The following is a 70,860-nucleotide window of genomic DNA, read 5'->3' as shown; positions in this document are numbered from 1 at the left end:
CCTAATTTAATATTAATTTATATCGTACCAATCTATGGACTGTTAAAAAAACTAAAAACATAAGTAAACTAAAAAAGAAAATCACTGGTTGGTTTCTGAATAGTAGTCTCACTGTATAAAACATATAGTCATCCCTCTCATTTTCTTTAACAAAAAAAGAGATAACAGTATGTAGGGCTTTTAAATTGTAGCGTAAATCAATTATCATAATGGCCGCCATGTATAGAATTTGATGTTCCTTTGTTTACATTATTTTTATTTTCGATTCGAATGAGACATACTTCTGCATGTAACTTGCAGTTAAAATAAAACCTTTCGGGATCGAAGTTTGACTGCATAACTAATTTTGCACCCCAAATTACATTGACGTAGTTTAAATAGAGTTCAACTCTGAAGTTCAATTGCAAAGCTAAAATGTGTTAATTTTAAATCAAATAGATGTAGAATAGTTCACCTCTGACTCAACTCAGTGGGGAAGTGAGCTGATGTACTAAGGACACCTTTAATAATTTTAAACTTAAATGTTCATCCTACACATACCAAAGCTCTTCATTGCTGTCCACTCTCAATTAAGTAATGAGGTGATCACTTGAGATATTTAAGGCCGGACAAACGTTTGTGCGCGGCCATGTTTGCTCAGCTCTCGATACCATCGACAATGTGTTGTAAAATACAATTTTAGTTAAGTTACTACGCATTTATAATGGCATTTACCTAATTAGTTAATGTATTGTTAATCTCTCCTATCAGGGAACTGTTGTTTTATAATCGTAAAGTTATCTGAATTAATATTAAATTGCGACACATTTGAAGCGCCAATACTTAGTGATGTAAGACGCAGACTTGTGTTTGATTACCGTTTTTCGATCATTATGAACTATATTTTTTGCCTGCGTTTTGTCCGCGCGGAATTTAAAAAGAAAGTTAATAAGTAGCCTATGTGTTCTGCCAGACTATGTGATAAATTTCATCAAGTTACGTTGACCTGTTCCGGAGATACCTTCTAACAAACAACCATCTAAACTTTCGCATTTCTAATATTAATAAGATAACCTAGCACAAGTCTAGATTTTAGTTTGAATAGTTACTAGAATCATTACATTTTAGAATAACTTCAAATATTAAAAAAAATTATACATTTTACCTTTTAAACGTCGGCAAAGTGAATTCTAAGTAGTTACGACAGCGCGGACTTAAAAAAGCTAGTAATAAACATAGGCTGTTTGTTTGAAGGTATCTCCAGAACGGCTCAACGGATCTTAATGATATTTGACTTAGATGTAGAGCATAATCTGGAAAAACACATAGGCTATTAATAAAGTTTTTTTTATTCAGCGCGGACGTTTATAAAGATTACAAAATGCATTTAATAATGTAACCAGTCTACTTTCGAACCGCAGCTATCTGCTAAGCGGTATATCGTGCCACTATATTGTTTCATAAATCAAAATGAAAATTGCCCGAGACGTCAGCGCCCACGGGATCTTTATCTATTTTATTATATTTTTTTAAATTCTCCATAATATAATTTATCGTCTTTTGAAGTCGAATTGAGGGATATTTTAGTATAATAAAGTTTTAATTAAGCTTATATCTATCTTTGGTAATCCATACTTATGTTATAAAAGGGATAGATGTGATTGTTTGTTTGCATTGAATAGGATCCAAAATTATTGAATCGATTTAAAAAAGTCTTTCACTATTGGTAAGCTATACTATCCAAGGGTGACATAGGCTATATTTGTTACTAGATTTTTTTTGTAATTCCGCACGGACGAAGTAATGAATAATAGCTAGTTTCTAATAACTAGCTACCATTTTAATAAAGAAATAAAGAATGATTGCACCCAAGGTCCTTTCCTGACCAAAAAATATGTTAGAGGAACGAGCGGGCGGCATAGCGCCGCCCTATAAAAAAAAACTAGCTACCTACCTACTACTAATCATCATCATCATCATCAGCTCACTATACGTCCCCACTGAGGGGCTCGGAGCTTACCCCAAATTAGGGGTAACTAGGCCATAGTCAACCACGCTGGGCAAGTGCGCGTTGGTTGACTTCACACATATTTTTGAATTTCTTCTCAGATTTCTTCGTTACACCACGATGTTTTCCTTCACCGTAAGAACGTCGGATAAACGTACATATGTAAATCGAAAATCGAAAAACACATTGGTACATGGCGGGATTCGAACCCAGGACCTGCAGATAGCAAGTCAAGTGCTTAACCCCTGAGCCATCGACGCTCTACTACCTACTACTAAGTATCAATGTTACTGTAAAACTATAGACTGTATACACATATAGACTAATATATTTTAACAGTTTTTACCGTTATGTTTCTTTTTAATATTGTTTTTAATTTATTAGAAGCGCGTTAAATTTTTAGACCACCCGTATAGCATATTTTTTCTTAACCTTTCAATAAATCCTTGAGGTAAAAACGTGCAGCGTTCATCGTGCGGTTAGGGTTGGGATGATGTATCGATATTGTTAATTCTGTGATCGATATCGATAGTGAAAAAAATTGATGGTAATTGAGAATCAGCCAAATATGAAGTAGCCGCCGTCATAATAGTCCCCAGAGAAATTTCTCTCGAGGAATCGTTAGTTTTATTGGTTTACATATACCGGTAATTTCATACAAATGTATTTGGTTAACATTGGTCCGTATAGTTACGTACTTTTACAAATTTGATTTCCAAAAACAACAACCAATTTACAGTTTTTAAAGGTACGGCAATTATTTTCGTTTATAGTTTTGTAACATATAAGCAATCTGTTCTTTATAATTTTGGTTTTCTATATTATTCGTATATAAGTTTAGAAATTTTACGCTCCAACAGCCTAATGATCAAAGTATCATATCAGGTATAGACATCCAATCGTGGTCGTGGATTCAAATATACTCGATTATTGTCGTAAATCTACTCCTATCCTTACTCAAGCTAGCTTAGTTGTAATGATTTAAAAAAATGTTCCTCCAAATCTAATTCCAAATATGAAATATCTATTCAAATAATAAATCGATATGTATTGTACATTACTAAGGGTCACATCACTAGATTCGCTTGATTTGCACACAGCGCTCTGTACAATACGCTCGCTGTAATGGCTATCACTGTTGTTGCAGCCAATCTTTATTTCCACATCTACTAGTGTACTAGCGTTTACGTTCATGTTTCTGAAAATAGAACCTTCTATAGCCATAGGAAAAACTTTGCACAGGTCTTCCGTATAGTTACGTACTTTTTAATATTTTTTTCCCAAAAAACGACAACCAATTTACAGGATTTTTTAAAAATACGACAACAATTTCAAAATAAATTGTAGTAAATTCAAAAAGCTCGAGAAAATTACCGAAACATTTCAAGAATTAAATAAACAACTCGGCACAAACTTTTAGTTGCGGCCTTATACAAAGAAACTAAAAGTTTAACATTGGTGGGAATTTACGTGGCCGCCATCTTGCACGTTCCGTTTCTCGTTAAAGTGTTGCCATGCGTGAAAATAATATCCGACGCGTTTTGAATTCGCGCCTTTGAGTTGGTCACACTTAACGTTTAAAATTCAAACCGCGAAATTAGAATATGCTTGTTGACATATTAAACAGTTTCATAATACTGTTGAGTTACAATTTAATACAGATTTGACTATTAGATATTAATATTACTAGCGTAACCTTTGACTATAATTGCATCTTATTAAACATGTGTACGTGAAAATTATCTGCTATTAACTAAAGTAACTATAGTAATTATTCATAAACAAAAAAGTAAAGACATTGAATGCTATAAAGGTAGAGGAAGACCAAAGAAAGTATGAATGGATTGTGTGAAAGAGGCTATGCGTAAGAAGGGGGTAAATTCAGATATGACGGCTAATAGAGATGTATGGAGGAGTAGTACATACTGTGCCTACCCTCCATAGGGATAAGGGCAGGTTGATGATGATGATGATATAGTATTTAAACACTATATTATATATTCAAGAAATATGTACTGTTTTTACATTTATATTCATTTAAAAACCTGTTAAACCGACTCCACATATAATGAAAAGGTGATCAAGACAATATGTTTATCTACTATTGTTTCCAGAATAGAAACCCAAGTAAATCTAGCCAACGTTTAAATAAGTTTTCATATATATGCTAAGTTTTAACAAGTTTTCATATATATGTTAAGTTTTATACACAAGGCGATGTAAAACATACCCCTATTTTAAAGACAATGAGAGCTCGCTCCCAAATTAAATGTTAATTAAAAACATTTAACTCGCTGTTAAAATTTTATTCGTGATTCAATTAAAGTCTCTAATTTACATTTATAGAAGCGTAAGATTTACACACATCGTAAAAATTTTTACGAGAACGTAATATGTCAATTGTTAAGAAGAAAAATACGTAGGTACTTTCATAACTTGTTTATTATTATTTTTACTTTATAATGTTTAGTATTTCTGGGTTCGATTTTCGACTTATTGTTGTTAAAAGTTTGAATCAATTAAAAATAATTTTTTATTATTAGTTTTTATTTAAGTCCTTTCTATGCTTTTGTAGTTGGTATTAAAGATTACAATGAAAAAAAGATTTCAATTCAACGACTTCGATTTCTTTCAAAAGGACAATATTTTAGTAAGAAAATGTTTGAATCCTTTCATCACATTGTTTGGTTCATCTTTTGTATAAACAACCCTTTACCTTATAATTTGATTTCTCTTATTATTCTGTAATTGATTGATAGAGTATATAGATAAGTAATTAAGGTAAAAGGGGAAACCATAAGAAACCTTCATGTCAAAGAATAAATCTTTGATTTATATAAATAAATCTAATTTCTTCAACATTAACCTCTCCATTATTGCTTGATGTTTTTGTACCGAATTCATATTGACATTTTAGTCAATCCTAGATTAATTGAAAAATCAAATATTTTGTTTGTCGAAAGTTGAACAAACAAATGTTCGTGACATTTACCGTTTGATATTTTTTTAATATATATCAAATTTTCTATCATCAACATAGATATAAACAAAATGCGGATCACAAAATAATAAAGGGATTATGGATATTCATAAAATTAAAAGTAAGTTAGTTTTTAATAGAAGAATATTGTATGTTGGGATGTTACTGAGATGCGTATTAAGATGGCAAAAACTAAGAATGAGTATACAAGTAAAAAAAAAAATGGGACCCATCTGCAAGCACTTCCTTTCGATTAAAATATTTTTTATCAAAATCGGACCACCAGGGGTGGAGTTTCGCGGTAACACACATAAAAAAAATACAGTCGAATTGATAACCTCCTTCTTTTTGAAGTCGGCTAAAAAGCGGTCATTAAGGAGGGCTTACGAAGCTTTCTTGTCAAAATTTATAAGATATAATTATATTTTAAATGCGTAGATTATTAATATAGGATATTATATGGCAACATCTTTTCGTTTTATAGTTTTCTTACAGATGGCTTTACAAATACAAAAAAAAAAAACAAATTAAAAAAATCATGTAACATTTCGTATTTAAAAGTTTTAAAATTAATACGCCAAAAGTCAAATCTGAAACAGAAATAGTTTCTTAATAAAGAGTACTATAAAACTGTAAACAAAAGAGTTCTTATTGTTCACCCTCGTTAGAGAAAGTCTGAAAGTAGCGCCAGTAGTGATAGAAAAATTGAGGAAACAACGTTGGCGTTGCATGAACATATCACGTGGAGAGAAAATTTCCGGAGGCCTAATTTTAGTCCACGATCCCTTCCTACCCTTAAAGGAAAGGATGGGAAGGACAAGTAAATTTGCTGGAGGATCGGACGCATAGTAAGATGATATATACTTTTTCTGTTTGTCCCCTCCTCTGTCGATTAAAGGTAGGCAATGCATCTGTAATTGCCGATGTCTATGCAGCGATCGATTTTTAGGCGTATTCAGGTGGCCGTTTGCTCGTTTGTGGCCTCATGATATAAAAAAAAAGGTACATAATCAAGAATATAATGAGATTGAATGTAATATAGCTACGGAGAGAAAACATGCTTAAAAAGGGAGTGAATCCAGTTATGATAGCTGATAGAGATATTAGGAAAAGTGTACATAATTTGCCAAACTTCCATAGTGAAAAAGGGCTGAAAGATGATGACGAAAATGATTGTTTTCATGAAATAAAACATCATCTTTGTAAATTCACAATTACACTGTTCAGGTTGTTTTTTATATTGATTTTGTAAAGGACGATTTCTTGAGCAATAGACTTCAACGATCAAGATATAAAGCGCAGAAGATATTTTTAAACAATGTTTTATTATAGTTTTTATATGGTTACTTATATAAAATAAGCATAATAAATTATATAACAAATGTTGTTAATTTTAGCTCCGTTAATTAAAGATTTTAAAAACCGTTTTTCTACACTGCCAGTAATAATAAATAGCGCCACTCTTCAAAATTGGTAAAGCTGTTTAGGTACAAAGAGTCAATATAATGGACGTAACCCGTGAAAAATTATCGTCCTGTCAGTCGAGTAAATAAAACGAATATTATTATAGCTGGCTCAAACAACGTAACCTTGTAACGAAAGGCGTAAAAAAATATTAATTTTTATAGTCAGAACTGCACAATTGCTTAAAATAATACATTTTAATTTTAATTATGACCATGGATTGTCGTTACAATGTTGTGTTAGTCATCTATTATTAAAAAAAAAATTCAAGATGTTACAAAAAAGTCGACTAAAACATCGATTGTTAATAATAACTAAATTTGACACACATTTGTCTGAAGTCCGTAACGATTCATTCATTTTATCGAGTTTTTAAGCATGTCACCTTTACTTTGAAGTTAAAAGTATTGGACATCAAATGTCATTTATTAAATTGGAACACCCTATAACTAAATAAATATTGTAATATAAAACATGTTTTCTATTATAAATAAAAAAGTATATTAAAATCGGTTTTCCAACTTCCAAATTTATCTATCAAACTGCGAAAGATCTTATTTTCTTTAGAAAAACTAGTTTTATTCTGTATTTCTATATCTTTTATTTCATAACAAATTAATTAAATTTTGGAAACTATATTGACGTTTTAATTATTTACTACTTCATAATTATAACTATATATTTATTATTATTAATATGTGACGTAATAAATAATACCAAATTAAACTATTAAAATCGTCATTTGCGAAATTAACAATTATAATGAAATAAAAACAATAACACATTTTAGAACGAAACGAAGTTTAAAAACGATTTTTTAATTAAAATTTGAAAACTTAAATAACATTTAGCTAACACTTACCTGTAAAATAGCGTCACTAGTCAGTTGTGAGATGTGGCTGGTGGTGAACTTTAGGCAGCGCAATCGAAAGCTCGGTCGTGAGTGAGGATGGCAGTAGCTCGCGGGGCTTTTTATCGCTGCTACAGCTTACTACAGACCCGCGGCCCGTAACAGGTGGGCGGTGCGGCACAGGAAACCGTGGAGTCGTCGAGTTATATATTTTTTTAATCCAATAACCCTGTATACGAATCTCATAATTTTTTAATCTCATTGCGAAGACAATTTATTCAACGAAAATACTTTTTAAGTGATGATAATTATAGGATAAGTACATAAATAATAAAATAAAACCTCAACTTTAATTTTTTTTAAAAGCAAAAAATTAGATGTTCTCTTTTTCTGAAATATGTTCTAAACGCAACAAAATATAATTCATGTTTTCATTTGAAATAGAATAATTACTATTGCGGCAATATCTCCTAAACCCTCTTTGGTTTCTAAATAATTAAAATCACTGTCTTCTCCATGCCTTTCTGTATCTTACTGCGTTAGTACGTGTAACGCACGTTGCGGGAGCTTTGGGAGCTTCGTAATTAAGCTCGTTCGTGAGATCAGCTTGAGTAAGGCACCACCCGGCTCTTTAAACTTTAATAAACTTGTCGAATACCCGCCCGGCCCGCGCCTTACGATGCTTAACTCGATAAACCTTTTGTTTTTTAATTACCTTCGTACATACATAAATATATAATTTTTAATGTTATCAACCAAAACTAAGATTGTTGATATTTTTATACCGTTGAAGTTAGAGACAAAGATTCAGCCTAAAGCAGGTTTAAATAGTCAATCTAACTAACTGTACGTGGCAGTTAAGTATTTGGGTACCATTAGACAGCTCTTAAACCTTATTTAATTACAATAAAGGTAAAGAAGTTTTTACAAAATATGTATTCGTCTACAACTGCTACGCGTGGGTGCTACGCTACGCCGTCTACGAGCTACGTGTATTAGGTGCTACATTTATCACTGCTACGCAATACTTTTGAAATGCATGCCATTTATGCGCACCATTTTCAGTCATTAAACTCATATTAAAAATATAAATGAAAACTATTTTTCTTGTTATTTTTTTAAATAACAAAAATGCCTTTTTTATTAAGGTATCATATTCGTTCTATCATTCATTTCTGTGGATCATTTATAAACACAATATCTTGTAGTAAAGTGGATGGGTTTATACCATAGGAGTTAATTTATTTTATTCCATACAATTTTACAAAAAAAAACATGTATGCAACTTAATGATGCAGTAATGCTTAAGTTTGTTTTATAACTTAATGCTAAATTAATCAAACAACGCGTGGAATAAAGACGTCTTAAAAAAACAAAGATATTCGATGCGTTCGTTAAGAGTTGACTAATGCCTGAACCATTTTCAAAGTCTAGATAAGTACTGTGCAAATAACTCTTTCTAATCCGATACTTCAATTGTTAAAATACTTGCACTAATTAAACTGACGGAGACATCTTGATACTTTTTACGCTAAAAATGTTTTTCGAAATTGATCGTTTTATTTATTTTCACAACATATTCTTTTAATAATTTTTTAATGTAATATTGTATCAGATTATTAATTTAATTTTACTAATATTTTACATAAATAGTCTAGGATATAGGTCAATGTTCCGATGTGATCCTCGGAAATCCCGGAACCCTTTTCAATTACACTCGAGATTGACCACCGAGGGGGTTTTTGTGGGTCGAATCCTACATAACCCTGTCTTCCTCCCACGGTATATTTTGAAGATATCCACCAGATACCAAAAAAAAAAATAGTTCACTACAATAGACGGACTGTAGGATTCGAACCCATGATTGCAAAATCGGTAGTCGATAGTCAGAACTACTAAGCTATTGGCGTTTTATTTTATAAAATAACAAACAAAACTGAGACTAAACTTAAATGTTTTGTCTATCATTATCAACAACTTATAATAATAATATACAATCATTTAGTTAATATTAAAGATGAAAGAAAAAAAAATACAAAACCATTAGAATTATAAAGGGAACGTTTTATTGGATTGCCTTTTTCTCTTTTCTTCGTTGGAAATTTTGGATGTTTTAAGCAATATTGCGTCAATAACAAAAAAATAAATATCACAAATTGTAACAGTACTTTTTACATGTCTTAAATATCTTTGTCTTAGTCACCTCTTGCATAAATCTTTCCTCCCGCCTCCGAGTCTTACTATATTGCAAGGCATTTATTTAAAAATATATAGTGGTGTTTGATATTGCCAACACTATGTCATTAGTCATCACGATGAAGCTTTTATGACTTTGTTCAATATTTCTTGACTAAAGAATATATCAATGGCTCCTACGAATAAGACTCAATGTGCAAATTGACAACTTTACAGTAAAGGCTCTTAAAGTTTCAACCATGTAGGAAAAGATACCGCATAAACCCCTTTTACTTTAGCAAAAAAAACTCGTTTACACCTGTAAATGTGTATTTGTATTTAGTGTATATTGTTACCTAGACTAAGAGGTAGCTTTTAACAAAAAAAGTAAAAATCATCAATGTGTTACTTTGGCTCTTATACATAGAACCCATCGATGTATACCATCTCTTTGGTAGACAAGGAGTTTTCTTTCTGCTATAGAGGTGGCATACTGGCCACAAATATCTTTGCCTTTTTAGTTAAGGAAAAATTTTGACGAGAAAGAGAATTATGCGGGAAGTCGTTGAGATAAATACGATATTTAGTCATGAATAGCGTTAGTTGGAATTTTTAATGTTTTGTATAAAGTTTTTCAAAAATTTATTTTAACAACGAATAAAGCGTTTTTGACTGCCATTGTGTTGTTTTCAATTTACACAATATTAGACCGAATTTAAACATTTTTAGTTATGTTCGGAGCCTACTCTAACTCAGGGGTGACTTGGCCATATTTAACCATGCTGCCCAAGTGCAGAATTGACTTCACACATATCTTTGAATTTCCCGTCACGATGTTTTCCCTTAACGTTAAGAATGTCGAATAACAGTTACATCATTCAGTTAACATCTGTTAATCGAAAATCGAAAAACTCATTGTTACATGGCGGGATTCGAACCTTGGACCTACAGATTACAAGTCAAATGCTTAGCCCCTGAGATATCGATGCTCATTATTATTTTTGTCAATTTAAAGTGAAGATAGGGCATTATTATATAACTAGCTTTTACCCGCGACTCTGTCTGCGCGGAATAAAAAAAATGCACACAAGATAAAAAAAAAGTTCCTATGTCCGTCTCCTAGTTCTAAGCAGTTCGACCGATCTTGAGTTATAAATAGTGTAGCTAACACGACTTTCTTTCATATATATAGATAAGAGAAGACAAGATAAGATATAAACGATGGTATTGATATTGAATTTAATATTTTTGAAAATAACATTACTTTTTGCCATTTGAGTTGTTTAATTTGTGATAAAGATTATTCACAACAACAAATAGATGATGGATTCGAACCCACTACGTTATTTGAAGGACGACAACAATTGAAGGAGAATTTCTTGTACATTGTTAAGCACTTATAAAATTGTCCTGCGTTCGATCCTTGCCCTGTACTAATGTGTTTTCACCTTTCGAATTTCACATATACATCCGAAGTTCTTGAAATAAAACATCGTGTTGCAACCAGCATATCTGCGAAAAATTTCAACGATGTGTGGTTGACTACGGCCCTTTATTTGATATTGGGAGATCGAGATCGATCGTAAATCGTCGTAAGATAGCGAGGCTTTTAGGAGAAAGACATGTGAGATTTCTACTCACTAAAACCTCCGCGGTGGCTTTCTTTATGTGCGACTGCGAAGGATCCGGAACCTCCAAAGGAACGCACTGAGACCAGAGCAGGCTGTGGCCTAATTTAGGATATGCTCGGGCTCCTAAGCTGATGACAATTTTTGTGAACAAGTTGGTATGCGAAGGTTCCATTGAGGTGATTCAAGAGCTCATCCTTGGGTCATCCCAACATGACATGCATCGCTGACTCATCATTGTGATCATCTATAAAGATTACAAAGGTGTTCTTGTTTTCTAATAACCTTACATTATACACATACAGTGTGTTCCATAATGTTAACGCGTAGGAATTTAAAAGGAATAAGTTTTATTTCGTAAAAATGCTAAGAAATTTAAGTCGAAAATATATTAGACTTATGTATACTTAAGCTATTGAATATTGTATAAGCTATAATATTATGTAAGTTATAGTAATGTTAAAGTTATTCAGGATGTATGAACTGGAATATAATTAATCTTTAGGTATTTATTTCCTTCAAAATATTTTTGCCATTTACAAATTACACATTTTACGCAAAAAATCGTAAATCATAAAACTAAAAAAAAAAAACAAGTCTCGTTATGGCAGCCTTGTCTAAGACTAGACTTTGCTCTCTTACATTATCTGGAGTTAGTTTATCAAAAGACTACTTGCACCTTTTCCATAAAACGAACAAAATATTTATCAATGTACGATACAATTTATAAAATTTTAATCTTATTAAGATACTTTGAGTTAAGTACATCCTGTATACAATTAAATCAAGAAGATTTCATCTTTTGTTATGAGAATTACCATCCTTTTCATTACCTATAAACTATTGTTCTTCGATTTCAATAAGCGTCTATACATTCCAGAAAACTATATTATCCTGCACCTGTGCCAAAGTCAGTTAGTTGTACGAACCGAACCGAACGCAGTGCATTCAACAATCAAACATGTGTTCCAAATTTAAAATATTAATTATTTTTTCTTTCATAACATTGTGTCGTGCCAGTTACAGGGAACAGTACAGAGGTTGTATGTTGTGTTATTTTATATTATTTTCACTGTGTTAAATTGTGTGATCTCGCAGAAAACTATACATGCTTTTATGAGCTATATGCGTTGACTTAGGCTTTTGAGCTATATTTTTTGACTCTATGCTTACATTTGAGTTTAATAATTTCTATATATCATATCTATCTATATATTATATAAAAGGAAGTCGTGTTAGTTATACTATTTATAACTCAAGAACGGCTGAATCGATTTGACTGAAAATTGGTGGGCAGGTAGCTTAGAACCAGGAAAAGGACATAGGATAATTTTTACCCCGTTTTCTATTTTTTATTCCGCGCGGACGGAGTCGCGGGCGAAAGCTAGTTATTTATAAGGATTTTGCCAAACTCTTTGCACCTTTGATAGAAAAATCATACTATGTTTTTCATTTACATCAAAAAAGGTTTTAAAACTAGTTAATCAGTAATCTTAATATGTTTAATACTAGATAACATATTTTAATACTACATATATTAGTTACTTGATTTGCTACTAGTTTTCTCTACTAGATATTTGGACAAGTGGATTTCCACGGCCCAAAACCCTATCCAAAATATATTGACTTTCCTCTTATTCTTTCTTAAAATACTGACATAAAATGTTTTGTACAGGTGTTTCGGCAATGGAAACCCACAAAAAGTCCAGCACATTTTTACACACGCAAAATTTTAAGTACCCACTTATATTCAATCAATTAACAGACGTAGCAAAAGTTTATTTAATATTATTAAACTTTAGTTAAAATTATATGACAATTAAAAAAGCTATAATTTCGCATTTTGGTTGGCAACTAAAATTTTTTTCTTAATATGTTTGTACTTGGCAGATTTTTTATGGTTACGTATCCCTGTTATTTTTAAAGCATATCTGCGAACAATGCCATGTCATTACTTATGTTTAAAAGGAATTTATCATATTGTCATCCGAATACCACAGGAGCACTCTAGTCTCTTGAACATATGACTCCTTTAGTAACCATAAAAACTCTGTATGCGGCAGTAAGATTTGTAGAAAGTCAGTTGTGGCATGTAACCGTTAGATACCACTGCCAAAATACACCTACAAAACTGCAATGGACAAACACGGTTATAAACCAAATGTTTTGTATACATAGAAATCTTATATCAACTAAATAAATAGCGGCAAACGCCTAGAATCAGGTGAACCGATCATTCACATTTCAATTAAAAAAAATATATAATTGACTAGTTTATTATAATTACAGTTCCGCACGAATTCTCTCAGAATTGGGAGACTTATATCTTCAAAGACAAGGAGTATCTCATTCAGAACTTACCTGTCAATTGGGAGAACGCCAAGATATTGTGCCAGTAAGTACACACAGACGAAACTGTATCTGTTAAATGCAATACTTATGTCAATAGAATAAAGTCATTCTTTATCAGATACATATATCTTAATCTTGGATTCTTTGCCATCAGAGATTACAAAAAAAACTAATAGGTAATTAATTCGACAAAGAACTAAATATTTTTTGGTTTAAAAAGTTGACCACTCAATGTGGAAGAAGTAAAATGGAAATTCTATAATCCTGCCTACCTCTCTGTGTGACGAGCGTGATAGTTTATTTAAAACATTGCAAATAATCATGTTAAACAATAAGGTTACATTAGATATATGCAATTTCTATTGTTTTGTGTCAACCTTAACTATAAAGTCCATTTTGAAATATATCGTCATTTAAGAACTGTATCTGACTGTAACCTATTACCGTGAAATTCCACTGCTGTGACACTTTGATGACAATTTTGTTGTAATGTAAACAAGTGTGTCGCCAGTGTAAACCCACACTTTAAATATTACAGAGGACACCATAATGGAAATTTGGCTACACTGGACACAAAGGAAAAAGCCGATTTCCTTGCAGAGGCGTTATCGGAATCCCAATTAGGTAATAACCCTTTTATCAATGTCTAGCATACCCGACAGACGTCTTTTACTTAATTATTGTATAATTTCTTATTAACCTAACCTAAGTTCTTTAATTTTATCAATAGTAAACACAACAGAAAAGGGACATTATTCCATCCGTTCATACATGATACGATGACGGAGGAAAATAGAGATTCATTTTTAAATATGTATATAGAATAAAATTTCCATGTCACAATGTTAGTTACCGCACTCCTCCGAAACGGCTTTACCGATTTTTACCAAATTTTATATGCGTATTCAGTAGGTTTGAGAATCGGCTATCTAATTTTCATACCGCTATTAAGTTTTTTTAACTGCGCGCGGACGGAGTCGCGGGCGACAGCTAGTATGTATATAGAATTAATATTATTTAATTAAAAAAAAAAACTATTAGCAGTAGTATATATAACGAGGCTGTGTATACAGATGTAGACGCAGTGTGGGTGGGCGCACGGCGGGGGTCAAGCGAGGATCCGGAGGGCTACCGCTGGAGCCGCGGCTCTGAGCTGCGCCGCACCGCCGCCGACATACTTAAGAACGAAAAGGACGAAAATGCCGTTAGGCACTACCCTTTGGTCAGTTTTACAAATTATAAAAAAAGAAATTCCGTATTTAAAGATAACAATATTTATTAATAACACCTTGTTTATAAATTTTTATAAGCTATAATAACTTAAATGGTTAACCAGTGGCTGAACCGCACGCACGTGCCTGTGCCGGAGGGCGGCGCTGACTGCGTGGCTTTAGAGCGCGTGCAACACGACAAACCCGTCTTCCTAGACCTCTCCTGTCAGCTGGAGCGACCCTTTGTCTGCGAGAGAGGTAAGATTTAACACTTATGTACTTATTCGTCTGATGTAGTGATACAAAGTTAATCTTTGCCTTTGACACAATAAACGGACACCATTGCAATTGAGACACTTCGATGTATACAATGAGTGTACCTTGTAGAGTGTTTAGTTTAATTCTGCCATTATACTTAACAATCTATTTATGGGAAGTTAAATTATTGAAAATAAAACGTTACAACAATTTATAAAGAAAAGCCTTTTTGCTTTTCTTGTCTCTGTATTTCGGCATCCCTAGGACGGTGCAACTAAAGCGATCACTAGGGCTGTTAAAATAAAACTTTCCATTAACATATGTAATGTTGTATTTAGTCGCGAAGCAGGACGTGGCGGTGCAGGAGCTGCGCACGGTGCGCTGCCGCACAGGTCTCTACCACGTGTACGACGGCCGGCTCAACTGGCACCAGGCAGCCGCCTTCTGCGTCGTAAAGAAGATGTCGTAAGTACTTATAGTTCACACTAAGCTAGTATTTTAAGTCGAGTATCAAGTATGATGGTAACTAAAATATTCTCTACTGCCCAAAAATCGTGTCTATTGTCGCAGTAGGCAACATCTTCAATTGCAGATGTCTATGGACAGCTCTCACTTTGCTATTTCTGGTGACCGCTTGCTCGTTTGCCAGCTTATACTCGTAATATAAAAAAGTAGAGTACAAAAATGAGTGGTGTTTTGCAACTCGACAATGATAAAACCTACGAGTTCGGATTTGTTTAGTAGTTGAGCGAGTAAGCTGCGAGAAGTGGTAGGAAGCGCTACTCGTCCAAAAATCGAATTGGCTCGACTAAATAATGTGCTTCTCTAATCGATTAAATTTTCGTTGTTCAGACACGTTTAGTTACTAAATACTGGCCTAGTACAAAAAAGCCTTACTACTCCTCGTTTCCACTTGCAAACAACTTCTCTACAACTAAGAAGAAAAGAATAAGATAGAGTGAGACTAAAAGAACCTCGAAAAACAGAGTGTTAATTTTGTGTTATTCGTAGGTTAGCAAACATCGGTTCAATGCGGTGCTTAAGGAAATTAGGACTGAGCATGTTGAAGGCTAGACCGAGTAAGTTTTTTTTCTTAAATTAGAAAAATTAAGATTTCAATTTTAATAATGGCAACAATTAATCTGTTTTTTTATTCCATATTGTCTTATTTTAAGTACCTCTTTTGAAATTTGACACCAAAAAGTTTACGTCCATGTGTTCCATCAAAGTTCTTCACTACAAAATTTTCTTCTTCTAAACATGTGTGTGCGCAGGTATCGAGAGCGCATGGGTGGGCGCGAAGGGTAACCTGGGTCATTGGACGTGGATCGACTCCGGTCTTAGCATCTTCCAGATGACCACCTACACTGACATGATGTCCGACATCTGGCCGCCCATGAGGTAATATAAATAGAACATTGTGAAGCGAAAATGTGGCTTGTAATAAGGATAGGCGATGGTAGAGTTCGATGTAATGTACCTACTCTCCACCTAACACTGCGACACTTAAGGGTAGAACGATTACACAAAATCACTAAGTGCAGATTTCGTTTGAAATTTACTTTAAAGGATTGCTTCTGGGATTGCGACACCAAAATCTCTGTATAAACATATCGTCATCCTTGTCATTAACTTTGACAAGACAGTCAACAATATGTTTTAAATGGCGATTCTGATTTCAGAAACTCAGCATCAATGTTTGGATATCTGCTGATTTAAATTGATTTTAATAAATTTAACATCCTTACAAATCTATATATATAAAAGAAAGTTGTGTTAGTTACACCATTTATAACTCAAGAACGGCTGAATCGATTTGACTTAAAATTGGTGGGCAGGTAGCTTAGAACCAGGAAACGGACATAGGATAATTTTTACCCCGTTTTCTATTTTTTTTTATTCCGCGCGGACGGAGTCGCGGGTAAAAGCTAGTAAATACTAATTTCTATATTGTGTTATATCAGAGATAGGTCTACGATAAAGCAGAGTGGTTGTCTGCAGCTGGACCGGCACACGACCAACGATCCAGTGTTCCTAGAGGCGCGCTGCGAGCGGAGGATGCAGTTCATTTGCTACAAAAGTAAGATTACATTATTGTTATAATGTAACAAAAATAATATGTAAATTGTGGCAAGTCCACAGTTTATATAGTTTTCATTGAACGAGATACAAATGTTTGTTTATATTCCTTTGTAGTTAGAAGTAGCTCGCTTGTACTTAACAATAGTGTGAAGACGTCACAATATCGTTAATAAAAAGAGTTTGTTTCTAAAAGTAGTCAATTACATTTTTAGGTTCGTCATATGATAGGTATTGTCAATGTTGTTATTGTGCACTTGTTTTACAACTTTATATATATAGAATTCACTGTCTTTACCTTTGTATTAAAATATTGTGGCTACTTATTTTAAAAGAATGACGAGGATGACAATGTTAAAACAAAAGTGTTGACAATGGAAACCTCACAGTTACGTTGTTAATTACAGACATGTTACGTGATGTTAGTTGTACAGTTTAGCGTTTATTTTCAGATCTGACTGGTTTGTACAGGCCCTCAGAGGCGATGATTGCGCGCGCGCATTACCTCGAGTTAGGGCCACCGGACGAGAGTGAGTGCCTGTGTGTTTGCGCGAATACCTAAGGCACTGTTATATATCCTGTGCAGTAGACTCGTCTAGTTACTCGTAGAACATATCGGAGTCGTTTTTATGTCAATCTTAATTCGTTTGTTATGTAGATTGGAGGAAAGTATAAAAATAGTGTCTATGTTTGCGCAAATACTAAGGACACTATGCTACTAATGCGCAGTCACATGAGAAGTACTCCGTCAAGCGTCTTACTCTCAGTATAAGGGTGTATAAGAACGCTGCTATGACGTCACTGTGCTCAGATCTCATGTTATTGTGCACGAGTAGCGTTAATATTAGATTATAGATACTAGATGTAATGTAACAACGGATATTAACATTTGCACGGCAATGATAGATTTGAAATTACATTATTTTTATTTCTATCATTGAAATATATTTAACAATAATTAATAAATAATTTTATATTTTCTGTTGGACGTATGTTTGCAGGCGTACCCGGTATGCGACGCCCGATACCAATCCCTAGCGATGACAACTATTATTACGTATTGGTGCGTCAGCTGTACTACTGGCAGCACGCCTACGAGAACTGTCTCAAGCTGAACGGAACGCTCGCCAGTATTGACAGCAACGAAATTCTGGTGCAGTTACTCCTCGTCATGGGGGAAAACAAGGATGAACGTGAGTGATTCAGTCATACGGATCGCCATCTAGTGTCCAAAAGATGTAGCTGTTGGAAAGCTGAGTACTGCCACCTGGCGATCAAATGTTGAACTATAAGCACCTACCGACATCTAGTGCAGAATCGTAAAAAGACTAAAGCAGCACCAATTAATGTCAGGATAAAATGAAATAGCGCCATCTATTTTCAGATTATATAACCAAGAAACGACACCATTTAGTTCTGAATTTCAACTAATAAAAATGTATGAAATATATATATAAAAAAAAATCAAAATAATTACGTTAATTATAACATCATCAAAATAATTAGTTTAAATTAACTTATTGTTTTAAAATATTTAGCCGTTGAACACATTTGGATCTCCGGCCGTCTGAACATGACAAAGGACCCCAATTCGGACCTGGTGACGTACGCCTGGCAGAACCCCATCACCGGCAAGAGGATCCCAGACTCCAAGAGCGAAGGGGAAGCCTTGTTCGCGTCTTTCGTAAGTCATTATTATCATCATCACCACCATCATCTGTTTGTATCAGTTCTCTGCTGGACATTGGCTTCCCCAATGCCCACAGCATGCGGATCACCGCACACTGGACCCGGGGACTCCCTGCCATCATCACAAGATTGCCACTCGACCTGAGAGGATGACTTCAGATACTTCTACATACCAAGATATTACTTCCCAACCTGAAGTTGATAGCTCTTCATATGTAAGTAAAATTTCAAATAGGCCGTTGAGATGAATTTCTGCTCAAGACAACAAGGTATGGTATCACTAGAAACAAATCTATTATCTTATATAGTTACGATGCTTAACATCCATACCCTTTTTCATATTTCACCCTTCATTATTTAAATTTAAGCATAGATTATATAATAAGAGCGTCGGTGGCTCTGGTTAAGCACTTGACTTGCAATCTGCAGGTCCTGGGTTCGAATCCCGCCATGTACCAATGTGTTTTTCGATTTACATAATATGTACATTTATCCGACGTTCTTACGGTGAAGGAAAACATCGGGATGCTGCACATATCTTAGATGAAATTCAATGATATGTGTGAAGTCAACCCGCACTTGGTCAGCGTGGTTGACTATGGCCTACACCCCTAACTTGGGGTAGGCTCTGAGCCCTTTGGTGGGGACGTATAGTGAGCTGATGATGATAAATAAAATCCAATTTTTCTCTGAATAGCTTAATTTTGATTTAATAAACCTCATTTGATACTAGACGTTAATGAAAAAGTTACAATATTTGATTTTAATGTTACCAGATGCTACCATGGCTGGACGAGGAGTTCTCCATGGACAACCCATGCCTGAACCTGGACCGTCAGGACCATCTCAACGGTTTGGTCTATGGCATGTCCTGTGATACTCCGCAATACTCCATATGCATGATTGGTAAGAATATTAGTTTTTAACTTAATTCACTTTAGAAAGACAAAGAATATCAAATATTCAAAATAACTGATAAGTACGAGTATATTTAACAGTACTGAAGTAAATGAGATGTGCTAGGATTTTGACAAAATAATCTTTTATTCCCTTGCTGTATTAAGTAATTTGATTGTATTAAAGTGAACTGGCAGCGAAATTTCCTGGCGCAGAAAATGTTAGATTACAAAACATTGTTTTCGGTCATGAGTTAACTTGTGATGCGTTTTCCTTCACATCGCTGTTGTTTTCTCTGTTGGCGATCATACAGTGCAATTGTTAGTCAGTATAACGCAAGCTGTTTCAGACCCGCCAAGTCTTTTGTTATAATATTTAATAATTGAAAAAATTAAAAAAAAAACGATGACGGAACGTAATGAAGAATCTTTCAATTCAGTCATTTTTCAGTAAAATTGGAAGTCAGTAAAACTTTATATTCAATTACTATCCTTGAACTCTTACCACATTTTATAAGCTAAACATCAGTATTTCCGAGGGAAATGCTTTGCATAATCTTCACACCAGAATTTAAGTAGTTATGTTGGATTCTCCCCAATAAGGAGTATATCCACAAAACCTCTCCTCCTATGAAATTTAAATATTAGTCTAATAAGTGAATTATTTTATTCCAGAAAAAAACCCTCCAAAGACTGGATCCAAAGAGAACATGATAGAGGGGAATTATTCTACCTAACATTTCACCCCGGTGTTGATTCTACTTCTGTTGCAGAATATACAGACTTTATATAACTTTCAATGAACATAATAAAACCATTCAACAATAACTCTTGTTTTAATTTGTTTCCAATATTACTACTAGATTTTTCAAGCCCCATAAATAATCTCTAGTCTCTATCCATTTGTGCTTAAAGTTGTTAAATACATTATGCAAATATTTTACATAGAAAATACTTATAGAAGAGAATACAATAAATTTTAAGTTCAGATGAAAACATTCATTTTTTTTTTGTTAATTAACCTTAAAATTTAAGTTTATATCACATTATAGTATAATTAGAATAAAAGAAGTAACCATATTCTTTAAATAACACTAGAAAATATGTCCCTTTATGTACCACACATATTTTGTGTCCTGCTACAGTTATAGATTGACTTGATATTTTAATATTAGGATTCAATTGACACATACTACTTAGTTATTTCTTCATTATACGATTCATGTCCATCCATTGCTCGTTTATATTCGTAAGTTGTTTACAATTTTCATTCAGAGTCGTAAGATTTTTTTTGAATGTCCGAACATGGTTCAAATAGGCGCGTAAACTTTCGTTCATAGCACGTACGCCTTCTATTTCTTGCATTAGTTCAGCCGTATTCTGCAATGAGAAATTTTGCATCAGATTTGGGTACTGTTTGATACTATTATCAGCTATCGTACTATGTTTAATAAACTTGATCGTACTTCGCCTTTGTTGGAATTAAATGATTTAGTTGACATTTTGCGTTACAAATAATATACAAAAACGTTTGTTATATCTTCTACACGAACTTTCCGTTTACTTTTACTAACTTTTACTTAATGATAACTATAACTCACTACTTAAAATTAAAATCAACCGACAACAAAAATAACATTCAAATTGTTTTTTTAATTTTTCTGAAGGGCAACCAATAAATCAATAAAAGTATACCTGCCATAAAGCCAGTCTGAATTTTTAATTTTCATTTTTTGGTGAATATTGAAAATATGAAAATAAAATCTTAATACATTTTCCCAAATGTAAAACCACATAACAACATAAATTGAATGTGAAAAGCTAAAGCTAAATAATTATTTTATAATCTTAATGATGTATTTCTTATTGACTTTTTTTCTTTGATTTGAGCAATGACAAAACGCATGCGCTGCGAAAAGTACGCCATCTACAGCCAAAACCAAATCAAGCAGAAAATAGGAGAGTGTCCGCCATTTTGACATTTGTTTAGCTTTGTGTTCCGCAACTAAATCCATCATGTAATGTCGATTTAAATGCTAACTTAGCTAACAAATCAGTGATTTCATTAGTACAGTGATAATATTAATCATAAACCTAACATTAATTCAAAAGATATATTTCTGCTGATTGGCGCATAAATCAATAATGTACCAGTGCCGCTTTTCTATTTTCACGTTTGTTAAAGTTATTTTCGTTTCCCGTCGATAAATTGTGTCTTGATTTGAAGCAATAATCTTTAAGTCATTTATTTAATTAAATCAATATCCAATACAGTGTAAAACTGTAGAAAACAGTTTTGTAAAAAAAAAGGCGCGAAGATTTTTGCCGCGCCGATTTTTAGGAGCGAACGAAATAAACCATTTTGTCATCTAAGAAAAACAGTTTAAGTGAAGTTCTTCGTAAAACTGAATTTGAAAAATGATATGTCTCCTTTCAATACTATTGCATTTTCAATATTCGGGGCATATTGTTTGGTAAAAAGAGAGAGTTCATGTGAGTGTTGATTAGAGTCATCTAAACATATTTTCTATGTTTATGTTGTCTTACTTATGAATTGAGGTATTTCAGGTTAAGTAGGCTATTTAACTTGCGATGCGGCTAAGAAGTCGAAAAAGGGAGCGACCGCTCCCAATTATAAAGAAGGCCAAAACCACTAAAACTCGAAAATTTAAAGATTCATCAACTTGGAAGAATATTTTAAGGCGTACGGCGGCTAGAAATGAGTCTGTCCAACTTAGCGGGTCTCTGCTATCTATCGGACATCCTAAAAGAAATTTAAAAACTAAGCCAGCAAGGATTAAAACAGCAATCATGGAAAGATCAGGGCAAGTGTTAAACAAGAAGCAAAAGCTTAAAGATGATGGTCCCAAGAAACCGATCTTCCAGACGGTGGTACGGAACTCTATGAAGGATGTGTCGTCGAGTTTGGTGAAAACAACAAAATCAATGCAAAATGAGAAAGTGTCAACAACGTCTAAAATAAAAGGAAATGATGTGCGCACAACGAAAGGTGTTCAGCTACGTCACAGTTCTCTCAACAGGGAGATGGTTCGTTCAGATGTTGTATCCGCAACTATATCACCCCGTAAAACAAGACGGATTGATAAGACTGACAAATCTGCATCATTGAATAGTTCACCAATACGTAAAGTACGTCAATTGGGAATACCATCTCAGAAAGTTAAATCAGCATTGAATGCTACGAAGGAAAGTCCTAAAAAGAAATGTAAAGCCAAGGAGCCACTTGTTCCGGAACAAAATAACTGGAGTAGCGTAGACGATGACGTTACAATGTATGAACCACATACAACTACAAATGACTTGGTGAAAGAAGATTCTGACTCAGAAACTCAAGTAGAGTCTTCAGAGCTATGTTTGCCAAATGATTGTCTAAATGACTTCATGGCTATAGCAGAATGTGCGGGTTTGATCAACGAAAGACTACCAGCTGATGATGAGGATATAAACTTCTTAGCTGATAAAGCTGCTAGGGTGATGACTACGGAGAAAGATGATGAAAAGAAGTTGCCTCGGAAGAACTCTGTGGATAAAAGACTGATGAAACGAAGGAAGTCCAGCAATGACTTAGAGATGTATCAGCCAACGTCTACCACTGATGATTTAGATGTTTGCACCAATTTCCTAACCAATGGAGATAAATATGTGCAGGTACATATATGTTTTTTTAATTAAAGATTAAATATATTAAATAAAAACTATCTACTAATTTTAAAATTATTATTGAATAACTCTTTCTTAGTGTTTTTTTTAAATAAGAATTAAAAAAAAGTGTGCATTGATGTAAACTTGTCATATTACAACTGAATGAAAATTAAAAACAACTTAAGTGACCATTTTGGAACATTTCTACTTCTTCTTATAGTGCCATCTTCTTTCAAAGGTCGGCGATCATTAAGGCATCTTGTACCCTTGAGACAGCGGCTCTTAAAAGTAAACCGAATTTTGACAAAAATTTGTTAATTATTAAGCAGTATTGTAAATTTTTCTACATGTGTTTTAACAAAAACTCACAGTAAGCCAATATTGTAACACAGCCGGACTTTGTGTCAATGTTGGAGCAAGATGGATATGTGCGCGACCCGGAGTGCGAGATCTCCTCCACATGCACGGACACACAGGGCACAGCTATAGAGAGTCTGGAGGCGTTGTCCGCACGGAGCCCTAGTACCGGTTTCCTCGCTGAGATCAGTCAGAGTCTTGTCGCAGAAGCTGCGGGTTGGGTAAGTTAATTGTGTTCAAAGAATTATTGATGTTCAAATTTCCTAGAGAATATTTTGATTACGAAAAAAAAAAATTATGATTCTTTTTTTTTTCAAATTGTTTTTTTTTTTTTTACAGAATGGCACAGAAATTGTACCTGATGATCCTAGTATGGTCTGTCATGATGACCAATCTGCCAATGTTGAGGTAAGTTTTTTTTTTATATGTTCACTTAAAACGTTTTTGAAAAACATTAAAAAATTACATATTTTTTTATCAGATTTAAAAAAAACTATCTTACCCGCGACTCCGTCCGCGCGGAATAAAAAAAAGAAAACGGGGTAAAAATTATCCTATGTCCTTTTCCTGGTTCTAAGCTACCTGCCCACCAATTTTCAGTCAAATCGATTCAGCCGTTCTTGAGTTATAAATAGTGTAACTAACACGACTTTCTTTTATATATATAGATATTGAAAATTGACTGACAAGCCGGTTGCAGATATACAATACAGAAATAGGATTTTTTTTTCTTTTCTTATACTTGTATGCTGAGAAATCAAATTGTTTCAAAGAAATATAGTTTATTGTAGAGTCAAATTTAATGATAAATGATATTTACACTTTTTGTCTGCTTGACAATGTCATTTATTGTCTATGAATTTATTTTGTAGTTTAAATTGTTGAAATAAACATCTCTATTTTTTATACGTCCATAATTAAAGCCTTATAAAAATAGATTATTTAGATAGGTTTGTTATAATTTTTAATTTCAATTAAATTGAACTATAGTTAAATAAAATTTTGTAGTATATTAGTTGTTATATTGTTAGGAGGAAGGTCTGGATGTGATATCTTCTTGTGGCAACCGAGTAGACTGTGAGCAGATATCCTCCTGGGTGGACGCATTTGATCCCTATCTATTTATTAAACAGGTAAATTATCTTACTAATATTATAATATAATGTTTGGATGGATGGATGTTTGAAGGTATCTCCTTAATGTCTTAATAGATCACGAAATTGCAGGAATTGTCCTCGCTCAGTGAAATATCACGACCTTACAGAAGACAGACGTCAAGTGGAAGTGATTCCAACTACAGTCTGATGAGTGTGGTGATGGAGGACTCATTTTAGTCCTCTTCCCCTTCTCATCCTTTTCTTGTAAGGAAGGGATGGGAAGGGGAGGTGAATTTGATGGAGGAGATGCATAGGAAGGTTAAATCTTTTTGTGCGTTTCCTTATTCTTCGATTGAGGGTGGGCAACACATCTGCAATTGTGAATGTCTATGGACAGCGGTCGCTTCGCCATTTCGGCGAATTCATGCGGCCGCTTGCTCATTTGCCACCTTGTAATATATAAAAAAAAGATATAGAATATAGTCTGGAAGAACACATAGTTTACTAATTAATTTCTTCATTCTACTACATTCTATTGATGTTGTATTAAAATGTATAGAGCTGAAACAAACACAATTTACAGTTGGTTTATATAATTTGTAAATATTTAATTAAAATATTCATATAAGTTTCCAAAGCATCAGATGAACAGTTTTTAAATTACACGAAATGAAGTTATTCAAATAATTAACTTAACAAAGTTACATATAAACAAAAAAGCAATGAGATTGAATGTGGATGGATATAAAGGTGGAGGAAGACCAAAGAAAGTATGGATGGATTGTGTGAAAGAGGATATACGTAAGAAGGGGGTAAATTCAGATATGACAGCTGATAGAGATGTATGAAGACGTACATACTGTGCCGACCCTCCATAGAGATAAAGGCAGGTTGATTATGAACAAAGTTAACATACAAACAAATAAGTTAACAATTTATGTTTAATTTGTGATAAATATATCTCAATTTCTATATAACTTAGTATTAAATATGATTACATTTAAGAACATTAGACAGTAATATAACATCTTTTGGTGTCAGTTGCCACCGTTGGAGAGTGTGTCAACTCGTGCACTACGAGCTCGATACCCTGCATTACCTCTCAAGACCAGGACCAGCCCCGACTTCAGTCTTGTAAGTTTTAACACATCTTACACACTGTATATTAAACTAGCTTTTACCCGCGACTCCGTCCACGCGGAATATAAAAAAAATGCACACAAGATAAAAAACGTTCCTATGTCCGTCTCCTAGTTCTAAGCTTATGAGTTATAAATAGTGTAACTAACACGACTTTCTGACTATATATATATAGATTGTTTAAAATTTCGTGAGACATAATAATTAATTAATTAAGAATGGTTTAACTCAAATGTGATTGACGGCACCGACTAGTTTCGGACCCGTTGTGGGTTCATCATCAGGGCGATTGTTTATTTTGAGGAAGATGGACCCTCAACGGGTCTGAAACTAGTCAGTGCTGTCAATCACATGTGAGTTAGACTGTATATTGCTGTTTAATCCAAAGAACTGTTTGGAACAATTCCAAAAAAAAAACATATTTCATACATATAATGTATTTGCTTTTTTAATTTTTGTCCGTCTATTTGTATGTTTGTCCGCAAGGATGTGTTTGGGTAATATCCATAATGGGTAGACCAATTTTGACAGGACTTTAATGGAAAGGTAGTGGATACATGTGGTCTTATTATAGGCTTCTTTTTTATTATCATGCAGACAAAGTCGCGGGCTATCGCTAGTTTGATGTATAAAATTTTGTATAAATAATTTGAAATATGTTGGTATGTGTTCAGGTGCTGGATCTGGATGAAACTCTGGTGCATTGCTCGCTGCAGGAGCTGCCCGATGCCAGCTTCCACTTCCCTGTTCTCTTCCAGGACTGCAGATACACGGTCAGTATATCCCCCTCCTTCCACCACACATACACGGTCATACAACAATCTGTGCCATCACAATACCTGCCTAATCTAATATCTAGCTTTTGGGGTTGCTTTAATCTACTTCTATATTACATTACAGTTTTCTTTCAACAAATATCTTTCTATTGTTAAAGCTATTCCAGCACTTGCTTATTTAAGTCTTCTTTTCCTTAACAACTCTTTCTTATAAGGAAAAGATGGGAAAGAGAAATGTAGTTGACGAAGGAATGGACGCATAGGAAGGGGAAATATTCTATTCCCTTCCTCCGTCGACTAAGAGTAGGTAATGCATCTGCAATTACGGATATCTACGGGCAGAGGTAGCTTCGTTATTACCTTATAAAAAGATTGAGTGTTAAGTAAAAGAGAACAGCACAACTTACAACTTAACAATTTTCTAGTGAAAAGATTCTATCCAAGGTTATAAATCTTTTGTTTCCTAGAAATAGTCAAAAAAGGAAAAATAAAAATTTCAATTCGACATTAATAGTTGGTTTATGAGGCCAAATATCTTAGTTTAAAACAGGGATCCCCAAACTATTTTGGACAAGTGACCCCCTTTTCCAAAATGAACCGTTACCTCAGACCCCCCATGGTCAAATTACCTACTTTTAAGATCAATTATTATTATTAATTCTGACTTAGGTCAATAGAAGACAGAGTGAGAATTAACAATGCTTTAAGTTTGGGAATCCTTGGTCCAAAACATTGTTATCTTTGGACAACGATTACTGTCTCAATAACCGATGTGATTGTTTGAAATGTATGTATGTATGTATTCGTAGGTTTTCGTACGTACTCGGCCACATTTCGCGGAATTCTTGTCCCGTGTGTCTCGTACATACGAAGTGATCCTGTTCACGGCCAGCAAACGAGTCTACGCTGACCGTCTGCTAAACTTGCTCGATCCAGCCCGGAGATGGATCAAGTATCGGTATGTTATAACTTATTATATTACTTAAATAACTTGGCAATTCATATTATAAGTTATGTAGAACTTAATGTAAATTGGTGTGCAGAGGGATAAATGGGAGGGAACTGGGTTAAGGTCAGCCGTCAAAAGAATTTAAATATTTGAATTGAAACATACAAACAAATTAATTTTACCTATTACCTTTTGAGGTTGTAAATACTTTTTTTTTTTTTTTTTAATAAAAAAAATTCTAAAAACCTATCCAAAAATTTTACTTTTAAAGGCTTTAAACATGGACTTTTTAATTTTTTTTAGTAATAAAGAATAAAAAAAACATATAACCATATAAAGAACTCACTACTGTAATTTAGCATAAGGAATATATAAAACTAAATATGCAATGAAATGTACACTGAAAAAAAAAGGAAGCAAGTGCCTAAATATCGTTTACTGTAGTAATTAAAGAAACAAACTTATAAAACGACATGTTATAATAATTAATTTAAATATTAAAACGTACCAAAATATATACATAGACAATAAATGACATTGTTGTCATAACATTTTAGTAGGAGACAATAATGTCTCTTCATTTAATTTTTTTTTTTATTGAAGACTAGCTTTTACCCGCGACTCCGTCCGCGCGGAATAAAAACAATAGAAAACGGGGTAAAAGTTATCCTATGTCCGTTTCCTGGTTCTAAGCTACCTCCCCATCAATTTTCAGTCAAATCGATTCAGCCGTTCTTGAGTTATAAATAGTGTAACTAACACGACTTTCTTTTATATATATAGATTAATTATAACTTACAGCTTGTTCCGAGAACATTGTCTGTTGGTGAATGGCAACTATGTGAAGGACCTCAGCATCCTTGGTCGTGATCTTCGGAAGACAGTCATCGTTGACAACAGCCCACAGGTGATATAAACAAACCATTATTACATTTATAGCAGGATTTTTAGAAATAGGAAATAGGCTTATTTACACAAATCATCAGCTAACTATACATCCCCACTCAGGCTCAGTCTACCCTAAGTTAGGGGTGACTAGACCATAGACAACCAGAGTCAAGTGCGGGTTGACGCTCCCATCGAATAATCCTGTAATGCACTCTTACCGGGTTCTTGGTTTTCCCTCGAATTCGACATCTGAAGGTTCTATTACACTTAGTGAATTTTTTATATTTTTCTTAATGTTAATTACGGAGATAAAAAGTCATTATTGAAACAGATTTTTTTTATATCCGGTATTATAATTTTTCCTTCATAGCACAGAATACGTCCGGAATATATGAATGAAAATTAAATTTAATGTAGCTATAAAAATTATCTTTATTTTGGTATGTAAAAGATTCTTGTACAATAATTATTGATGAAGTTATTAAAGAAATACGGTTTTTTGCTTCTGAAAAATTAGATTTTTCCTATTACGGGGTTATTCGGTGGGGGGGGCCTTGATATGTATTATTGAATTGCTTCTCAGATATGTGCAGCATCACGATGTTTTCCTTCATCGTAAGAATATAGTTATTACTCTTAAGGTTACAGTTGTACAAATAAAGTTGTAGTAATTATTTGTTCAGACAATTAACTTAAATATGGTAGACGTCAGCAACAACATCAGTTGCAGGAATTGTCCTCGCTCAGTGAAATACCACGACCTCACAGAAGACACGCCTCAAGTGGAAGTCATTTCAAGTACAGTCTGATGAATGTGGTGACGGAGGACTCATTTTAGTCCTTTTCCTTCCCACCCTTTTTCTTATAAGGAAAGGATGGGAAGGGGAGGTGGATTTGATGGAAGAGATGCATAGGAAGGTTAAATATTCTCTTTTTGTGTCCTTCGTCGATAGAGGTTAGGCAACGCATTTTCATTTGAGAATGTCTATGGGCAGCGGTTGCTTCGCCATTTCGGCGAATTTATGTGGCCGCTTGTTTGCCACCTTGTAATATAAAAAAATAATGTAATATTTACAGGCGTTTGGTTATCAATTGGAGAATGGTATACCAATAGATAGCTGGTTTGTGGATCGCAGCGACAACGAGCTGCTGAAACTATTGCCTTTCCTTGAACATCTTGCTACAGTAAGTATTTCATTTATTATCAAACTAGCTTTTACCCGCGACTCCGTCCGCGCGGAATAAAAAAATGCACACAAGATAAAAAAGTTCCTATGTCCGTCTCCTAGTTCTAAGCTACCTCACCATCAATTTTCATCTAAATCAGTTCGACCGATCTTGAGTTATAAATAGTGTAACTAACACGACTTTCTTTTATATATATAGATTAAAGCACTTGATGAGTAAAAGTATGGTAGTAAAAAATTCAATATGGCCGTCATTACAAAATGGCGTCATCATTTCACTATACGTCCCCATTGAAGGGTTTGGAATTTACCCCAAAGTTAGGGATGACTAGGCCATAGTCAACCACAGCCTAGTATGGATTGACTTTATATATATCATTGAATTTCTTCGCAGATATTTGCATCACGATGTTTTCCTTCATCTTAAGAATGTCGGATAAATGTATATATGTAAATTAAATAACATTTGTATATGACGGGATTCGAACCTAAGACTTGCAGATTGCAAGTTAATTGCTTAACCAATGAACCATCGATGCTTACAAAATGGTTTGACAATTTTGTACAACCAATCTCAATATGGATATCAAATGAAAGGGTTAAATGTGTAAAGTGTACACAAAATTCCATACATTGTGTACATTGAATAATTCCAAGATGGACGTTATTACAAAATGGCGGATGATATTTTTATAATTATTATAAATTTAAAAAATTATTTTTAGAAAATTATTATAAATATATAAACAGAAACGTGATTGAATGTGGATGGATATAAAGGTAGAGGAAGACCAAAAAATGTATGTATGGATTGTGTGAAAGATATGTGTAAGAAGGGGGTAAATTCAGATATGACGGCTGATAGAGATAGAGATGTATGGAGGAGTAGTACATACTGTGCCTACCCTCCATAGAGATAAAGGGCAGGTTGATGATTAATTGACTTTTTTTTTATATTATGTATTTGTTATATACTAATTTTTTTATGTATTATTTCTAAATGTGTGTCTAATTTTTTCAGAAAGATGACGTAAGGCCATACATCAGAGACAAGTACAAACTATTCAGTTATCTGCCACCGGACTAACTGACAAAGCAACTAATTTTATTATATATACTTATATGCACCTTTATTACATAAGTATACTAGCTGTTGCACGTGACTTTGTCTGTGTGCAGTTAAAAAAAATTTAATAGGGATATGAAATATAGATGTTAGCCCTAATCTCAGATCTATTGAATATGGATTTAAGATTTAATTAATATCGGTCAAGTCAAAAATGTTTTATTGTATAGTTTCTTCTAAATTAAAAGTTAAATTTTGTAAACAACTAACTTAATTAATAACAGCTTAACTTAACTAAACTTGTAATTGAAGGCACAGACTAGTTTCAGCCCCGTTGGGGGTCCTATCTTCAAGATAAACACTAGCCCTCAAGATGGGCCCGTGAAGGGTCCAAAAGTCGGTGCTGTCAATTATAAGTGATTTAAGCCGTTATTAATTAATTTATTATTATGTCTCATGAAAGAAACAATTTAAAGGCTAACTATTTTATATATTATTTGTTAATCTGAAATTATTGATCTGTATTAATATAAAGAAGAAAGATTTGTTTGTTTGTATCTGAAAGTATTTGACTGATTTGAAGGATTTATTTTACTATAACGCTACGTTAATTTCGGGTGACTTTACCTATATTTATTACTAGATTTTTTTAATACTATTCGGACGAAGTCACAGGCAACTGTTAGTTTATATAAAGTTGGTTTTCATATATTTTAAAACAAAAGTGGATTTTTTTTTGTACTAAATATATTATTTACTATAAAAATATTTACTTAAATGTAGACATTTTTTTTAAATTTCGTTTTTTTTTTTTCATTATTTAAAAATCTTTGTAAATTACGTCCATTGTAATATTCTGTCAGATTTATTTGCTTTAATGTTGGTATATTTTATGGATTTCCTTCCTATTGTTATTATTTATATATAAGATTGTATTAAAATATTGTATTTGTGTTAAATATTTTATAGTTTTTTCGTGAAATTGTAAATTTTTTTATGTTTTTGTCCGGTTTTTTTTATGTATTAATTTGATAATACAGTCAAAACCGTTTATAGCGACATCGTTTAGAACAACATACCGGTTAAATTGACCAAAATCAAAAGTCCTGGCTGAATCTTATTACATATCTTTCCTATTAATACCTGTCACCGGTTGTTACAACTATCGGTTTTTACGACTCAATATGAGTAGTCCCTTCGATGTCGTTATAACAGATTTTGACTGTACATATGAAGTATGTTATTTTGTATGGAGATTAATTTTTTATTTAAAACATTGATGTCATAAGGAATTTAACAATTATGAAATATAGAAAATCGATTTTTTTATGAAATTAATGTAAAAAAAAACCATTTTGATTATCCATTTTTATTATCAAATTAATTATAAAAAAACGGACAAATTACAAATTAATGAATTTATATGTTTCTTAAATCAAGCAACAACTAAACCTTAGTAACTTATTAGATGTCGCCCGCGAATTTAAAAAAAATATATGTAGTCTATGTGTTCTTCCAGACTATGTTCTACATCTGTGCCAAATTAAATCTAGATCTTTTGAGCCTTTCTGGAGATATCTTCAAATAAACATCCATCTAAACCAGTGTTTCTCAAAGTGGGCGATAACGCCCCCTTGGGGGCATTTGAAACCTTGAAGGGGTCGTTAAGGGGCCCGAAAAATGGGGGGGCATTGAAATTAATTAAAGTTATGAAATTGTGGTTTTTAAGTTTTAAGGCTGAATAAAAATTTGGGGGCTCTGAAATATAATTGATTTTCAAAGGGGGCGGTGAAAGAAATAAGTTTGACAATCAATCTAATGAAAGACAATCTTCTAACATCCATCCATCCAAACATTCGTATTTATAATATTAGTAAAATAGATACATAATTCGCAATTAATATTTAAAGTTAAAAAAAAGGACTTCGGAAATCTTTTGTTATAAATTCTCTCAGTGTTTTATCATTTAAAAAAAAAAAAACTACATCTATAAGTTTTATGTCTTAGTAAATATTATAAATGCGAATGTTTGTATGGATGGATGTTTATTTGAAGGTATCTCCGGAACAGCTCAATAAATCTGGATGAAATTTGTCACAGATGTAGAACATAGTCTGGTAGAACACATAGACTACTAAGTTTTTTTTAATACCACGCGGATAGAGTCGCAGGCGACATCTAATCTATGATAAAACTTTCTGTTTCTGAAATGTTTCTGTTTTAAATGTTTTGCCAATGAAAACGGTAACATAGACAAGATAATTGATGTTTTAAACATATTAAAGAGATTTCAGTTTAAATATAATATTATACAAGTTTATCTTCTAAATATATTCCACTATTTGCAGGACAAGATAGTATTACAGTGTGTTTTCACTGTTGAAAAACATGTATAAAAACATGTTATCAATCTGTAAAAAATTGGATATGGTATGTTTTGTTATTATTTTTTTGGCATAAGAATATATATTTGTTTAGTTATACTTGAATTTGCGATTTTTCTCAGTGTTTTTACCTTTATGGTATATATTTACAGTTGAACCTTGATAAGCGAGAGTCATTGTCCGGTCTGGATTAACGACCTTCATAAGCGAGAGTCATTGTCCGGTCTCGATTAACCACCTTCATAAGCGAGAGTCATTGTCCGGTCTCGATTAACCACCTTCATAAGCGAGAGTCATTGTCCGGTCTCGATTAACCACCTTCATAAGCGAGAGTCATTGTCCGGTCTCGATTAACCACCTTCATAAGCGAGAGTCATTGTCCGGTCTCGATTAACCACCTTCATAAGCGAGAGTCATTGTCCGGTCTCGATTAACCACCTTCATAAGCGAGAGTCATTGTCCGGTCTCGATTAACCACCTTCATAAGCGAGAGTCATTGTCCGGTCTCGATTAACCACCTTCATAAGCGAGAGTCATTGTCCGGTCTCGATTAACCACCTTCATAAGCGAGAGTCATTGTCCGGTCTCGATTAACCACCTTCATAAGCGAGAGTCATTGTCCGGTCTCGATTAACCACCTTCATAAGCGAGAGTCATTGTCCGGTCTCGATTAACCACCTTCATAAGCGAGAGTCATTGTCCGGTCTCGATTAACCACCTTCATAAGCGAGAGTCATTGTCCGGTCTCGATTAACCACCTTCATAAGCGAGAGTCATTGTCCGGTCTCGATTAACCACCTTCATAAGCGAGAGTCATTGTCCGGTCTCGATTAACGACCTTCATAAGCGAGAAACTCGAGTTAGAAACCTCCATAGGCGAGAATAATATAGCGGTTACTTAGACTCTCGCTTTCTTACCCATCTTTGTCTTACCACCAAACATAATTCCAACAACTCTTAAGGTCATAAAAACAGAATTGATGGACTTTTTTCATATTTGACACCGTACAAGTTTTTTTTTTTTAAATTATAAGTTGGGAAACGAGCAAGCGGCGACTTGTTTTCGCTAAAATGGTGAATCAACCCCTACCCGTAGAAATTCGCTATTCGAGAGAAACTTTTATAAGCGAGAAAGATATCGCTTGGACTCTCGCTTATCCAGATTTGATTGTATTTGTGTTAAAAATTAAGTAAATTATTTTTTTTTTCTATGAAATTCATAATGAAAAAGATATAATGTTTAATTAAATACAGGAGTTTTTTTTTCTGTATTTTTTTTACTTTTTTTTTGTGAATTATTTTGTAAGAAATTATGTTACATATTTTATTCTTTTTTTTTTTTACTTATTTGTCTGTGATTTGTCTTCATTAATAAGTAGAAATTATAAACATTTTTCAGTACAGTCGTGAAGTAAATCGTTAACTTTTTTTTAATGTAGGTGATGGTAGTTAGTTTCTAATAAATATAATAACTTAGATAATGTAATTCACTTCGAAAAAAAATAGCTTTAGGAAGTAATTTAAGGGTAAGTGGTTTTTTTTTCATCAAAAAAAATAGTTTTATAAAAAAAAATTCTTTTTTAAGCTTATCGTTATTGATTTAAAAATCATTAAAGTTTATTTTTTTTGTCAATGGCAACTAATTTACATATTAAATTGTACGTATGTTTCGTAAACCAAAAGTATTAGTAAAATTAAATATTATTTTAGGGGGTATTGGGTTTTCAATGGAGTTAGTGATTTTAATAAACCCCACATTAATCAGCTCTAATTAAATTAATTAACAATTTTGTATGTGATTGAAACTGACATGATTCAGTTTTCATTGTTGAAAAACTTGTATAATAACACTTTTTGTTACTAGATTTTGTTACAGAGTAATCGAATAAACCACATTCAGTTATAAGTTCAGTTTAAACTACAAGCGGTTACAATACAAATTATATTAGATTCCAGTCGAAACCTAATTACGAAATAACTAAAACTAAAAAAAAACTTAACTACCTAATACTACAAACTGAAACATAATCTAAGTTCGTCCGGAATTTAAAAAAGAACTTAATAAATGGCATATATTCTTCCAGAATATGTTCTATATCTACTATTCTTACAAAATCTATCTAAACATTGGTATTTATTTTAGTAAGATTAATAATAAATAACTAAAAAAAAATCAAATATGTCCGCCATGTGTGGAATTTAACATGTCTTAATTTAGTCAATCAAAACTGAGACATTTTTTCGACAATAGTAACTCGAATTAAATATGTACTCAATTAATTGCAGGTGCTAATTTGTTTTAAATAAGTTTTTATTTTTATTTTATTCATTGTCTTTGGGTTTGTAAGTGAGATTGAGATTAATTTAAAAAAAAAAAACTGTTTCACGATCGTATCATGATGAAAAATTATAACGCAGACATATAGAAAGAAAAAGTTATAGAAAAAACTCAAAATTTACTAGTCTTCTAGTTATTTAAAAAAAAAATGGGACCCATCTGCAAGCACTTCCTTTCGATTAAAATATTTTTTATCAAAATCGGACCACCAGGGGTGGTGATTCCCGGTAACATAAAAAAAATACAGTCGAATTGATAACCTTCTTTTTGAAGTCGACTAAAAATAGAAATGCTAGTCTAAGAACGTAACTAGCAAGAAAAACTTATGCTTTATTTTAGTTAATATTTGAAAGCTATATTATTAGACGTATAGGCTTTTTAGTCCACTTCAAAAAGAAGGAGGTTATCAATTCGACTGTATTTTTTTTTATTTGTGTTACTGCGAATCTCCGCCCCTGGTGGTCCGATTTTGACAAAAAATATTTTAATCGAAAGGAAGTGCTTGCAGATGGGTCCCATTTTTTTAAAATAACTAGAAGATCAGTAGATTTTGAATATAGCTTCATAATTTGTTGCGAAAATTAGGCGACATTTTTGCTTTAGGCGCTTACGTAGGCTAAACTATAGGACAAATAAAATTGATGTATGGACGAATTGTAGCTCTTTAAATGTGCTAAATAAAAGTCCGCGATAGTATATATCTATCTTTTATAGTTTCCTCACAATAGCCTTTTTTTTCTTTAGAAACATCAATTAATTATTGATACGGTCGTGAAATCTACGACCGAAGTCAATAATCGATCTCGAAATATGATTTAAGTTAAAAAAATTTAATCCATTTACTATATTAGGTAGGTAATGATAAATTCTGGTCTATCTGAATTTTCGTATTAAATTCCATTGAAAATTAATTAAAACTAGCTTTTACCCGCGACTCCGTCCGCGCGGAATAAAAAATAGAAAACGGGGTAAAAATTATCCTATGTCCGTTTCCTGGTTCTAAGCTACCTGCCCATCAATTTTCAGTCAAATCGATTCAGCCGTTCTTGAGTTATAAATAGTGTAACTAACACGACTTTCTTTTATATATGAAAGATATATATATAGATGATTTTTGGATCGATCTAAAGCAGTCTTTCCCAAAGTGGGCGATAACGCACCCTTGTGGGCGCTGCAGGTCTCAAGGGGGGCGGTAAGAGTAATAATTCTCCGTTAATATACATATATAGGTCACAACAATTAATTAATTTAATTAGAAGTTATAGTGGTTTTTAAATATGTGAAAACTTGGGGGCGCTAAAAAAATATTTATTCTCAAAGTGGGCAGTAGACAAAATAAGTTTGGGAACCACTGATCTTAAGGATCGATTATTAATTTCGGACGTTAGTTAACTTTGTTTTGCGTCCATAATGCTTTTATATTGATAGGGATTTCATAAAATATTTATCAAGAATCGATTTTACATTAAAATATATGATTTAAAATTTTTATTTCTACTCTTAAATGTATATAATTGATTCGATTTAAAATTTTCTATTATATTTGTTGTAATAATAATGAGATTTAAACTTGAATATATATTTATAAATTATTCTATATAATGTTTATTGAAAATGGAATTATTAATATTACAAATTATTTTATTCATAAAGTTTTTGTACAAGTTGCAAGTTTATATGGTTTATTTTCTTTCTCAGAAACCGCCTTTTTTGTGTTTTAACTTTTAAAGTGTAAATGTACGTTTGTACCCGATTTCTGAAAATACTCGAAATGATGTTTTAGCTGTGGAAGAGATGTCGATGGAAGGGAAACTGCCCTTTCTGTACATCCTCTCTGTTCATAAAAAGCACGATTTTTTTTTATATTACAAGGTGGCAAACGAGCAAGCGGCCACATGAATTCGCAGAAATGGCGAAGTGACCGGTGTCCATAGACATTCGCAATTGCAGATGCGTTGCCTACCCTCAATCAACGGAGGAGACGCACAAAAGAGAATATTTAACCTTCCTATGCATCTCCTCCATCAAATCCACCTCCCCTTCCCATCCTTATAAGAAAAGGATGGGAAGGGAAAGAGGACTGAAATGAGTCCTCCGTCACCACACTCATCAGACTGTAGTTGGAATTACTTCCACTTGACGCCTGTCTTCTGTGAGGTCGTGGTATTTCACTGAGCGAGGACAATTCGTGCAACAGATGTTGTTGCTGACGTCTCCCAATATTAAACAACACATAATTATTTTGCAGTAGTTTCCCACCTTCTAGTATAAAAATATATAGTTCTAGCAACCCAAATTATGTTGAATTAATTACAAAGTTATCGACTGATTGTCCTTTCAGAAATCGGGTAGTAATAACCAGTAAAAATAGAACCAGTCTAGATGTTTTTATGAAGGATCCGTAACGTATAGTTTTAGAGTCCGTTCACACAACGAGGCGGAAAGCAAAGCAGATTTTTAGTGCAAATAAAATTGAGCTTTACTCAATTGAGTTAAGGTTTAATTTTACTTTTATTATCGAGAGTAAAAAGGATATGAAAAGATAAATTAAACCTTGTTACAAAGGCATAAAGATCAGTTTTATGTGTAATAAAAAACTGCTTTAATTTTCGACTTTCAGTGACACTTGTACACATTTTTCTATCTCTTACATTCTCTTTGTACGGAAAAGGTACAACACTATGTTTGTCAAGTATGATGCAGTTAAAATCCATAGATATTTGATTTGTTATATAAGTGAATTATTGTAGAGCATTATGACTAGATGTAAGATGTAATTTAGCGATCAAATTTGTTTTCAATCTAACCGTAGTTTAAGTCGTAATCGAAATGTTTAATCTATTAAAAGCATTTAAATAAATGTGGTTTTATTTTTATTAACTAGCTGTTTTATGTTACGGAAGCATTATTTCGATGGCTTCTAAGAATAAGGGCCAATGTGCAAAGCGACAACTTTACAGGAGAGACTCTCAAAGTTTCAACCATATGGGAAAATATTCCGCATAGGCCCTTTTACTTTAGCAAAAAAAAAACACATTAATTTACATATGTGAATGTGTATTTGTATTTAGTGCATGTTAAATAAACTAAGAGGTAACTTTTAACATAAAAAATAAAAAATCATCAATTTGTTATTTTGGCCCTTATACATTGGACCCATCGATTTGGTTAATTTTAGTATTTATTCTGCAGGTAGAAGTTACCTTTCTTTACAAGAAAAATCAAATAAAAAAATTTTAAGTTGACATCGAAATAATACTAATATATGTAAATGTTTGGATGGATGGATGTTTCTTACTACGTATCTCAAAAACAACTTCACGGATTTCCATGAAATTTGGCACAGATATAGAACAGTCGGGTAAAGACACAGGCAAAAGCTAGTTATACATGAAGCGAAAACATTATACCCCTTATTAAAGAAATTGCGCGAACAGATGAGTTTAAATCTGATTACGGAATATAGTTGAATTTCGACCAATGAGGGAGCAATAAAAAGCATTTTTTTCTGTTATTTTTTAAACTAAGCTACATTGTTAGGTATAATTGCAACTAATTTAGGCTAAATGACACCGGTATCTAATGCCTTAATAAATTAAAAAAATAATAATAATTGCAACTATATCCATGACATTGCGAAATAACTGACAAACTGAAAATGACTTCACTCTTTTGTTTATCGAATAATTTTTTATATGAATCACAGTTTTTTTAAATTTCAACTAAAACAAAACAACATTCCAATATTTTGAGATATAATTGTAATCATAATTGAATTTATTGATATTATTTTGACTAACAAAACGCACTAATTAATAACAAGCTGTACATCTAAACTTAATTAATGTAGAGTTTAAAACGTGACAGAGTTATTGCAAAAAAATTCGCTGCGTAAGTTAACGATAACATAGTAGATAACTAACGCGTTAAATGTAATAGCAAAGTTTGGTTGGCCTGTCTAAAGACGTTAACTTTTCTAGAAAGATCGTCGATTAGTTCATAATTTCGCTAGTCCGATTATAAACTGAGGGGTAACTGAACCGTACGAATCATAGACATAGTTTATCATCTGTAGATTTGTAGAAAAGTGCCACCAACTCGCCTTCCAGGTTCACAAGCGAACAATTTACTTTAATTTTCTTTCATAGAAATTTACTAAGTAGTAAGTACCAAGGTGGTTGACGATGATAACGTGGTCCTTATCTTTTCATTGTTCACACACCAGGACTGGTTAAAGAGTCACGATTTAGTTTAAACCCTATAGCCATGCTGATTGAACCTTAGGGTAATTCCGCAACAGTGGATACTGTTTAAGGCGGATGTCTCTTTTTAAAGATAATTATTTCATTTATTATGAAACTTTTGCCTGCGACTCCGTCCGCACGGAATTAAAAAAAACCTTAATTAGTAGCCTATGTGTTATTTAAGACTATGTTCAACATCTATGCCAATTTTCAGCAAGATCCGTTGAACCGATAAAGAGTTACAAAATCCATCCAAATATTCCCATTTACGTGGGCCACTCAGAAAGTTTTGCGACACTAAAAAAATGTTCTATACATAAATATATATTTTATAACATCTTTTCAAAGTACTTTCCACCAGCTTCTATACAAAGTTTCATGCGTCTGAACCAGTTTTCAAAACGTTGTTTACATCATCCGGCGACGAAAATTATATCCCTTTGAGCTGATTTTTTATTTTTGGGAATAAGAAGAAGTCACATGGTGCTAGGTCAGGGCTTTAACCGGTGTGCTGTCTAGGAAGTTCCTAGTTTTGATTGCGGTGTGGGTGGGCGCATTATCGGGGTGGAGGTATCTGGTCGCTTGTTGCTCACATCAGAGAAATCTTCTGTCAAGCATTTGGTAGTATACCATTAGGCGTTAATGCCTTTTTGGTTTCGTTAAGGAATTGACACCAAGTAGCCAGTTAAATTGAAAAAGCTCGCGATCAAAATCTTTCCCCCGCTTCAAGGTCGCTTTGGTAGGCGTTGATTCGTTTGAAACACCTAAACCGTCGACTGTCGCTTTGTTTCTGGATCGTATTGATAAATCCAGGATTTATCACCTGTAACGATGTAAACACGCCGAGACGAACCTGTTTCAAATTTGTCTATCCTATTATGGCACCATTCCAGCCTTGCCTGCTTCTGAACATCGGTGAAGTTGTGCGGCACCCAGCGTGAAACTATCCTTCGCAACCGTAGATGCACGTGTAGAACAATGCGGAATCTCTTGGTATGTAACTTCTCTATTGTCTTGGATCAAATTTTTCACTGCTAGTACGTTTTTCTTCCGTTCAAAGGGCGACCACTTCTTTCTTCTTACCCCTAGTTAGTCGACCGCGCTTAAATTCATTATACCAACGATACACTGTTGCCTTAGATAAATGGCATTCATGGATGAAGGCCTGGCTGGCCTTTCTTTTTTGAATTCTATCGTACGATTCGTCCGGTATCAGGCGACACTTAAAATAATTATAGCGCGAAAATGTCCTCGACGCAAATAAATCCATTTTTCGATGAGATACGGTAATTTTAATTAGCTCGCGAAAAATGTGGAGGGAAGTTTTGAATTTAGAATGTACCTATTTCTACTTATAAGTAATTATATTTTTAAATAAATTGGCCAGTCTCAAATACATAAAAACTTTTTCTTGCAATACTTTCTGAGTGACAATTTTATTACCATATCATATTTATACCAGACCATTCTTAGAATTGATTTTATCCAACAATATGTTAATAATAACTTTGACGTACATTATGTGTCATGTATCGGCAAAATCAATGCACAGCGTCATCATCATTTAACAAAGTCCATAAATACGATAAAAGAAAAAGTACCTACTAATATTGACTCGTAATAAACTAATAATCAATTTCCGCAATCAAATCACCTTTGCTATTGGTGCTGTAAAATTTTGTACAATTTTGGCTCAATAAATTTTTTATGCCTTTTTGTTTTATTGCGATTTTATAAGCTTGGATATGTTATAATACTTTTTTTTTAAATCTTATTTTGCTTTATTTTATTTCCGCAAATATTTATTATAATATATTTTCATTAGATTACTAATATTATTGGCAAAGAAAATATAATAAGACAGTGCACAGATTATATTTTACGTATCCATTACTTAATTGAATGGTACCAACATTTAAAAACATAGAAAACATAAATCTTCTCTTTCAACTGAGAGGTTACAGAAAAAACTTTTTTTTATTTCTTTTTTACTTAGCGTTATTTACTACGACTGTTTAACAGAGTATTTAATTTAATTAGTAAATAAATAAAAAATATAATCTAATTCGTGGTAATCGCTAACGATATGTTCCGATATGATTTATAAATTTCCAAACATTGGGATTATATAAATCTTATATTGTTGAGATTATATATTAATTTTTTTCCTCATGAAAAAATAGCTTCTGCCTTTAAACTGCACCTTTATTTCACATAATTCTAAAATACGCGTAACAATACGCTTTTGTATGTTATTTTCGGCAGTAGGATATTACAGTAATACCATTACGTATTGAGAAGTTCTTTATTATTACTATGCAAAGCCACATATAAAACAAGGAACAAGTTCGGAGCAGTAGGGCGCGGTTGGGCGACCGCCCAGGGCGATGAACAGAAAGAGGTGCCATTGGTCTAAGAATTACCTAGTCTCCAATAAACCCGTTAACCCCTAAAGGTTTGTTATAAAAAGAGGACGCTGAAGAAATCTCGCTCAGGGTGCTAACAGCTGGGTACAGCTAAAATCCATACAGGTTTGTAGTTTGCGTGATCAAATAATATCCGAAACTTAATTTTAAATGGCAATGGTCATGAAAATACAATCTAACCTTATCAAAAAAACGTCACAAATACTAGACAAAAATTATCTTTACAACTTTATCTAATTTATTCACTAATATACAACAAATGCATTCATTGTTCTTAGAAAACATTATTACATTAGGATTAGATAAAAACCAAACTAAAACTGTTTTCGTGTTTAATAATAAATTAATATAATTAATTTAATATTGAAAAGCAATTATTGTTATCGATACAATCTTGAGTCGTGAACGTGATCATGAAAACAAAGGTTAACTTCACGCAGTACTTCGAAAAGGGGTGATGGAAAAAAATGTTTACGAAAAGAATGGTTTTCCATTTTTAAATAAGTAAAGGCAGAAAAGGGAAAAGAATAAAATAAAAAAATCATTTTTCTGTACATCTTCTTCACTTGCCTTAAAAAATTGGCAACAAATCTGTATTTAAATATTTTAGCGATATTAAGTGGCATCTTGCTCGTTTAACGACTTGTACAATGAAAAATTTGTTTTAAACCAAAAAAAAAACTAATTATATCGAATCAACAGTCTGAAGTGCATAGCAGAATTATTGATTTTGGCGCGGTAAACTCCTGCGCATGTTTTCCTCCAATCGCAATGGCCCTACATTCAGCTGACCCAGAGCCGCCATTAACGCACATGTTTGATATAACAATTTTAGGCACAATACAAAGTTAATAGTCCATTGTCGCTAATTATATCAACAATGAACTCACACCTCTATCAATAATAAAGCAACTGTAATCTTCATGATCTCATCAAATCAGATCTTATTCACAGATATTTATTTCATTATCACGCTGGAATTCTAATACACAGTAGTTCTTTAACTATTTTATATTAGAAAAAGTCACGTCATTGATAACTGCTTATATTTATGATAGAGATGTTTAGCATATCAGTGTGGAAAGAAGACTCTTGCGCACTCATCAGATAAAACGCGGAGTCATTTCCACAAGACGCTTATCTTCTGTTTGGTTGTGGTGCACCGGTCCAGAGGACTTATTCGCGTAACTGCTAATTGTTCACCACGAATTTACCACTCTACCATTGGTTTTGATGTTTTGGTTATTGATTTTTAGCGGTGTTATCATGTAAATTAACTGCTTGTTTATATTTGATAGACAAATGATAAATACAGAAATAATAACGGTTGAGAGATGTCATAAAATAATCCTTTCTCCCATGCTTTCTTTTAAAGAGAAGACTAGGAAGGAAGAGCAGGGCTGGCGTTAGGTTAGGGCGCGTTTAGGCGAGTAGTTACGAACTTTACAGTATCTTTGTAGTCTGCGGCAATTTATAATTTCCTTTTGAGTTACCATGATCTTCATTTTAAGAATTCATTGTTATACAAAAGAAGCCGTTGACACTTATCAATTGAATTATTAACGCGTTATCAGCTGATAATTTAAATTAATCCCTTGAAAGAAAAATTCTTCCTCATACATTATCTATACATTTGAAATTTTCACTCATAAGATACACTATAGACTTTAATGCAATGACTTAAAGGTTATAATAGACTTATAGAACTGCAAATAGAATATTGTATATTAAAATAATCGCGTATATAGGTATTAACGAATGGTAATATCTGGACAGTCTATGAGCAGATCCAAAGACAAGACCGCGGTGTGAAAACTTTTATAAACTTCATCCTATCAAAGGAAATAAGTGACAAAGTGCCACACGTGATTTGTTTGTGTCAACAAGGAGGTCATCATGATTGGTGCGTATGGTCTATGGTTAACGATTCTTTTTTTAAATTTTAATGCATCTATTTGTAGCAATGGTATCTACGTTGTAATTAGGTATGCGTAAGATCGTCGTTTTCAGCTTATATACGTTCCTACCGAGGGCTCGGTGCCTACTCTCTGAAATTAGTGGTGTCTAGGCCATAATCAACATCGCTGGCCCTGCGATTGGTTGACATCTATGATTTCTTCTTAGATATGTGTAGGTTTTTATCGCCTTAGATTTCGTAATAATCAAATTGTTCGTCTTTTTTCCCTCTCTCCTACTGAGACTATTTTAACTGAACTTATTCCTTATATATTATGACTATAGAATCTGAATCCAAACTATTCTCAGCTATCAATTTCTTTTGAACTAGTCTTCCGTAATACCTTCCAGAGTATTGCCACTCTGCATATTGCATCCGGTCATTTTATCCAATGCATACAACTACGGGTTTTAGATTTAAAACAGAATTTTTGAAAGCTTTGTAGCCATCAAAACATTTCAGATTTATAAAGTTACATTTAGAAGTTAACCTCTCGCTATTTTCTAAGTTCAACAACTAGCGAAAGGTTTGAATGTTCACAGAAGAGAAACAAGATGAATTAAAAATAAATATAGAAAATGTAAAGGAAAAATTTACGTAACATTAAACAAATTGAAACACGCAAGAGCTTTGTATTTGTAAATGAATAGATCGACGTTCACAGCATAGAAAATAAGGCGTTTCAGAAAATTCCCATTTCCTGCTTCTTGCGTTAAATTTTAAACCAGGGCTGAATAAAAATTGTAGAACTTAGAGCATAAATTCTTAAACCATGCGTTGCTGCCACCTAGTGGGGATTGAATTAGGTTTAAAACTTTGCTGCTTGCTTTGGAATTGAAGTAGAGAATGCTGAAGTGTTGTAGAGATAAAAATTGACGGAAAGTATCACGCTTCATCTATATGTGTAAGTTTCTCCAAACTGCTATTTTCACTGTTTTTTCAAAGTGAATGAGAGAGTGCAAATAATTTTTTATACAAGCGACTTTTCGGACTCTCTCTTCCATTAGTCCTCCTTCTCCAAAATATTGTTTATATCTTCATGTAGTAAGTACATAAATAAACAGATAAAGTATAATAGATACGTTCACATAACGCTCTATTTTTATATAGATAAGGTGAACGGAAATATTAGGGTAAATAAAATTTAATTACGCAATAAATAGCGCGAGTTATTTGATTATGGAATATTCTAAATCAGGGGTTCCCAACATTTTCTTGGTCAAGGACCACTTTTTATTATTTTTGTAAGCAGAGACTGCAATGTAAAAAGTGAGTCATCAAAAATAATTTGTTTTATATTCTCATGTCCGATAAAGACGCTGCTCATATCTCGTACATATTTTGTCCATTAATTTTTCACAAATTTTTCGCTCGAGTCTCACATATTGTGGACGACATTGTCTTCGCAAAACTGGCAGTCGCGGACTTCTGGTTGTGAACCAATATTCTAGAGAAGTTTTCATAACAGTGGTTTAAAAAGTTGCCTACACAGAGCATTGATTCGTGGTGCTCTTTATCTATAGAAGGCGCGTGCGGTGCCACGATCGTTGTTCTGTAGTTATCTGTTTTGAGTTATTGTCTACCTTACCCGCCCTTACGATCTCTTTTTATAAGGGATGTTAAATAAATATTAAAACACTGATTTTCATGCGAAAACTAATTTAATAAAAATAATATATTTACATAAAGAAATAATTTTACAATTTAAGGAATATAGACATAGAGTATGAATTTATCACTAAAAAAAGACTGGCCATTTCAAATAAAAAAATATATATTTTACAACAATAAAATCTTTTAAGATCCTAACATGCATATTTTTTTACATCTTTTACGAATTAATCTCATACAATCACATCCACAAAATATTTCCATGACCAACAACATTTGTAATTCTAAAATTGGAAAAACAATGAATAAATTCAGTCGATAAAACATTAATTTTGATGAATTTCTGCCAATAACATTATGTCCATTTTACATTATTCCAGTCAACACACACAGTTCATTCCAGTGTCGGTTTAAATTTATCCAGTGGTAATCCAGCGCTCATTTGGATTGTTGGACTGGAATAATGTAAACTTCGCATATTATCTATTAGCACATGAATCAAATATCTAAAAATGGGATTCAGTCATTGTTACATACAGATAATCAGAAGATTATTAGTGCATCATCAGCTAATGATCTTCACATCTATGCACTCACCACCTTCTAGTTCCATTTCCTCAGGTGTCATGGTACCTAGAAAATATTGTTATATCTATATATATAAAAGAAAGTTGTGTTAGTTACACCATTTATAACTCAAGAACGGCTGAATCGATTTGACTGAAAATTGGTGGGCAGGTAGCTTAGAACCAGGAAAAGGACAAAGGATAATTTTTACCCCGTTTTCTATTTTTTATTCCGCGCCGACGGAGTCGCGGGTAAAAGCTAGTTAATATATAAAAAATTAATACTCCAAGGAAATTACGTAACAAATGTCCATGAAATTTGAAATAGTTAAAGGGCAGCAGAAGTGTGTAAAGTTATTTTTTCTATCCAAAAATAAAAAAATACATTTAATTTTGAATTAAGGTTGTACTTCAACTAATGGGCTATCCTTAATACAAATAAATATGTACTAGGATTCTAGGATATAGCAAGATCCAAGAATCTATGATAAAATAGATGAACCTTATATATTTTGCAATGGTAGTTAAAATTATGTCAAAAACCTAGATAGTAAAAATTTTTTAACTTGTTGAAGATGTCTATGGGCAGTGGTCGCTTAATTTTTTTTTTTAAAGAAATCAGATATCCACTTGCTTTTTGTCACCTTATATTACGAAAAAAAAACATTATTAAATGTTTAATTAAACATTGAAAACATTTTTTATTTATTTAGATTTTCAGGGGACATTATTAGAAAATCTTTAAAAAAATGTCACCACGATTAAATAATTCAAATTATCCTCAAAATAGTTCTCTCTTTCTGGGACTGTCCAGGAAAATATACGAATTTAATTTCATCTAGGAATCAAACCTAGGACTTGTAGGCTTATAGTTGATTTCTATAGGAAAAGGATTATAATTAAAAAACAAAATTCAACATACCAGTTATGAAGTCACCATCAAAAACAAACTTAAGTTTGTTTAAAGGCACCTCTAAATGTTCTGCACATTTGATCATGGCCAATGATAGTTTATTGTTCGGCTGGACCATTACCTCCAAAGGTTTCTTTGTATTTTGACATTGGAATTTAATCTGAATACCTTTATTATAATTATCCATTGTTTTATCATTCACTAACTTTGTTACATCTCGATTTATAACACCTCCGTCGATAAATTTCGCAATATTATATTTAATTGAATCTGGAGTGTCATCCATTTTTAATATTCTATCGTTATACATGAACAGTAAGTTATTTTCACTAACATTTTCCTTCTGTGCGAAATATTTGAATATTGGTGTGAGTTTTTGAAATTTACGTATTTTAAATGGATAGTAATCGGAACTTCTCCAGTATACTTTTACAGATAACTCTTCATTTTCATCTAAAACATCACTATCATCAAGTAATATAACATTATTACTGTTATTTGCGTTGCTAAATAGTCTTTGACCTTCTAATGGATCCTCATACTCTAGCGTGTTACCAACACTAAATATTGGTATAGAATTAGACATATTGCTATTTCTGCCTCTTCCACCTCGGCCTCTACCTCTCTTTCTACCTCTATTTGGAGTACTTCTGTTTGGAGTTACAACTGTCGTGTTATTTAGACTTTGTTTACGCTTTCTTGTGGTAACAGTCTTCTTATTATTCACACTTGTATCTTGTACTTCTTTGATTATAGGATCTGAATGTTTTCTTCTCGTCGAAGATCGAGTTTGGCGTCTTGTGGAATATGACAGAATCTTTTCTAGTTCCAAATCATCTTGTTCTTCGTCGTTAGTTAAGTTTTTAAAACTATTGGCTGCTTGTTTATTAAGTTTTCCTTCTGTAACAACTTCGATGTCTGAGGATTCATTTAGTAAACTTGAATTGTCCAATTTATCATCTTTGTATGCATTTTTTAACTTTTCCAGTTTTAGAGCTGCGTTGCTGTAACAGTCTTCTTCTGAATCGGACGAAGAAATCATCATCTTTAACGTAAATTTTATACTTTGCAATTTTTTTAAATATAATGTTTTTTGCAGATTAAGTTAATCACGAAATCCACAGCATAATAAACACAATAACCAAATACTTTCGGGGATCCACCCAGTGTTTTTTACTGTGCGACTGATCTTATATTTTGAATTCGATCTTTTTATCGCTTGATTTTGTTGACATTTCACATTGACAATTAATTTGACAGATGACAAACACTGGTAGCTTTGATGTAGATTAAATATATTTTGTCTATGGTTCGGGATTTTCGTCGGAAGTAAAATTGTGTTCCTTGTTTAAACAAGTGTGATTGTTTCCTGTCCGGTAGTTTCTTTTTTGCTCGTCACGGACGGCAAAAAAAGAGTCCAGTCCAAACTGGAGCAGATTTTTGAGTCAAAAACTGGATCAACTGAAACATGTAACTTTTTGTTGAAAGAAATGATTATGATCGCTTCTTTTTCGTTGCAGCTTTCGATATTTTACTCGACTACCAAAGAATTCTTAATGTATTACCAATACAGTGTAGTATAGAGTGGATGGCATTATACTATAATTGAAGTACAAAGAGAATGTATAACAAATTTAGTGTCCGTGATTGCATTCGTTGATTGCGTTTTATATCAAAGTAATCTGATACGTAGTAATTACACGTGTTTTTCGTTGAAATCGTTTGTAAAAATCAAATAAAAGAGTCTACATACATCAATAACGTCAATATCTTATCAATGATTAGAAATAATAGTGGCAGTACCGCTTGATATTTTAAATTCAAAATTTGCTCGGATTAAAAAGGTAATCTAAGATTTTTAAGTGCTTCTAAACCGGATGTGATGACAGAAATTTATAATTATTTAAATATTGAGGAAAACATTCTTCGAAAAATCTAACTATGGCATCTTATCGTCCGATATTATTTTATTGTATAGGTATTGTTGATCAATACATTCATAGTTATTGTAATATGAGTTCTACCAGTTATACAATGTTTCACGCGATCTTTTTTTTTATAATTTGTAAGGATGAGGCAAACAAAAACGCATTGTCATCCTGTGAATTATTAAAATTATGACTTGACAAAATAATTTTCGTAGTTAAATAAGTGATTTTTGTACATGGTGTAAAAATTTAGAATCTTTTAAAAACAAATCAACATTAACGAAGAAAAAAAATTAAAGTGTAAGTAATAATGATACCCAATTTTTTATGCAATCTATCATCGCAATCATTTAAATCACGGTCGGCCATTTTGACAAGGAGATTACAATAATTCTGTCTGTGATTTTAAATCACGCACATTATTATAGGCTTTCACCGATATGACTGTGCAATGTTTAATACTGCATTCATTATATTTTATCACTATGTCACAATTTTGTGTTTTGCGTCTTACTTACTTTTTAAATTTAATCTGTAAGATTAACTGCCGCAATTATTGTTAAAAATTTTCATTATAGTGCTGTCCAAATGCGTGCAAATTCGTCTAGTATTTACATCAGACTGTACTTACTATATATTCTTAGATTTATATAGATTTATATTAACCATTGAAAACTTGTTTTATAATTTACTTACCAAATTGTTATATTGTTGTTCAACAGTTATTTTGGGTATAAAAAAATATGAATTCAATATTTTTTTCTTTTATGAAGTCGGTTAATAAACTTATCTAGATTTTTGCTTTGTTTGTATTTAATGTAGTATAACGTGATTTTCATCAATAAAAAAACTGCATTATCTGTGCTCTGAAGTGTTCTTTAATGTTTAAACAATTGCCGATCCTTAATCTAATATAATCTAATCTGATCGGATCTATATTAATATTACATACGCAAGTGTCCACATCAATTATAATTGAAGTGTTTAACACACGGACAATAAAGTATGAATTATTAAGTGTCCACTCAACTTTTATGCTTCACGAAAACCATTGTCGACTAGTATTAGTAGGTACTTATGAGTGGAAAGAATTTAACTGAATAATGAAAGAAGATTGACAGGCAATACAAAGAACTTGTATGAGTAACATCTTAAAACGGGTACCATGTCGATAAAGCTAAGAACTAAGTTTAGAAATAAAACCTTAATAATAATCTTTCCGAAAATCAGCAGATTTACATCAGAAAGATATTAAGGAGTTGTATTCCTAAAAGCGTCGGTGGCTCGGAGGTTAAGCACTTGACTTGCAGTCTGCAGATCCAGGGTTCGAATCCCGCCATGTACCAATGTGTTTTTCGAATAACATATTATCTACAATTATCCGACGTTCTTACGGTGAACGTGATGCAAAATTCGTGAAATTCAAAGATACGTGTGAAGTGAACCAACCTGCATTGGGCCAGCTTAGTTGACTACGGCCTAGTCATCCCTTACTAAGGGTAGACTCCGAGCCCCTCAGTGGGGCTGGTAGCTGATGAGGATGAGTCCTAAGTAGAAATGGATGACAATTCAAAGAAGGCGACATGATTAGGAAAGTAATTATCAAAATGACAAATATTTAGGAAAACAAAAATCTTTCCTGCCGACATCTCATAGAGTAAAATGAGGACAGAGAGATGATCACTACTTAGATACGTAAAATTAATTGCATTCACTATATTTGCTACAGACTTTTTACTAATTATTTTGCCTTATTGTTTTCTATTTATAATGTTAGGTAAATGATAAAGTTTCTCGGAGTCGTACGTCAAATTTTTCAATCGTAAAAACCATATCTAATCCATCAATAATCTATCGTCGCTTTATCTCTATAATACCAAGCTATTGCTAATGGATCTTGATTTTTGATTGTTATCACATGTCCTTGAAATCGTTCAACTTGTACGTTGACATTGTCTCTATGAGTTTTCACAACGGAAAGTGAAGCTTCAACTCTTTCCATCACTTCTTTATCTTTATCCGCTAACATGTACAAAATGCTTAGAAAGTAAAACGTAATTTAGTAGATGATGAAAATAAAGTTAACTATAACTAGGTTATAAAATATAACTATATTCTCAGTTTACATTATTCCACTCGTAAATGCAGCGCTGATGTCCGCTGGACTGGAATAATGTAAACATGGCATTAGAACTAACCAACGTTCATTTGTTCGCAGGAAAACTAGTACCTATTCTGTTCCTATTGGGATCTGTTCTTGCTGGTGACGCAGAGCCCAGCACCACAGCGAAGACTACCACCGCTAAAGTGACCACAGCTGCACCTACCACCACTACCACCGCTAAACCGACCACCAAAACGAATGGAACAGAATCGATAACTCCTTTCAAGCCGTTCGAAGGTGTCGATCCTAATACATTATCTTGTGACCCACAGGGACAGGTAAAAGCATTATTTTTAACCTTAAAATACAAAGGCATTCCCAGAAATTTAAGTATGTAAGAAATTGAAAAAATTGCTTACATAAATATCTGAACGCAAAAAATATCTTTAATGACAAGTTTTTTTTATAAAGGCCACTAATTTGTTTTTAGTTTAAGAATAGCGCCTTAACTTAGAATATTTTTTTTTTTTCATTTTACTGAACCGTTTAATGGGTTTTAAGTTTTATTTATTACAAATTAATTTTAACAGTGTGACGTGAGAATGTGTAATTCCCAGAGCCTACACGCGCTCTAATCCAACACCGGCCCTGTATAAATATAAACTTTACTATATGCTGTTACTATTACAGATATTCCTTCTGCTGCCGCACTTCACTGACTGCACGAAGTTCTTCATGTGTGCGCATGGTGAGGAGGTACAGTTTGTGTGTGCCGGTGGACTTTACTTCGATTTTGAGAGACAGGTAATGGTTTATTTGTATTACTAAAATATGTAAGTACTGGATAAGAGATATGATAACTTGTAGTTAACTTGTCGTTTATCAAGAAAATAGACGTGAATTTTGTTGTAACTTAATATGCATCAAATTTATTAAAACGGCGAATTTTTTTTTTTTTTAAGAAGTTGGCGATATGGTCGCATTGCGACAAAGCCTCTTAAATTATTAAATAAAGAAGCGATCAATATAAACTTTGCAGACATGTAACTGGCCGAGAGATACGATTTGCATACTCCGTGACTTGCCTGAAGACAATGACGTGGAAGGTTCAGGAGAGGAGGCTTTCGATTGGCTCTCTGATAACGCTGACAAGCATTCAGATGGTGAGTTACTCGAAAATAATTATATTCCAGCCTTTTTTTTTTGAAAAATCTAGCGCTTGACCACGATCCCACCCGATGAAGTGATGATGTGGTCTAAAGATGGTACGCACTAGCTTTGCAAATGCCCATTTACTCTATTCTTGAAGGCCCCCACGTCGTAGTTGAACATTTTAGAATTTAGCATCAGTTAGGGTTTTACTTTGATATCTGGCGGACTGTTTTTTTTTCTTTTTACTATAATAAAAACTCTTTGCTATCCAGGTTCTGTAGTCAGTCTGACAGCGGACGCGGTGCTGAACGCCGTCCGACCACTGTCTCTGGAGGCGCCCCACCGCGGTACTGGGAACAACATTATCCTCAACTGTTTCAGAGCTGATTCCGCTTCCAGACAAGTGCCTTACAAGTGAGTACATTCTTCAATGTCAATATCTGTTTATATAAAAACGGCTCCAGGTGAATTGGTTGCACTAAATTAAGTTCAATTTTGACAGCTCATTTATTTTTGCGTCGGTGGCTCAGGGGTTAAGCACTTGACTTGCAATCTGCAGGTCCTGGGTTCGAATCCCGCCATGTACTAATGTGTTTTTCGATTTTCGATTTACATATGTACATTTGTCCGACGTTCTTACGGTAAAGGAAAAACATCGTGATGCAACCTGCACATATCTGAGAAGAAATTCAATGATATGTGTGAAGTCAACCCGCATTCGGCCAGCGTGGTTGACTATGGCCTAGTCACCCCTAACTTGGGGTAGGCGCCGAGCCCCTCGGTGGGGACGTATAGTGAGCTGATGATGATGATTTATTTTTAATCTGTGGTACTAATTTGTGATTATTTTACAAAATATTACATATATTTGAAACGAATCCTAGCTTATGTTTTATGTTAAAGCGAATTTAATTTCTTTACTGTATAATTATAGTTATGAGGTTTATAATGTTTCAGAGGTGACTGCCAGCGCTATTGGCGCTGCCTGAACGGTGTGCCACAGGTGGCATACTGCACAGACGGCCTTTTCTTCAACGAGAGAACGCAGCAGTGCGACTTTGAGGCTAACATCACTTGTCAAGTCGAACAGGAAGACGAATTGAAGAGCGAATTCATCAAAGTCAAGTAGACTTGGATACGAACATAGAAGACCAATTGAAAAATAACAATAGATTTTTTGACAGTTTTCTATTAGGTTTGAATTTATTTTGAACTGTTCTGTTGCATCTATTTTCTAACAAATATTTAATTTTTTACCTAATTGCTATTTTAACCTAACCAATCTATATTTGACATTGCAGAGTAATCGAATCCGTATTTTTATGTTCTGATAAATAATAAATTCAGTGCAATAGAAAAGTTAAACAAAAATATATTTTTTTAACATTTTTCGTTTGTAAATGCTTTAAAAAAATATGAAGCAAGATTTTGGTTTTCGTAAAATAATAAGGCTATTTGAAGTAGCAATCTCTATAATAATTGTTGGTGGTTAAACAACCAATTGAAAGCTTATGTAAAATAAATATTTATTTATTTAGATTATAATGTATGTAACATACAGTATTATATAGAGTATTGCATTCTTGTTTAAAAAGTGGTCGCGGAATTATATTCAAATAAGTTGATTATTCTGTGGCTCTTTGCGAGATGTCATTGACCACAGATAACATATTGTAAATCAAACTCAATATTTATCATCTGTGTTTTATAAATATAATATGACGATTTATTGTTTTGTTTTTTTTTAATCCTATTTTTATAAATCTCTAATTAATTTAACAAAATAAAAATGCATTGTAACAGTGGTAGATCCCGCAACAACAATATTTGTTAGGTGCACGAATTGGTCGGACCTGTGAAATATCACGACCACACAGAAGACAGGCGTGAAGTGGAAGTAATTCCAAGTACAGTCTGATGAGTGTGGTACCGGAGGCCTAATTTTAGTCCACTTTGCCTTTCCACCCTTTTCCTATTAGGAAAGGATGAGAAGGAGAAGTAGATTTGGCGGAAGAGGGGACGCATAGGAAGGGGAGATATCCTCTTTCTGGGCGTCCCCTTGTCCGTTGATTAAAGATAGGCAACGCATCTGCATTTGCGGATGTCTATGGGCAACGCCTCGCTATTTCAGTGAATTCAGATGGCCGTTTGCTCGTTTGCCACCTTTTGATATATCAAAAAAATTGTGAATTAATGTTTTCGATTTAAATTTTCTTCATAAAGATTTTTATCGAATACAGATATTGTATTTTGATTTTGTTATTGGAATTTTGTATCAGATTTTATATTATCGGTCGGAGAAATAAATCCGTGTAATCTTTAACTTACAATAAGTAATTAAAAAAAATGAAATATCTTTCAAATTGATTTATTAATGCATATTGATTTAATCAGTGATAGCTAATTTGAGGTTTAATTAAAAGTTCTTAACCGGCAGTTTTATAGGTTAGGTTTATTTTTAAAAACATTGTTAAAAAAGTATTGGTAGTATTGACGAATTTATTTACTTGTTCATGTACATTTAAAATATTGTCTATTTATGTTTAACATATTTATATTTATATTATACGGTAATTTCAATCCATCCAACTAAACATTTAAAATGGGATTTCTTACGATAATTACGACACTTTTATTGGGAGAAAACAATGGATAGTATTTCATTATTCATTCAATCCAGCTTTAAATATGTCAGGATCGGGTACGTCTTTCTTTTCAAAGGGATAGTAAGGATGGTCTTGCCAAAAACTCGGCCACACTGTGCGATAATCTTTGTTGAATTCCGCTGAAACGAAACGTAAATAGTTACAGTTTTTTTTTTAAATATAAAACAAGTCAAAAAGGCAAAGGTATTGGTGTGGCTGGTACGATATTTTTATATTTTCAGTACCTAGTATTATTTGAAATTAAAAAAATTACCTAATAATTTCATCTCTTCTGGCGTTAGTTCAAAATCGAATATATTTATGTTTTCCTCTACTCGTTCCTTGTGAACGGTTTTCGGGATTGGTATTAGACCTCTTTGAACCTGGATAAAGAAACAAAAGATGAATTTTGCATAAACTAAGATTATTTTTTTATAGCTAAAAATTGGTATAAATGTTTAGAACACCATTATATATGAGCTCTATGTGAATCATTGTAACTTCAATATTTATTTTCACCGGGTTATTACGATTTCAGTTATTATTTTTAACATAGACGATTGACTTTTGAGTAAGTCGTAACTTACGAGATAACGTAATACAATTTGAGGCGTGGTCTTCCCGTACTTATTGGCCAATTTGACCAGAGCCGGGTGGTCCTTTCGCGGTGGCGGTGGTCCTTGACTCTTGCTGAACAGTCCCCCGAAAGGTGTGTACGCCATAACAGCTATGTTATCTTTCTTAACGTGTTCTATTAGTTTGTTCTGTGCTAAATTTAAATTCACCTGAAATCATTGCGAATTTAATATTTTGGTTTAAGCCAGTTAATTGAGAACTTCTTTCATTCTTCTGAGAACCTTTCATATTTTGCTGTTCGCTCGCGATCTAGTGACTTGTTATACCAATTCTGTAACATATAAATTAAAGTTACCTCAACTTGCAAGACGGCGGGTTTTATGTGACAGTTGTCGAGCAGGCGGTCGATCTGGCTGATGTTAAAGTTGGAGATGCCGATGGATTTGGCAAGACCCAGCGTCTTGGCTTCTTCCATGCTGCGCCACGTGTCTACGTAGTCTACCACATCGAAACCACTATGGTCGGCCTGTACACAACTTCTGGTATTTATTTGATTGCATTTAAGATCACATACTATCTGAATTTTTAACAATCGTATTTGAATCATTTACGGAGTCATTTGACTATTTCAAAAGACCTTAAGGAGTTATTACATAAAATAAATAGGTAATTATTATTATTAAATTTACTGAAGCTTTGTGCCATAGACGAACTCTGTTTCCACTGTTCTGCAATATTGCAACAGCTTTTTTTAAAACAAAAGATGACAAACGAACAAGCGGCCACTTGCCAAAATAGTGTAGTGAGCGTTGCCCATAGAAATCTGTATTTGTAGATTCGTCGTCTACATTAAAACAACAGAGGAGGGTACGCACAGAAAGAGGATATTTCAAACACCTATGCCAAATCCACCTCCCCTTTCCATCTCTTATAAGAAAAAGATGGGACGGGGAAGCTGAGTAAAATTAGTCGTCCGGTAGGCTTACTGCCGCGTTGATAAACTTTTTTCTTAACATCATAGATTCATGATACCGTACTTAATTATCTGATGTTGACTTCATTATCCTGTTAACATACCTTAAGTGCAACCGGATTATGGATAAGATAAAGATCAACGTAGGAAGTGTTGAGACGAGCTAATGACGCTCGCAACGCATCCAGGACATGACGCTGCTCGTTTAACCCAAGCTGAAGACAAACACGAATGCAATGAAAAAAAATCCCTAAACAAGTAGGTATTGATGTCATCATCTCCTACGTCGATGTATTTATTTGTCGACAAAGTAGTTAACTTCATTGAAGTCAGAGAATGAATATAAATTGGTACTAAGTATATAAGTAACGAGAGCGTCAGTGGCTCAGTTAACCCCTGATTTGACTTGCACTTGCAACCTTACGGTCTTGGGTTCGAATCCCGAAATTTACCAATGTGTTTTTCGATTTACATATGTACATACATTTATCCGACGTTCTTACGATGAAATCGTGATGCAAACTACACATATCTGAGAAGAAATTCAAAGATATGTGTTAAGCAACCAACCCGCACTGGGCCAGTTGACTGTGGGCTAGTCACTCCTAACTCAGGGTAGGCTCTGAGACACTCAGTGGGGTATAGTGAGCTGATGATGACTAAGTATATCGCATTTTTTTTCAATTTTAGGCTGTCGTGTTACTAATTATCTATTTAAATAAGGTAGATTTTTTTTAAGTGTAGTTCTATTCATAAAATTTCTTACCTTTGTGACAATAAAAACATTTTCTCTTGGTACAGATGATTTGCGTATACCACGACCGACTTGTTCCTCGTTGAAATATAAAGATGCTGTGTCAATTAATCTGTAATGTAAAATTGCTATTACTCGTTCCACAGTTTTTCCACGAGGTCATGTTACACAGAAGTAAACAGGGCCGGCGTTAGGGTTGGGCGCGGTTAGGCGAAAGCCCAGGGTGCTGGAATAAAAGGGACGCCCCAGGTCTCTGTGTATTCTCTCGTAACACCGTTAATCCCCTCCTTAAAAAAGAGGGCGCCACCATTAAAGTTAAAACGTCATTGTGTAAATCATAAGTCATTGAACCTGTATCCAGAGTTAAGAGCCCACATGACAGGAAGTTCCACTTCGCTGTCTTTAACTTGTTTTTGTCCGTTCTGAAAACGTTATAAACGTTATAATCTGTGATGTATTGAGATATTTTTTTAGTTATTAAGGCGAATATAATCTTTGTTTAACTGTCAAAATGAAACGAATTATTTTATTCGAAATTCTATTTAGCTTGTTTATAGAAAAAAGCATCCAGTTTTTTATAACGCAACTCAGTTATATTTTAAAATGATAACTTTAAACATATTTTTTTTGCCTTAATTTTAATGAAATTATAAAAACTTTAAGAAAGCACAAAATATTGAGATATGCATACATTACAAATGTGATAATATTAAATTTTAATTCATAATTACCTCATCGAAACCTAAAAATGTCCCGAGACCGATAACAGGCATGGTGTTGCCATCATTAAGGAGAATTCTTGGAGCTTTGCCGCCATCATTGCTGTCGCAGAACTAGAAAAAAATGTCTAGTTAGTAATTTATAATCTATATTAATATTACAAAAAAAGATTTGATTGTTTTTTTCTTTGCATTGAATAGGCTCTGAAACTACTGAACCGATTTGAAAAATTCTTTCACTGTTGGGAAACTACTCTATCCACAGATAACATAGGCTATATTAATTACTAGACTTGTACTAGATTTGTATAATTTACCACGGACGAAATAAAAAATAACTCTAATAATAATCTTCTATACCACTATTAAAGAATAAGAATCAAATATCATCTCACACTATAAAGCAGGTAATTCCATTTTGTCTGATGGACGCAAAACAAATTCTATCATGGATTATAAATATAATTATTTTTAAATCAATTTACCACTGTATACACCATTGTTAATATCAACAGATACAACATTGCGCGTGTATTAACTGTCACCACACTACTAACTTGTGCACAGAGATTGTAGTGTTCTTGAGAAGTAAAAGTAAATCTAACGTGCAGTGTTGCCATGTACATGAATTAAACTAAAATAAGGGCAAATATAAAAAAAAATTATAGAACTAAAAAAATAGATAGTGTTTTAATTTAATAAGGATGTAGAACTAGTGTGTAAAATAAATCTTCCGTTTAACAGTGGTAGACGCCAGCAACAAAAACATCCGTTGCACGAATGGGTCAGCTCGCCCCGTGTATTACTACGATCACACAGAAGACAGGCGTGAAGTGGAAGTAATTCTGCCTTTCGTCTGATGAGTGTGGGTGCCGGAGGTATAAATTTAGTCCCCTTTCCCTTTCCACCCTTTTCTCATAAGGATAGGATGGGAATGGGAATGGGAGGAGACGACGCATATGAAGGGGATATTTCCTCTTTCTGTGCGTCACCTCCTCTATCGATTAATGGTGACCTTTTCTTTGTTTGCTATCTTATGCTTAACAAAAATCATTTTTCTACGATTTTCAATAAAGCGCTTTACCTTGGTAACTTTTATGTAATCTTTAATTAAATGGGTAATTTTTATTAATTATATGGCAAACATTTTGTGAATACAACAGGTTTTTTTTGTCTGTCTGTGGAAAAAATATAGTCACTTTAAATTCTAAATACATATTAACTTTATAACGTGAATGAATAATTATTTTTAACAGTGGTAGATCCCGCAACAATATTTGTTGAGTGCACGAATTAACCGGGTCGACCGATGCAATACCACGACCACACAGAAGACAGGCGTGATGTGGAAGTAATTCCGCGTTTGGTCTTATGAATGTGGTACCTGAGTCTTAATTTTAGTCTTCTTTCCCTTCCCACCCTTTTCTTATAAATAAAGAATGGGAAAGGGACGTGGATTTCACGGAGAAGGGTATGCTTAGGAAGGGGAAAAAATAACAAAATAAAAGCAATTAGAAAACATTTACTCAAAACATAATTTGCATATTAAAACTTTTGTAAAAAATAATAATAAAACTACTCAATTGACGTCAAGATTCGCGCCATTTTACCACTTGCGGAGTACCAAAGGTATTTCTTTTTCCGGATTGGGTATCTTTTCGAATGGATAGTTGTCGTATTCTTGCCAGAATGACGGGACGTCAGTGCGATATCCAATGTCGAACTTTGCTATTTCAGCGACATCTTTCTCGTCCAATTCGAAATCAAAAATGGAGGCATTCTCTAAGATACGATTTTTGGTCAGAGATTTCGGGATAGTGGCAATACCACGTTGGTACTGAAATAAAATGGTTGCTGTTAAGAATGAAAAGGCATATATCTTCTAAATATTTATATCTGTATAGAAAAGCAGCAACAATGTATAAGAAATAAAGATATGCAACACAGATTAAAAAAGCTTTAATGATATAACGCTTTCTCTCAGAAATGTCTTATCAATAGAACCCGGGCTCAGTTAAACCTTACTAATATTATAAATGCGAAAGTTTAGATGGATGTTTGTTTGAAGTTATCTCCGGAACAGCTCAATGGATCTTGATGTAATTTGTGACAGATGTAGAACATAGTCTGGAAGAACACATAGGATACATATTAAGTTTTTTTTTATTCCGCGTGGACGGAGTTCGAACATCTATTAATTTATAAAACAAGTATCACTTACCAGATATCTCAAGGCGACTTGTGTGACAGATTTGCCGTGTTTTTTTGCAATGGCAACCATCGTTGGGTTATCAAGTTTAGGCTCGGGACTGCCTGATATCACGCGGCCCGGTACCATCGTACCAAATGAAGTAAATCCGACCACAACCAAACCTTTCGACTGGCAATACTCCACCAGCTCTTTCTGACCTAGGTTTAGATTTATCTGGAAACATAGATATTTGTTTTAACTGTTTTGTGGTTTCCGACACATTGTTTTATTTGATTAAGACATGAATCATCATCATCATCATCAGCTCACTATACGTCCCCACTGAGGGGCTCGAAGCCTACCCCAAGTTAGACTAGACTAGAACATAGTCAATGCTGGCCAAGTGCAAGTTGACTTCACACATATCATTGAATTTATTCTCAGATATGTGCAGCATCACGATGTTTTCCTTCATTATAGGAACATCGGATAAATGTACATATGTAAATCGAAAATCGAATAACACATTGGTACATGGCGGAATTCGAACCGAGGTCCTGCAGATTGCTAGTCAAGTGCTTAACCTGACGCCACCGACGCTCTCAAGAGAGATACGATATGAATAGAACGAGGAAATAGGAGAGGGCATAGATAGAAATAAGAGATTTCCTTTCAATCTCTCAATTTCTTCTTTCCGTGGCTTGTAAAGTTGTAATGTAACCAGCAACTCATTAGATTGTTACAGATTTCTTAAAGTTACTGGTTAGTTAACATTACAAGAATTACTTTAACCTCTTTAACCGTGATTATTCACTGTCAAAATATTGGTAAAAATTTTGTGTTATTTTCCGTGAAAATTAACATTAGTATTTCTTGATTTTAACGTTAAAAAAATTCTAACCTCAATTTGATTAACGACAGGCACGACGTTGCAGTTTGCGAGCAGCCGCTGCATCTGTTGCAGGTTGAAGTTGGAAACTCCGATGGCGCGAGTCAGTCCCTTCTGCAGCACCGCCTCCAGCCCGCGGTATGTCTCCAGGTAGTCGATCTTCTCATCCACTCCATCTACCTAAGAACAATAGAATGTTCTAGAAGAAATCTTTTTTAAGCGTTTCTTTTAACTTTTGATTGTAGTTTGCTCATTGTTTAATTGAATTTTTGTATTAGTTACTGCAAGATGAGATGTAGTTTGAGTGATTTTTATAAACAACTAGCTTTTACCCGCGACTTCGTCCGCGCGGAATATAAAAAATGCACACAAAATAAAAAATTTTCAGCTAAATCAGTTCGACTGATCTTGAGTTATAAATAGTGTAACTAACACGACTTTCTTTTATATATATAGATAAAAAATATATAGATTTGCCTTTTATCCATAGTTATCTCTGTACCTGCCGGTCGCTACCCTAGCAACTTTTTTTTTAGCAACTTACAGATATGGACATTGGCCAGTGCATCAGAACGAGGTCGACGTAGTCCATGTCGAGACGCTTTAGCGACGCCCGCACTGACTTCTCCACGTCAGCCTCGCGGTGGTTGTGTTGCCACACCTGTCAAAATGCATTTAAAACATAATTAAAACATCGTACTAACTAACTTAGATTTCACTTGTTACATTAAACGTTAATTTTAGTATAGGAATTTATCACATATGTTGGCGGCAGTGCACAATTTTAGATATAGTGGGGCTTAGTGGGATTCGAAGGGAGGGCGCTCAGGTCGCCGATGACCTTGGGCCGTCAAGATATTTAAAAAGAACTATACTCTCCTTTCCCCATCCTTTTTGTTTTAATATCATAAGGTGGGTAACGAGCAACTGGCCACGTGAATTCGCTGAAATAGTGAAGCGACCGCTGCCTTAGACATCTGCAGCTATTGCAGATTGCGTTGCCTACCTTTGATCAGCGGCAGAGGGAACGCGCACAGAGAGAATATTACCCCTTCTAAGGCGTTCCCTCATCCATCAAATTAATTTTCCCTTCCCATCCTCATTATAACAAAAGGGTGGGAAGGTAACGTGGAATCTACAGCAAAGATATAAATGTATGGAACACATTAATTTACTTATATTATAAAGTTTCCTTTTAGTAGAGCAAACTTCTTTCTTTCTTTAACTCACCGCTCGCCTGCAAGAGACATTGAGAATTACACCCGGCTAAAGAAGAAGCGCAGGTGTACCTTATACTCAAGCAAACACTAACCTTAGTAGTAATAAACAAGTCTTCCCTTTTGACAATGCCTTCTGATATTTTCTGCTTGACGACCCGTCCGATTTCCGGCTCAACGCGGTAGAGATCCGCGGTGTCGATGTGTCGGTAGCCGATGTCTATGGCATATGACAACGCCTCAATCAACTTCGGTGCGTCTTGGATGTTGAACACATTCTGATAGTAATGACAAATATACCAGAGTTAGTATGGCTAAATAAAATGTTAGACCCTTAACCCTTTGACCGCCATCATGATATTGATATTATAAGTGGCTCTCGTTTCCATTTTTTTCTTTATCTATTATTTTAATCTGTATCATCGTAACCGTTGGTGTCAATGTCATTTTAGTGTTAAAAAAACTTAAGTATACTTACTTAGTAATACGAGTATTATAAATGCGAATGTTTAAATAGATGTTTGTTACAAAATATCTCCAGAACGGCTGCATGAAACTTGGTATAAACGTAGAAAATAATTTGGAAGAACACATAGGCTATTAACTAAGTTTTTTTTTTGTTCCCCGAGGATTGAGTTGCGGGCAACATCTAGTTACGTAATACTTAAAAGAAAAGTGATGCAATTACAGAGTATTGTATATTAATTTAAATAATAGTATAACATTATCTTAAAGCTTTATAAGCCTCTAAATGAAGACTTCTGATTGCGTATTTTATTAAATTACTAGCTGTCACCCGCGGCTCTGTCCGCGCGGCATTAAAAAAACTTTATAAGTATGTGTTCTTCCAGACTATGTTCTATATCTGTGCCAAATTTCAACAACATCTGTTGAGCCGTTCCTGATATACATTCAAACAAACATCCATATAAAATTCGCATTTATAATATTAGTAAGATTGTTATAAGTAGCAAAACACTTGATAAAACCACATATAATGTCTTGGTATCGTAAATTTCTTAAGTAAGTAAACAATATGTACAGTTTAAACGGGCAAAAATATACGCAAACAATACAGAGATAAAACTAGCTTTGAGTTTCCACTGCCGGAACATGTCAACAGAAAAATATTGTTATCTCAATTTGTTTTTAAATTAATGAGAGAGATGACTGCATCTAAATTGTACACGTATTAAGGTAAAGAAATTAAAGATAAGGAATCACGGTTCCAATCCACTTCTAGACATAACTGAACAAAATGTGAGTTCCGTTTTTTGCTTAATTTTTGCGTCTGAGTATAATGCTGTGGTTTCTTTTTATTTTGCTTGTGATTGCCCACCTTGTCGTCTAGGCCCAGCCACGTGCCATAGCCCAACGCTGGCATTTCCAACCCATTGTTGAGCTTGAAGTTCGGAATGTTAACCTGCAATCAAATATATTAAATATTGACAAATATAAAGTTACAAAATAAAACACTAATTTAAAAAAAAACTGACCCAAAAAAACATGGATCTATCTAAAAGTAGTAGAATTATTAAAGTAGATGTCGCCCGTGAGGAATTAAAAAAAAAAACGTATTAAGTAGCGTACGTGTTCTTCCAAACTATGTCCTACATGAATTCCAAATTCCAGCGAGATCCATGCAGCTTTTCCAGAAAGGAAACCTTTAAACAAACATCCATCCATCTAAACATTCGCATTTATAATATAAAAGTAAGATTGTTTTTTTTTTAATATCCTGAAGTGCTTTTAAATATTACTAATGGATATCAACCCGGATTTATGTTTGTTACAAAGTATCTTCAGAAGAGATCTCGCTGAAAGTTGAACATAGTCTGGAAGAATACATCTGCTACTAATTAAGTTTTTTTTTAAACTTCACGCGAACGGTGTTCGAGTGACAGATAATGTGCAATAAGTCATCAATAATTATCCTTCCAAAGTTAGTTTATAAGATACTAGCTGTCGCACGCGACTCCATCCGCGCGCAGTTAAAAAAAAATGAAAAATAGATGTTGGCCGATTCTCAGACCTACTGAATATGCTCACAAAATTTCATGAGAATCGGTCAAGCCATTTCGGAGAAGTTCAAGTTCGAACCCCGTGACACGAGAATTTTATATAGGTATATAAGATTTCTCACAATTACCACGATTATCGTGTATTCGCGTAAAAATATTGAGGTAAGTACTAAGTACACGAAAGTGGTTCCCCTTGACATGTAAAATAACAAAGATAACTGACTTATTATAATGTATCTTGCGAATTGAATACAACTATATAATATACCTATTTACAATGTGGCATGTTTAATTCATGTTTGAACTTTCAACGAAAATTGTATAAAATACTTTTAGCAGAAATTTTCGTAGGAAAAATGTTCTAAAATAGTACAAAAAAACGAATTTTTCATAATACACTTCTGTCTGTGGTCAAATTTTCAACCTCCTTTTCATTTCTTTACATTCTTTTCGCATTAAAATTCCCTGTGTCCTATCCCTTACTCAGGCTCTAGATTAGGGAGTCCCAAAGTGGTTCCCGAACTTAAAACATTGCTAATTCTCACTCTGTCTTCGAATAATTGATCTTAAAAGTAGGTAATTTGGCCATGGGGGGTCTGAGGTAACAGTTCATTTTGGAAAAGGGGTCACTTGTCCAAAATAATTTGGGGATCCCTGCTCTAGACAATCTGTGTACCAAATTTCATTTAAATCGGTTCAGTAATTTTGACTTGAAAGCGCGACAGACAGAGTTACTTGCATTTATAATGTCAAGTAAGGATTAGGTTCAGATGTAAAATGAAAATTAAACCTTGTTTCAATCGCATAAAGCTCAATATTATTTTTGATAAAAATCTGCTCTGTTCTCCTCCCAGGTTTATGTCAACAGACCCTTAGGCGGACGAACAATGTCATGTTACGACAATAAACATATAAAGTCATTCAAAATGCGAATATAAATTAATTTCCATAAACTCTCTTATCATCTGTCTGTGAAAAATATTATTCAATGCTTTTGTTGTAAACATGTTATTATTGTGAGTGTAAAAATAACTGATAACTTTTGAACTTATATGTATTTGTGCTACGGTAAATTTGATAAATGAAAAATTATTAACAATTTTATATATAAAAGAAAGTCGTGTTAGTTACACTATAACTCAAGACAGGTCGAACTGATTTAGTTGAAAATTGATGGGGAGGTAGCTTAGAACTAGGAGACGGACATAGGAACTTTTTTATCTTGTGTGCATTTTTTTTATTCCGCGCGGACGGAGTCGCGGGTAAAAGCTAGTATATAACTAGCTGTCGCCCGAGAATCCGAATCCTAAATAAAAATAAACTCAATGAGTAGCCTATGTGTTCTTTCAGACTATGCTCTACCTACCTCCATGTTAAATTTCATCGAGTTCCATAGAACCGTTCTGGAGATACCTTCAAACATCCATCCATCCATCTAAACATTCGCATTTATAGTATTAATTAGATTGCCTCGTGATTTGGTAAATCTTAATAATCTTACTAATATTATAAATGCGAATGTTTAGATGGATGGATGATTGTTTGAAGGTATCTCAGGAACGGCTCAATAGGTCTTGATGAAATTTGGTACAGATGTTGAATATAATCTGGAAAAACACATAGGTTACTTATTACGTTTTTTTTTTGTATTGTTTAAATCCGCGCGGACGGAGTCGCGGGCGACAGCTAGTATGAACATAAAAGTGAAATTCTTTTTGCCGTTTTCATTAATAATTCACTACACACGTTGGTAAAAATAATAAAATTACATTTTTTCATACCTTTACATATTAAAAAGTTTGATCTCAATAACATTTTTATATAAGTAAAAAACATAACAGTAGAGAAAAACAGACATTTTCGCTTGTTGATTTTTTATTTTATTTTTAACTAGCGACCCGCCCCGGCTTCGCACGGGTGCAATGCAAAATATACCTACTACAGAATAAATGCACAATTTATTTAAGGTACTTAAATGGATAAGGATTAATGCTGTAATGTTTAAATGGTAAAAATGGTTATGCTGGGTTATCCCTAAGAGATAGACATATACCATCGCGGACTTTTTTGTTGAAATTTTTAAGGTGAACAATACTGTAGTACATTATTTTGGTCTATCTCGTAGGGTTCAGCCAGCGTTTGCAATATAAGCGCAAAAAAACGTGCTTATTTACGACATCACATTAGAAAACTTTAAATTTATCAGTGTTTCTCTACTATATTATGCATTTATTATACATACAAACGTTCCTTAAGAACCACTCTATCTATTAAAAAAAACCGCGTCAAAATCCGTTGCGTAGTTTTAAAGATCTAAGCATACATACGGACATACAGCGAAAGCGACTTTGTTTTATACTATGTATTGACTAGTTGTTGTCCGCGCGGATTTAAAAAAAAGTAACCTATGTGTTCTTCCAGAATATGTTCTACATGTGTGCCAAATTTCGTCAAGATTCTGTTCAGCCGTTCCGGAGATATCTTCAAACAAACATCCATCTAAACATACGCATTTTTAATATGTATATGTAAGATGTTAAGGTCAAGGTGATTAATTGAATCACCGAAGCCGCTGGACTGATTTTGACGGGAAAATAGTTAATGCATTTTATTTATTTTTTTAATTCAGCGCCAACGAAATCGCAGACGACCGCTCGTAAATATATAACTTTATAGAAGCAAATATTAAGAACCGTTTTATCATTTGTGTAAATATACAAATTTAAATATAATTACGAAACCAATGTAGAAAAAAAACAACTGTCTAAAATAATATGATCAAAAATATACTAACCTTGGTCATGACTACACAGCGCTCGAACAGAAGCGAATAGTGAATGCCGGCGAATTGTGTTGTGACTTGTAATATAATATAATCTGTGGGCCTAGCACGAATATTTCAACAATCGTATTAATATCGTCTACGTCAATTATGTCAAAATTAGTATGACATTTTTGATGTACTTTACGTCTGATAGGGGGCGCTGCACAAATTTTAAAACAATTTTTTTCGATAACGAAACAATGGCGATTGTCACCAATATTCGTGCTAGGCTCACAAGCACTAGGCCAGACGAATAACAAAGAATAATTTCTCAGACTTGACAAGGTGTGTAAGATTAGATACAAAATAAAATGCAGTTGAATCCATTTAGAAGTTTCAACACGAGTATATAAGCAAACAATTATTTCTCTCATCTCAAAAAGTCACACCAGGATGGAACACAGGCTGGTTTGTACTTATATATACATGAACATAGCTACAGAGTGATTACACCGTAAAGTAGTGAAAAAGTTGCTCTTGGCCCTTGTCCAACATGAGATTGGAGTCCAGTAGCAAGAGCAATAAAACTTATAATAAAAATGTTTGCAAGTATAATAATTTTACAGTCTATGGATGTATAATCAATGACAGTGTGCAGAGAATAATAAAATAAAGTTTACATTTACAGTTTCAACGGCCGACTACATAACGCCATTGTTATTTCTTTTTTTACAATAGTACCGGACATTGAAATAGCAATACAATGAGATTTCAAATGCAATATGTTAGAATTCGAGCAATTTATTGCTAATTCGAAAAATTTCTTTTTTTACTATTTTTCGCATTAATTTTGAATATCAATGGACTGTACTTTTACAGATAGAAATAATATAACACTTCAAAATCCAAATAACGCCATCTATCGTTGTAAGCATACAGCACAACCAAAAATTTTAAATCATTCAAAGTTTCATTTTAGTTACTTACCACAAGATGTCACTATATCGCAATTACAATTTTCCGAGGTTAAAAGACATTGGACGATAGATGGCGATAGGAAGTTCAATTGCAAAATCGTTTTTTTAAAAGGAAAAAGTATTATTCGTTACCAACGACAAATAAATGTCTAAAGCGAAAACATGTAGTCTATGACGGCTTAGCTATTTCCATAAATACATGAATACAACAGAAACCTACCCACCTGTGATTTTTGTTAAAAAATGGTCATAGTTACAAAATAAACTTTTCACATTAATTATTTATTTATTTTTAATATGTTTTTTCGAACTTGGGAATCCAAATTTAGGCAACCCAGTAGGTAAGTCTTTATAGAATGTATATTTTCATTTATAAAATGTAAAATGTATATTTATACTTGAAAATTGATACATTTGATAATTATCAATAATTGTGCGTCTTATCCCACTCACGTGAGGTCGACGCACAAGGTTTTATGAACCTTAATGTTTTGGCTTAATTTTTACAGCCGGTCGCCTGCCTGCCGCCAAACATACTTAGGGGAAATTACCTAAAATTAAATATTATATAAAAGAGTGTCACAATAAACCTAATAAATATATAAAACTAGCTGTAGCACGCGACACCATGCGCGCGGAATTAAAAAAACAAACATAATTAGTACGCTATATATTTTTCCAGACTATGTTCTACATCTATGCCAAATTTCACCGAGATCCGTTCAGCCGTTCTGGAGGTACCTTTTAACAAACAATCCAAACTTTCGCATTTATAATATTAGTTAGACGAGTAAGATAGGACTAATGGATTGGGAAGAAGCAAAAACGTCATTCAACTTTCATTGAAATTAAATAAATCTATAATAAGTGTTTTATTTTTGGAGAGCCCTAATGGTGAAGGTAAGTCTTTTCCGTAGTACATCTCTTTAAGAAAAAGGCTCGTATACTCAAGTGACTTGTAGTAAAAGTTTAATTAGAAATGCCTTCAGCGGCCACTTCATCCCGCGCCCGGAGTTTTATCTTACACTAGTCCTTGCCTACGAATTCGCACGCAGTTCTTTATTCTATCTTTACTCTTTCTAGAATTTTCTACACTACTTAACGTTAATAATATGGTTGAAAATTTTGGTTGTACAAACTTAAATCAACATTATTAACATGAAAGTCTATATTTTGGTATAAAAAAAGTTACTTTTATATTCTTTGGAAACAAATTTTTTATTTACTGATAAAATGTGAAAAATTTCATGTAATTAGGACAAGTTTCCGAAGCGCCCTGTACATGATCATCTCAAATAATCGCATTAAATTTGATCGTTTTTAAGTAACTTAATGCGTTAAATATTAACAGACAGACGAACAATTTTACTTTCACATTTAGTATGAGGTCAGGATTCAGTTTGTTTTACGACTGAACAAAGTCTTATTTTTCCTCGGACTTTTTCTACGATGATAGCATTGAGGTGTTGGTGCTTCGTTCACTTGCGAATTAAAAGCTATTTTAATTTAAACATTATTTAGTATTTTCTATTGTAAGATTCGTATTTACTTCGACCTCAATTGGATATCTAAATAATACGAATTTACCTTAATTTTTATATAAAGTTATGATTTTTTTTAATAAGAATGAATTTAAAAAGAACTAGATCGTACCAAAAGCTTTGTTTAATTTAAAAATAATTTAAACATAAACTAATTTTAAAATCCGCTTGAAAATTGTTTTTATAAATTTTATATTTCGCCCGTGACCTAAAGACGTTTTTATTTGGCATGGTCTTAGGCCGCCTTTCTATGCCTATTCCATATTTACACATCTACGCATACACGTTTATTTGAGGGTGCTCATAATACCGCCATTTCTTTTATCACTTATCTATCTATTCTAAAGAAGGAATATTTGACTGTTTGTTTCCATCAAATAGGCTGCAAAATTAGTGAACAGATTTGAAAAGTTCTTTTACTGCTGTGAAGCTACACTGACCTCGGTTGACATTGGGTGTATATTACTCGATTTGGTTTTAATTCCAAGCGGACGATGTCACGAGCAAGTACTGTAATGAATAATCTTCAAGAAATATATATTCTCCACTGACTAGTTAACTTGCCAGTTCGAACGCAGCACGCATCTTTAAAATATTCACTTTTAAAGCTCTGACTAATTAAAAAACACCCCTCCTTGAAAAAGTTTCCGCTTTTTTCCCCTCACAGATGGGTTGGGAGGAGGGAGGGATGTAAGGTGAGAGAGAATTGAAGTCGACGTATTCCTTTAATTGTTTTTTAGATGAGTTGATGTTTTCTTTTCGTTTTTCCTCTTTACAAGTCTTAATGATTGGTTTTGCAAGATTAATGGAGGTTTACTCTATTTGCGGGTTTCCAATGTTGAACTTTTTACAAAAACATGTTTCTAGTATTTCCTAAAAAAAAAGGGAAACGATATTTTGTTGTAATTGTTCTTTGGTATTCGGCAGTGGAATTGATAAACTTTATGTACGAGAAAAGTTTTGTGAATTTATATCTATCTTATGGAGTTTTTAATATTAAAACATACAAATAAATCTGAAAGTTATACGAAAAAAAAATTACTTATAAATGGTACCTTTTAACAGTGGTAAAGCCGACGGCTGATGTCGCTTGGTCTGAAAAATATGTCAGAAATCAACCAGTAGATACACACTGACAATACATAAGAAATAAATATAGGGAAACTTAAAACCTTAAGATAAAATATTTATTAACATCTTCTACGTTCGAAGATCTTTAAAATATTAAGTATTTTTTTATAGTTTATTTTAATGAAGTATTGCACTTCATTCTTATTT

General features: G+C 33.3%; 6 protein-coding genes across 6 annotated transcripts in view; 3 read left to right on the top strand and 3 right to left on the bottom strand.

The window, feature by feature from the left end:
* Positions 1-7,371, bottom strand: part of LOC106709524 (pro-neuropeptide Y) — a 10,531-nt gene extending 3,160 nt beyond the window's left edge. Inside the window, exon 1 of the mRNA XM_014501345.2 lies at positions 7,294-7,371. The gene's annotated coding sequence lies outside the window, so the exon portion shown is untranslated. The remainder of the gene's footprint in view (positions 1-7,293) is intronic.
* A 4,652-nt stretch (positions 7,372-12,023) lies between these two features.
* LOC106709526 lies at positions 12,024-20,503 on the top strand. Its single transcript, XM_045682562.1, has 13 exons — positions 12,024-12,124; positions 13,374-13,479; positions 13,975-14,060; positions 14,510-14,658; positions 14,773-14,905; positions 15,244-15,370; positions 15,917-15,984; positions 16,180-16,306; positions 16,870-16,985; positions 17,986-18,177; positions 18,523-18,668; positions 19,450-19,579; positions 20,245-20,503. The coding sequence occupies exons 1-13, from the start codon at positions 12,046-12,048 to the stop codon at positions 20,304-20,306; spliced, it is 1,521 nt and encodes a 506-aa protein (XP_045538518.1). The 5' UTR covers positions 12,024-12,045; the 3' UTR covers positions 20,307-20,503.
* Positions 20,504-21,534: 1,031 nt separating this feature from the next.
* Positions 21,535-30,892, top strand: LOC106709495. Its single transcript, XM_045682499.1, has 11 exons — positions 21,535-22,062; positions 22,138-23,238; positions 23,625-23,810; positions 23,929-23,997; positions 24,621-24,722; positions 25,728-25,820; positions 26,501-26,599; positions 27,412-27,560; positions 28,353-28,458; positions 29,517-29,624; positions 30,648-30,892. Exons 2-11 carry the CDS (start codon positions 22,162-22,164, stop codon positions 30,711-30,713), a joined length of 2,055 nt encoding a protein of 684 aa, XP_045538455.1. The 5' UTR covers positions 21,535-22,062; positions 22,138-22,161; the 3' UTR covers positions 30,714-30,892.
* Positions 30,893-43,858: 12,966 nt separating this feature from the next.
* On the top strand, positions 43,859-53,508 carry LOC106709472. Its single transcript, XM_014501280.2, has 6 exons — positions 43,859-43,987; positions 51,278-51,501; positions 51,854-51,967; positions 52,203-52,326; positions 52,588-52,729; positions 53,273-53,508. Exons 1-6 carry the CDS (start codon positions 43,981-43,983, stop codon positions 53,442-53,444), a joined length of 783 nt encoding a protein of 260 aa, XP_014356766.1. The 5' UTR covers positions 43,859-43,980; the 3' UTR covers positions 53,445-53,508.
* On the bottom strand, positions 45,932-48,354 carry LOC106709471. The gene is made up of 2 exons (XM_014501279.2): positions 47,141-48,354; positions 45,932-46,285 (listed from the first exon to the last, which is right to left on the bottom strand). Exons 1-2 carry the CDS (start codon positions 48,174-48,176, stop codon positions 46,218-46,220), a joined length of 1,104 nt encoding a protein of 367 aa, XP_014356765.2. The 5' UTR covers positions 48,177-48,354; the 3' UTR covers positions 45,932-46,217.
* Positions 53,509-54,963: 1,455 nt separating the features above from the next.
* On the bottom strand, positions 54,964-67,189 carry LOC106709454. Its single transcript, XM_045682655.1, has 17 exons — positions 67,095-67,189; positions 63,619-63,702; positions 62,375-62,557; positions 61,607-61,723; positions 61,075-61,242; positions 60,204-60,407; positions 59,593-59,819; positions 59,067-59,074; positions 58,468-58,562; positions 57,995-58,096; positions 57,615-57,685; positions 57,276-57,375; positions 56,614-56,724; positions 55,892-56,062; positions 55,548-55,745; positions 55,235-55,343; positions 54,964-55,100 (listed from the first exon to the last, which is right to left on the bottom strand). Exons 1-17 carry the CDS (start codon positions 67,101-67,103, stop codon positions 54,979-54,981), a joined length of 2,079 nt encoding a protein of 692 aa, XP_045538611.1. The 5' UTR covers positions 67,104-67,189; the 3' UTR covers positions 54,964-54,978.
* Between the last annotated feature and the right edge of the window lie 3,671 nt (positions 67,190-70,860).

This window comes from Papilio machaon, chromosome 19 (genome assembly GCF_912999745.1).
Source record: "Papilio machaon chromosome 19, ilPapMach1.1, whole genome shotgun sequence".
NCBI classification, from domain to species: domain Eukaryota; kingdom Metazoa; phylum Arthropoda; class Insecta; order Lepidoptera; family Papilionidae; genus Papilio; species Papilio machaon.
The sequence above is the reverse complement of the archived record's forward strand: the minus strand, read 5'-3'. Positions and strand labels throughout refer to the sequence as shown.

Bases quoted from the DNA above. Each gene is read 5' to 3' on its own strand.
- LOC106709526 (XM_045682562.1), top strand. From the start codon at position 12,046: ATGTGTTCCAAATTTAAAATATTAATTATTTTTTCTTTCATAACATTG. The intron at 14,061-14,509 runs GTAATAACCCTT...CTGTGTATACAG, and splicing joins GTTATCGGAATCCCAATTAG to ATGTAGACGCAGTGTGGGTG. The intron at 16,986-17,985 runs GTAAGATTACAT...GTATGTTTGCAG, and splicing joins GCAGTTCATTTGCTACAAAA to GCGTACCCGGTATGCGACGC.
- LOC106709495 (XM_045682499.1), top strand. From the start codon at position 22,162: ATGCGGCTAAGAAGTCGAAAAAGGGAGCGACCGCTCCCAATTATAAAG. The intron at 23,239-23,624 runs GTACATATATGT...ATTGTAACACAG, and splicing joins ATGGAGATAAATATGTGCAG to CCGGACTTTGTGTCAATGTT. The intron at 28,459-29,516 runs GTGATATAAACA...TAATATTTACAG, and splicing joins TCGTTGACAACAGCCCACAG to GCGTTTGGTTATCAATTGGA.
- LOC106709472 (XM_014501280.2), top strand. The intron at 51,502-51,853 runs GTAAAAGCATTA...TTACTATTACAG, and splicing joins CTTGTGACCCACAGGGACAG to ATATTCCTTCTGCTGCCGCA. The intron at 52,730-53,272 runs GTGAGTACATTC...ATAATGTTTCAG, and splicing joins TCCAGACAAGTGCCTTACAA to AGGTGACTGCCAGCGCTATT.
- LOC106709471 (XM_014501279.2), bottom strand. From the start codon at position 48,176: ATGATGATTTCTTCGTCCGATTCAGAAGAAGACTGTTACAGCAACGCA. The intron at 46,286-47,140 runs GTATGTTGAATT...AATATTTTCTAG, and splicing joins TGATGGTGACTTCATAACTG to GTACCATGACACCTGAGGAA.
- LOC106709454 (XM_045682655.1), bottom strand. The intron at 57,686-57,994 runs GTAATTATGAAT...TAACGTTTTCAG, and splicing joins CATTTTTAGGTTTCGATGAG to AACGGACAAAAACAAGTTAA. The intron at 55,101-55,234 runs GTAATTTTTTTA...GTTTCGTTTCAG, and splicing joins AGAAGAGATGAAATTATTAG to CGGAATTCAACAAAGATTAT.